Here is a 72,089-nt window from a genome sequence, read left to right on the forward strand (position 1 = left end):
CTGGCAAAAAAATCAAAGCAGCCCACATATAAACATGTGACATTGCCAACCCCAAATTCCCACCCTCTTGCAGTTCTCTGCACAACTGCCACAACATGCAGGAACTAAATACACATTTCTGCTTTCCAATAGAACATGATGGGGAAATTCATATCTGAAATAATAAAATGTGCAAGGAACAAAGTAAACTCTATATATGAGAGTGTCTGTTGCACACACAAATCATAGGGCTGACGCGTGCCCACAGTACTGTGTGAGCTGCCCCCTACCCAACACAAGGTGCAGCATGCAAATACTTGGATGGAGCAGCCCCCTATAAAAATAATTTCCAAAGAACTGGGACTAAAACATTCCCTACATTATAAGTGAGCAAAGATTTGGCAAATACACAAACATACAATTTATTCTGGGAAAGGAAAGCTCTCCTGGGACTTTTTTTCTGGCCTCAACATTTTTAAAAAATGCACGTTTATAAGGTTCAGACGGAGTCATTTTAAGCAATTATCAACTACTTTTTATTGAGTTGTGTGTTGTTAAAACATCTTTTACTATAGACGCTATGGCAGAAATGAAAGTAGCCATCATGCAATCAGCACGTTGCAACTTTTATAGGAATAGTTGTACGGTGTCATTATCTGCTCACTGCTTTCACTGCTCACTTTCTTAAAGGAGAACTAAACCCTAAAAATGAATGTGGCTAAAAATGCCATATTTTATATACTGAATTATTGCACCAGCCTAAAGTTTCAGCTTGTCAATAGCGGCAATGATCCAGGACTTCAAACTTGTCACAGGGGGTCACCATCTTGGAAAGTGTCTGTGACTAGGGATGTAGCGAACGTCGGAAAAAAAGTTCGCGAACATATTCGCGAACTTGCGCAAAAACGCGAGCGGTTCGCGAACGGTTCGCGAACCCCATAGACTTCAATGGGAAGGCGAACTTTAACATCTAGAAAAGACATTTCTGGCCAGAAAAATGATTTTAAAGTTGTTTAAAGGGTGCAACGACCTGGACAGTGGCATGCCAGAGGGGGATCAAGGGCAAAAATGTATCTGAAAAATCTGCCTGTGTGTGCTTGGAAGAGATAGTGTAGGGGGAGAGCTGTTAGTGATTTCAGGGACAGATGATAGTAAGTTTGCTGGCTAGTAATCTGCTTGATACTGCTCTGTATTGGAGGGACAGAAGTCTGCAGGGATTTGAGGGACATTTTAGCTTAGGTAGCTTTGCTGGCTAGTAATCTACTGTTCTCTTTAAACAACTGCCATACGTTGACCTTGTAGGCATTGTTTGCCCAGTTTTTTTGGACGCAGCCACTGAAGCACAGTTGCCAGAAAAAATATGCCATATAAATGCTGAAAATAGTCATTTTTCGCCATACGTTGACCTTGTAGACATTGTTTGCCCAGTTTTTTGGACGCAGCCACTGAAGCACAGTTGCCAGAAAAATTATGCCATATAAATGCTGAAAATATAAATTTTTTTGGTTGCAGCCACTGAAGCACAGAGGCCAGAAAAATTATGCCATATAAATGCAGAAAATATGCATTTTTTTGGTCGCAGCCACTGAAGCACAGTTGACAGAAAAATTATGCCATATAAATGCTGAAAATATAAACTTTTTGGTTGCAGCCACTGAAGCACAGAGGCCAGAAAAATTATGCCATATAAATGCAGAAAACATGCATTTTTTTGGTCGCAGCCACTGAAGCACAGTTGACAGAAAAATTATGCCATATAAATGCTGAAAATATAAATTTTTTGGTTGCAGCCACTGAAGCACAGAGGCCAGAAAAATTATGCCATATAAATGCAGAAAATATGCATTTTTTTGGTCGCAGCCACTGAAGCACAGTTGCCAGAAAAAATATGCCATATAAATGCTGAAAATAGTCATTTTTTGCCATATACGTTGAGTCAACGTATGGCAAAAATGACTATTTTCAGCATTTATATGGCATATTTTTTCTGGCCTCTGTGCTTCAGTGGCTGCGGCCAAAAAAACTGGGCAAACAATGCCTACAAGGTCAACGTATACACTACTACAGCGGTGGATACGGATTACGTAAAATATATGAATGCTGCTTGAAAAAAGTGACTCCGGTGTTTTTTCTGGAGACGGTAATATTATGGATATTTAGACAGAATGGGAACAAGGTCACACAGCTCGATGGCGGGTTGAAGAAAACAGTGTGCAAATAATGCCTACAAGGCCAACGTATACACTACTACAGCGGTGGATACGGATTACGTAAAATATATTATGGCTGCTTGAAAAAAGTGACTCCGGTGTTTTTTCTGGAGACGGTAATATTATGGATATTTAGACAGAATGGGAACAAGGTCACACAGCTCGATGGCGGGTTGAAGAAAACAGTGTGCAAATAATGCCTACAAGGCCAACGTATACACTACTACAGCGGTGGATACGGATTACGTAAAATATATTATGGCTGCTTGAAAAAAGTGACTCCGGTGTTTTTTCTGGAGACGGTAATATTATGGATATTTAGACAGAATGGGAACAAGGTCACACAGCTCGATGGCAGTTGGTTCAATAACACACTGGGCAAAAAATGCCTACAGGGCAAATAATGCCTAAAAGGTCAACTTATACACTACTACAGCGGTAGTAAAATAAAAAAAAGTAAAATAAAAAAAAATGAATATTAAAAAAAAAAAATTAAAGTTGGTGCTGCTGAACTACTAGGAGCAGCAGATTAGCACGCCAGTCCCACTCCCCAACACTGCTAGACTAATAGCACTGGGCTCTTATAGTAGTAGTAGTAGTAGTAGTAAAACAACAAAAAAATAAATAAAAGCAGTCCTTACAAGGACTACTGTTATTGCAGCAGTCAGCAGATGAGATCAGAAGCAGGACAGCTGCCCACTGCAGCTACATACAGAGCACTGCAGTAGAAGGTAGATTACTAGCCAGCAAAGCTACCTAAGCTTAAATGTCCCTCAAACCCCTGCAGACTTCTGTCCCTCCAATAACAGAGCAGTATCAAAACGATTACTAGCCAGCAAACTTTCAACTGTCCCTGAAATCACTAACAGGCAGCAGCTCTCTCCCTACACTATCTCTTCAGCACACACAGGCAGAGTGAAAAAACGCTGCAGGGCTTCGGTTTTTATAGGGAAGGGGAGTGGTCCAGGGGAGAGCTTCCTGATTGGCTGCCATGTACCTGCTGGTCTGGGGTGAGAGGGCAAAAAAAAGCGCCAACAATGGCGAACCCAAAATGGCGAACGTCGCGCGACGTTCGCGAACTTCCGGCGAGCGCGAACACCCGATGTTCGCGCGAACAAGTTCGCCGGCGAACAGTTCGCGACATCTCTATCTGTGACACTCACATGCTCAGTGGGCTCTGAGCAGCTGTTGAGAAGCTAAGCTTAGGGGTCGGCGCAAATTATCAAGTAGAAAATGAGGCTGGCCTGTAATATAAGCTGAAGCTACAGGGCTGATTATTAAATTCTGATGCTAATTGCACTGGTTTATATGCTGCCATGTACAGTAGTAATTATCTGTATTAATTACTAATCAGTCTTATATTGCGACATTTATAGTATAAATATTCAGTATATTGTCAGTCCCTAAGCTCAGTAAGTGACAGCAGCACAGAGCATGTGCAGTGAATCAGCAGAAAAGAAGATGGGGAGCTACTGGGGCATCTTTGGAGACACAGATCTTAACTGCTACAGGGCTGTGGTTGCCTTGGGCTTATAGAGAAGCACAAACCATAATGCATAACATTTCTAGCTACTTCTTTAGTTAAAATTTAGTTCTCCTTTAAAATGTGACTGTAGTGCAAGAATATCACAATGAGGCCCCTACGATTGCACTGGAACTCCCTGCAGCCTTATCTAGGTGTAGCTTCTTTGTATAATAACATTATTGTACATAAGCATCTATATTTTTTATATTTATATATAGAGACAATAGTGTGTGTGTGTGTACGTGCTTGAGAGATGGAGAGCTGAGGGACGGGAGCAAAGTTTACTGAAGAGATGGGGAATAGTGAATAATACAGAACAAAGGGAAGAAGTTGTGGCTCTGCACATGTGTGGGTGGGAGGACACACTAATGGGACAAAGGAAAAGAGGGGAGGCAATGAGGAAAGAGACTGCAGCATGGGAGGATATATTTGTGCTTGTAGGTTTCATTAAACTGAGAGGTATAACACTGAGGAAATGACTGCTCAACATTTTTCAATAAGGTACAAATATTCCAGATTGAGATGTCACTTGACCGTTCTTAACAATCTGCCCCTGTAGAAGAAGACTGTGCCATGATCAAGCAGTGGCAATTTACCTTTTAATGCCCACTTTATTATACTGCAAGATGCTGCCAAGGTAATCAGAACAAACCTGTCTTTAATGTGTAGGTGAGAGAATCAGATTGTAGTTGTGCTCCATAAATTGTCAGCGCATGCTGGGACTGGAACAACAGTTGAAAGATCATAGACTGGACAACCTTATTAATAATAATAATAATAATAATAATATTTAATTGGGTCCAGTAAGGCTGATTTGCCCTGGGCCAGTCTTTAGCAAGGATTGCCACGTCTCATGTATTAGCTCTAACAATCTACTTAGTTTCCTAATAACATGCAAACCAGAAGACTGTTTCTCTGCATTCCTTGTGAATGTGTATATTCTGCCTCCCAGCACCAGGAACTTCATTTTATTTCTTCTCATGACTAATGAACAAAATATAACAAGGGCAAAATGAACAAAATGTTCATGCATAGTTAGCCAGAGCCTGCACTAACATGTTACTTCTTGCTAAATGTTTCTACAACATCAACATACCATTAAGCAAGAGGTAAAATCATCCATTTATGGTAATGGACACATGGACAAATATGTCAACAAACATGGCTTTATATGACCTGTTTTAGCTATGGGGCCTCAGTGTGCAGGTAGCACTAGCCTGGAAATGATTTGCACAGAATTTTTCACCCCCTCGTTGTGTGGGTTCCTTCCACATTCCAAAAACTTACAGGCAGGTTAACTGTTTCTTGATTGACTGTAATGAATGTGATAAGACCTTAGATTGTAAGCTGCATCCTTCCCCAACCAGTGTCTCTGGTCAAACTCATTAATTTGAGCTTTAAAGGAGAATTCAACCCATAACATAAAAACCCCTACCCCCCTACCCTACGTAGACCCCCTCCCTCCTCCCCCCCCAGCCTACCTGGTACCCGGGGCAAATGCCCCTATCTTTTTAAGTACGTTTTTAAGTAAAAAGTTAGGGGCATTTGCCCCGGGTAGCAGGTAGGCTGGGGGGGAGGAGGGAGGGGGATCTACATAGGATAGGGGTGTTTTATGTTACGGGTTGAATTCTCCTTTAAACTATGTGAAATTCTCCTCTTCTAGTTTCAGCTTAAATAATGAAGAGGCAGCAGATTAAATCCTCAATTGCACTTTTGCAATTTAGTTCCTGTGTTAGCAAATGAGCCCTTATATGTGATAGGACTTTAAATGTTAAAGCAGCTGCTTCAACAACAATAATTGTATAAACAAACATAATAACAGTTCTAGGAATACCATTTTTTTTAAATGAAATGTTTCTAAATCCTCCCTGTATGGAACAGGTTTTTAATGAGAGTAGAGTTATGTCTTTTTTTTTGGTTTAATGAGTATTTTTTAAGCTTTGCATTCCAGCAGTGATTAATGCAGCAGATTAATGCAGCAGATGCTCATAGTGGGAATGGAATGTAAGGCCATAGGAGTCATGGGAGAAAGGTAGAAGGCCATGGGTATTGTCATCCAGCCTCACCAGCTCTGGAGAGGGAATATTAACATTTCTTACGAATAGTCAAGTGTGTTACTTACAGAGCCACCAATGTGGGGTAGCTGACATCCCGGCATGGCACTGGGATTTTTTAGATTTTAGTCAGCACAAAGCTGCTGGTTGTTTCTGTGTTAGCCACCCACCAGCCATATATTATAGCCCTTAAGCAATTCTATCAGAAACAGGGACGGAATTAAAGAGAGTGGACCCTGGCAAAAGTCTGGGACCGAAACTTGCAAACCTGGAATGTCCCAGGGCATACATAATATAGTGAATAAAGTACCCCCTCTTGTAAAATATAAGGATATTATAAGTTACCGAAGAGTTTCATGACCATATAAAAACACGAGGCCGAAGGCCGAGTGTTTTTATACAGGTCATGGAACTCCGAGGTAACTTCTAATATCCTCATATTTTACAACTTGGGGTACTTTATTTATTATAATACACAAATTTCAGTGAGTCATGTGACAGAAATGACATCAGAACTCACCATTTATAACTGATGACATCAGAACTCACCATTTATAAGGATATAATTTACAAGATATTCATGGCTTTTGTGTATTATATATGTATTTTGTGGTCACAGCCTCATTGCACCCACACTTAAAGGCCATGTAAAGGCAAAAAAATTAAATCAAATTTTTACTTTCTTTAATGAAAAAGAAACCTATCTCCAATATACTATAATTAAAAAATATGTACCGTTTTTATAAGAAACCTGACAGTATGCAGTGAAATTCTCCCTTCATTTACTGCTGTGGATAGGAATTGTCAGATGGTCCCTAACTGCTGAGCAGGGAAACAATCATACTTATGAACAGCAGGGGGAGCCCCCGCCTTACTTCCCAGCCATGCAGAACTCAAGCAGCTTTGTTTATGATGATCCCTAATCAGCCCAGACCACACTGAGCATGTGCACAGTCTTAGTCTTGCAAAGAGGTTTAACAAAGTTATAAGATGGTGACCCCCTGTAGCCAACTTTGAAAGCATAAATTATTTGTTTGATTAGGCTTGTGGTGCAGTAAGTTCATGTTTATATTTATATAAACAATATATAAATATAATATACAAAATACAGCATTTCTAGCCTTGTTCTATTTCAGTCTTTACATGCCCTTTAATGGTTTTAGAAATTAGTGGTGAGCACAACTTTCCCTTGTTTGATACAGTTTATTCAGGAGCAGTGGCCAGCTCCATGTTGTAGCTCCTAACCTTCCTAGCTATAGTCAGATGATCCTACTGGTGGCCACTAAAAGGGCCACCATATTTGGGAGTTTTAACCTTGAAAGCAGCAAGTAAGTTGCAGGTAAAATTTAGTCCCTGTGTAATATGTATAATGAATCAAATTAAAGTTTAGTGTAGGAACTGGCCAGACCAGGGATGACTTTGACGTAGTTGGCTAGCTTAAATATATTGCAATATATGTCCCTGTTTTGTTTAAAGGGAAAGGCATTTTTAGTAGCTTTAGTGCAGAGGACCTCTTGTATTTGTCTTTATGCCCCAAGGATAATTTGATCTCCCAGAAAAAATATTTGTGGTGCTCCATCATGCCCATAAATGGAAATCCCCCGGCTGCCCCCATGCATATTCGGATAGCAGTACTTGCAAGGGGAGCAGGGGAAATCATGGGTCATTACTGGGTTCTTAGGTCATGTTGCACTGGACTCATTAAAAAAATGACCTGTTGAACTCCTTGGTGATTTCCCATGAAAATGTTTTTTACAACATGAAGTACAATGTGCATTTATCCTGTATTGTTGTACAATGGTTAATTCTGCAAGGAGTTTGTGTTCACTCTGACTCTTCCAAGTACTCCCATTTCCTCCCAAACTCCAAAAATATACCGTGAGGTTAATTGGTTTCTGATGAAATTGACCCTAGTGCGTGGGTGATAAGAGACTGTAAGCTCCACTGGGGCAGAGACTGATGTGGATGATGTATAACGTCTATAAAGGGCTGCAGTATATGTTGGTGCTAAATGAATAAAGAAGAATAATGCATTGTGTGAGAGCATGCTGCTAGACAGACATCAGCATTTATTTTCAGCATGTCAGATTCCCAGCCGTTCTGAGATTACAGCAGGTCTTTATGCTGTGTGGTCCTTACCAATGTGATACGCTCAGTCCATGTGCCTAGTCTGTTTCATTCACGAATCAGCTTTGTCATCACCCCATATTAAGCTTTAATATGCTGAATGGCTGCTGAATTGTAACTGTGGTCAGCAGAACACTGTCACTTCTATTGAAAAGGATTTGCTGCAAAGTGCTTTCTGGCTGCAAGTATGTGAAAGGCGGCGGCATGGATTAAGGGAAATAAATGCACATACCATAACCTGTTAGCCTGACAGTCCTAATGAATGAAAAGAACAATTGTACAAGCCGACATATATTTACTGATCTTTAATGCAAGTCTCGACATGGTTCCAGCATATTTCATTTACATCCAAACTGTCACTGTCACAACCCTCAAGTAAAAGCCATTAGTGTGTTTGACCAGTTTGCACAAATGAACAAGAACAAAAGGGCTGGTCTTTTACTGGGAGCTGGCTAAGCTGAACGTTAGAAAATTGATTATTTACTAAAACATATTAGGGGTCATTTACAAGGAACACAAGTGCACCAAGGGGTGCAAAATCTGTCTGTGCCTGGGGTCAGATTAAAAATCCGGAGCTAGGTGCAGAATGCAGAGCTGATGAGTACAAGAGGCAAGAACCACTCAAATGTGATTTATCTGCAATGGTTCAAGGCAAAATAAACTTGCCTCCTTCCATCAACTAAGTGCAAATATCCATCTGTCACATGAACAGGATCTGTCATGAACTATTGTCTTTAGTTTACCTTGCAGAGAGTGATATTGTGGCTGGGTTTCTTATTTCTAACTGTAGTATTGTAAGGGTAAGTTCATATTTCCAGAATCCACATCCACGAGGGCCCTCTAGGTCAGATCCACAACCAGTGGCTCATGAACAACATGTTGATCACCGACCCCTTTGATGTTTCTCCCAGTGGCCTCAAAGCAGGTGCTTGTTATTGAATTCCTGGCTTGGATACAAATTTTGGTTGCATAAAAACCAGTTGTACTAATAGAGTCTCCTGTAGGCCGCCAAACCATATTGTGCCATGAAATTAAGCCCTTATTTGGCACCTTTTTATGTGTTTGTGTTGCTCTCAAACTTTTTTTTACATTTAATTGTAGCTCACATTGTTTGGGTATGGAATTTTACTGGAATATTCGCTCTTTGGGCAGAAAACCTGACAAAATGGTGTTTATAGATCAATTTCGGCTTGTAAGCGCCCCATGGGTTTACTGAAGAGCATATTCTATTTTAGTGTATAGAGTGACAGTATGGGGTTATTTATCAAATTCCGATTTTACCTCAACATTTTATGCTACAGAAACCCGATCAAATCCGCTTGTGGGTTTTTTACACTCATTTATTATTACATTTTCCCGAAAATTTGCTTTGGGCAAAAAAAAAAAAATCAGATTTTCACGATGTTCTCTGATTTTTTCCCGCGAAAACTCAGATTTCTTTTGCTTTTTTGTTTCAAAAATTTGGGGTATTGAACGTAACCCTAGCGCACATCAAGAACTCATTGGGACTTCTCCCATTGACTTATATGCCACCTCGACAGGTCTGAGATGCCGGATTTTCCGATTCAGACTTTTCCATCCTTGGGGTTTAAGAAATTCTGATAAATTCATGATTTTATAAAAGTCCGATTTTATATAAAAAAAATCACACATTTTTCAGGATTTTTGCATTTGGAGTTTAGTAAATAACACCCTATATGTAGAGTATGTTTAAGCCAATTTCAACATTTTTAAAAACTTGACATAAAAACACCATATGCGCCCTTGCCCTAACTCACTGAACCAGTGGCAAAACATTTCTTCCCGAATTTACCTAGCTTCCCATGCATTCAAGTATTCAAGTCACTTTCAAAAACAATGTAATTATCCTACCGCACACCTGTAGTTCACCAATCCTGCAAGCTGGTGGTGCGTTCCTTCCGTTGACCCGGCCGGGTCCCTCAGCAACCAATGTGTAAAAGAAACGGATCCGCACACACACCGATTAGTGCAGTTGGGGATTATCCCCTTTTATTCAGCCATGTTTGGTGGCTGAATAAAAGGGGATAATCCCCAACTGCACTAATCGGTGTGTGTGCGGATCCGTTTATTTTACACACTTTCAAAAACAACCCATGAGCTGTGCAAAAATGATCTGCACAAACCACTGTAGCAGGTGCAGCAATCGATGGGAATCAACCAGCAACAAGCTATGATTAGTCTACAACAAGTATTTGTGCTGCAGGCCTGTAGGCTGTGAAAGGAATTTGGGGCAGCAGTAGAACATCAGCAGGGGGTCACACATTACTGATTTCTATTGCAGACCCTTTGCTTCTGACCTTGTTCGACAAAGTGGGACAAAGTCAAAATTCAGGAAGAGAAAAAAAAAGAAGTGAAACTAGTTGAGCAGCCTTTGATCTAGTGGAGATGAATCCCCCCCTGAAGCCTTACTTAGTCGGACATGTTCAGACATCAGGATGTAGAAATCGGGGCATGAGGAAATCACTTGAGAAATAGTCAGGTTTTCTTTCAGATCCTCAGCAGTTTTGCAATATTTTACATTTAGACTTTCTGCAGCCTTACCATAAACTCTGTCCTACATACACTTGCCATACTCACGGATTCCTAATTTGGATCTGAGAATGTGGTGCTGACTCGTGTTAATACACAAGCAGAATAGTTCAGTACTCTATCAGTGGGAATAAATGCTGTTACGTTTTGAGTAGCTATACCCAAGGTACCAGCTTAGACCCACTGCACAGAATCCAGATTTGTATTCAGATTTTGTCCAGGAATCTTTATTGCAGAAATGTATCGATGAATTGTAATAGTGACCACTACTAGAATCAAGTCTAACTTGACTCTGACTGATGTTTAATGAAGTGTATATTCTTTTCTTCCTGGTCCTTTCCATCTTATAAAACTTGGCATATACTGACAGTTGTGACTTGTTGTTTTTTTTACCTGACCTTCAGCCTCTGACAACTCTGAATTCCCAGCATCCCTACAGCATTTGTGTGGCTTCTTGTATGTCATGTTTGAATAACTCCACAATCTCAACCTACTATTGCTGGAATATCAGAAAGAATAATGTCTGACACACTGGCCTGCCCCAGCCATGATGCCGGCCCAAGACTTCTAGCTTAACCCACCACAACTTACCTTCAAGCTCCTTCTGCCCTAAGAGCCTTATCTAACATAATTCATTCCTCTAGATGCCACTTGTGCTTGAGAGAGATAAAGGAATCAATTGTTCTAGGAGCAAACAGTTAGAAAAAACCCTGGTGACTATGAAATTTAAGGGTGAACACAAGGAGCTATTAGAATCAGCTGCTTGTCACAGTCACAGAACGCTAGAAAATACCCTGCCAGGGGAGCCATCAGGGGGGGAAAGGGGCGAAACTTATAGGGGGCCCGAGGGTAAGGGGGGCCAGGCTACGCAACACTTACTTGATTAGCCGGGCCCCCCATCTTTCTGAGAGCTGCTGACTTTGGGATGGCATGGACGTTTAAGGGGCCCTGGCCCCCAATTTTCTCATAATGTGGAGGGGGCTGGCCACAAATGTTTTTTTATGGGGGGCCCTGACCACCAATATCTTTTTATTTTTATTAACATGTGGGAACCCTAGCCACCAATATTTTTTTTGTTTTTTTACTGTGGGGTGGGGAGGGCAGACCTGTAGGTGGGGCTTGCGGTGGGTGCAGCCCAGGGGGCCCAGGAAATTTTGTCGTATGGGGCCCTGTGATTTCTGATGGCGGTCCTGTACCCTGCCATAGACAGTATTGAGGATTGCCTCTGCTAAAACACACATAGAGACAATTATCAATAAATTATTGATATTGTCTAATGGCCAACATACAGTTAACTATATTCATTTACTGCTACCTGTTCTAGTATCCCACAAGGTGTGGTTATCAGTGGAATCTAACTGGGACTCTGCCTGCACATGACTCGTAAGCTTGATGTTTGCCGGCAAATGATTCAGAGTAACTTGACTATAATACTGTGGTGTAAACTTCACAGTTGAGAAGTATCATATGCATTTGCTAATCTGATAATCATTCCCATGAGCTTTGATGCTAATGCCCCTTTTGAATCCTCAGCAAGATGAATGAATAGTGTAGTAAGTACATATTGCTCAGAAAACCCTAAAGTAATTGCATACATGTATAGAAAATGTCTGTCTGGCCTTTATAGTTTATTGTACAAAACACTAATCAATATTATTGTACATAAAAAGTATCTCATACTGTAACTCCCACATGGTAGAGTTTATTTCAAATAAATTAAATTTTATTACCTTGAGGTCTCCTAAATCATTTCACAAACACCTTAATTCATAATAACTTACATTAATTAATTACACTTAACTTGAACTCCACCAAACATTATTGAATTTCAATTGGTGGACAAATACGCCACAATTTAAATAACCATTAAAATAGACCTAAAGTTCCAATTCATTGGGTTTGATACATCTTGATTTTGAGCTCCTGAAACAAGTGGCTCCTGGCATATGTCCATAAATTGGTGGGGATCAAGTGTAATAAATGAATGTAAATTATTATAAATCAGGAGACCTCAAGGCAGGGCAGGACCAAGCCAATCGGATGCCGTAGACAACCCGGCAGGCCAGCCTGCTACCCACTGTATGCGCACCCATTTGCACAAGCATGCGCATGCCCGAACAAGACTGCACACATGTGCAGTAACATATCGGCGGTGAGGGAGAGGAGGCAAGGGGGAGGCAAGGGGTGAGGAGGGAGGGGAAGGAGGGGCAGTTGGGAGGGGAGTAAAGGAGAGGAGAGAGGGGAGAAGTAGAGAGGGGAGCAAACATGGACTATGGGTAGGCAGAAGACGCTTAATAGGTACCTGTCAAACACCCTCTTATCTTTGCACCCTAGGCTGATGCCTCTTCTGCCTACCCCTAGTTCCAGCCCTGCCTCAAGGTAATAAAATTGAATACATTTGAGATTAAATCTACCGTGTGCGAGTTATGAGATACTTTATTTTTACAATACATTATTGATTAGTGTTGATCTCACGCACCACTTGAAATTTCAAGTTGAGTGGACTCTTAAAGAGGCAGATGAGTGCGCAGCCATCTTTTATAGTTCTTGATATATTTATCTTACCCTGGCATGCAAGTGCTAGAGCACTAAGGGGCACAGAGCGTTCATCTAACAAAGCCTTGTACTCTGGCAAATGCTACACTCTCCCCTTATGTCCAGATCACAGTGACAGTAGATGCAGGAGAGCCCTGTCTGTACCTCCTGCACCTTTAAATGGCACACAAGTTAGGGAACAGGTAGGGGGTAGGTGACTACATGCCTCCCCATGCACTTCTTGGATAGAACACTGCAATCTGTTATGTAAATTACCCTTTATGTATCACTGCTGCTCCAAGTAAAGAAATGAAATCAGTACAATACAATACAATGCCCGTCATCTTTGTTTATTTACTTCCCTAACGAAACAATAGTATAAACATGGGATATTGAGAACACAGGTCAAGCTGAAGGTCCTTTTCTAAACTCTCCAACAACCAAGTAATAGTTAGTCATGACATTTCCTGTTTTTGTCCTTCAAGCAATATGCAAGTAACCTTTGATCCACTTTCATTTAGGTTTGTTACTTTGAGTTAAATGCTTTAAAGTGGACCTGTCACCTAGACACAAAAATCTGTATAATAAAAGTCCTTTTCAAACTAAACATGAAATCCAATTTCTATTTTTTATTAAAGCATTCATAGCTGTTGTAAGCTCATTTAAAAATCTCAGCTGTTAATCAAATATTGTCTGCCCCTCCTCTATGCCCGTGGCATAGAGGCGGGGCAGACAATTACTTTCACTTTCCATTCAGCACTTCTTAGATGTCACTGCTCTCCACATATTCCCCCGTTCTCTTTACCATTTAATTGTGTAGCCAGGGCATGGGGATGGACATTGGGTCCCCTATTCTGGTGCACAAACAAGATTCTGAGATGATACAAGGCTTGTCTTAATAACAGTGTCCACAAAATGGCTGCTGCCTGCTTGCTATAATTTTTAAATCCCAGACTGAAGGAAACAAGATTCAAATAATTTATATAGTGTAATTAAAGTTTATTTTGCTTGACTAATGTGATAAAATAGGATTTTGAATAATTATTTTGGGTGACGGGTCCCCTTTAACTTAGCTGTAAAGTATCAGATAGTTGTTAATATTGTGCTTAACAATTACAAATACTTTTCATCTTTATATATATATATATATATATATATATATATATATATACAGGTATATATATATATATATATATATATATATATATATATATAATACACAAAAGCCATGAATATCTTGTAAATGATATCCTTATAAACGGTGAGTTCTGATGTCGTCAGTTATAAACGGTGAGTTCTGATGTCATTTCTGTCACATGACTCACTGAAACTTGTGTATTATAATAAATAAAGTACCCCCAGTTGCAAAATATGAGGATATTAGACGTTACCTCGGAGTTCCATGACCTGTATAAAAACACACGGCCTTTGGCCTCGTGTTTTTATATGGTCATGAAACTCCTTGGTAACTTATAATATCCTTATATTTTCTAAGAGGGGGTACTTTATTCACTATATATACTAGGGATGCACCGAATTTGGCCAGGATTCGGCCTTTTTCAGCAGGATTCGAATTCGGCCGAATCCTTCTGCCCAGCCAAACCGAATCCGATCCTAATTTGAATATGCAAATTAGGGGCGGGGAGGGAAATTGTGTGACTTTTTGGCACAAAACAAGGAAGTAAACATTTTTTCCCCTTCCCATCCCTAATTTGCATATGCAAATTAGCATTCGGATTCGGTTCAGTATTCAGCCGAATCTTTCACGGAGGATTTGGAGGTTCGGCCGAATCCAAAATAGTGGATTCGGTGCATCCTTAATATATATATACATGTATGGTTGTTTTCAGGCCTGTATTTGTGCCAAGGCCCGGGCCTAGGGCAACATGCCACCAAGCCACATAGTTCTGAGCACTGGAGACACCACACCAGTTTTCAGTTCTGTGGGGGTAATGTTAAAAATGTGTGCATGTGTGCATAGGTGTACACACAGGGAGGGGGACGCTGGTGACGACAAGGAGGGGGAAGCAGACAGTGATAGGGAAGGGTACAAGGACAGGTAGGGAGACACGGACATGGGCAAAGGGGGGGCGACCGGAGCCAGCCTAGGGGCACATTGTTTGTAAATCCAGCCCTGGTTGTTTTGTGTGGTGAACGTTTCTGCTTCTTTCCAAAAGTAACTTGGTGTCATTGTGATATTATGCCTGCAAAATATAGGATTTACTTTCCTTGAGAAAAAGTTTCTACTTATAGGATGGAATTATTTACTGTTCTCAATCTGATGTGCTGGCACCTATCAATATTTTGGGTGAACATTTACAGTATATGATGTCTTAGATATTCTTACCTGAATGGCTCTTACATCAATCAGTTCCAAGCTTGTTATGTATAATTGTAAGGGGCCACGACTAAAGGTTAGACCTCCAAGAGGGTGTTTGCTCCAAAAATGTTACAGCCAATACTCCATGACAAAGACCACCAACCAATGGTTTATGAGCAACACGTTGCACTCCAACCCCTTGGATGTTAAATAGTTAAATAGTTAGGACCACCATATAGGTTTGCCTTGACCTGGTATGGTGGCTTAACAATTTCATTATCATATTTATCCCTACGAATTTTCCTTTCTAAACTAGTATGGCAAAAGCCCAGGGCAATATTGCTGAATGAAAGCTTATTAGGAAAATGTTTGTAGTGATTAGCACAAGTTAGGTTTTAGGCAGACTTTCTCGTTAATACAAAATCTGCCGGCTTTCAAGTTGAACAAAGAACAAAGCACTTAAAAGTTTAACAACTTGACCCTTTCCTTGGATTTATCATGGGTTTATAATATAAGCATGCGTAAGCTTGGCTTGAATAGTCCTTCTTTGTATTTGCTTACTATAGCAATATATTTATAGCACAAAGTCAGAAGGTTGGGCCCAAATCTTGAGTAAACTGGCAGATTGCATTAAGACTTTAACCATAAATTATGTGGGAAGGAAACACACAAGGAAAATGTGTCACATAGACAAATACAACGTTAAAGGGGTGAGTATCAGACATCATTGAGCCAATGAATCTTCAACAACTTGAATCTTTATCCAGCCATAGCCAACACATCTTATGGGACCTTCTAATTCTTTGAAGCAACACAATTACGTTTGGGGGCCTATTTATAATGCTGTGTGTGGTGTTTATACAAAGGGCCTGTAGGTGTCACTGTGCACAAGAGTTATACTGTGTACATAGTACTTTCTAGACTGTTTTAAAGTATTAGAGTTGAAGAGTAATGGCTGCATGAACCTGTTAATAAAGCACTGTTATACTCTACGCATCCACTCTAATACTTTAAAACAGAAAACTACCTGTATGGACCCAGAACTATGTAATGTGAATAATGTATAATATTGCTTTCAGATGCATTGTTGTTTATTACATTTGCCAAAATGCTTTCCTACTATTGGGGGAATATGTGGTGTTTATACAAAGGGCCTGTAGGTGTCACTGTGCACAACAGTTATAATGTGTACATAGCACTTTCTAGACTGTATTAGAGTTGAAGTGTAACGGCTGCATGAACCTGCTAATAAAGCACTGTTATACTCTACTCATCCTCGGCTACCAAAACATAACACTGTGTAAAACGAAATTTACAAAAAATGGTGTAAAATAAATGCCAATCAAGGTGTGTTATATTTAACGCTATGCGAACTCCAGATTTTCCACTGTTATTTTCCACTGCTTCAGGACTTTTTAAATAAGATCTGGTGGAAGTTGCTCAAAGAAAAATTTGTTAAAAAAATTATGCCATTTTTATTCCGTTTTTTACATTGTGATGCCTGCCAAATAAATATATTCTATCCTGTAGAATAAGTTAAATAGGCAACTAGGCTGAGGTTAAATAGGCAACTAGGCTGGCCTCAGAGTACAGAGTTATCATCTGGTGGCTTACAGTAAGGGACTGCTCTATACAGTGTTGGACTGGGCCGGCGGGACACTGGGAAAAAACCCGGTGGACCCCGGCCCTCATGGGCCCCTGATAGCCCAGAATTGCTCTCTCTGGCTGCCCCATAAAAAAATAAACCCGTCTGTGTGGCTCAGCATCCCGTGTTGGCGCATGCACGTGCAGTGCACGGCGGGCCAGGAAATCAGACCCCGGGGGATTGCCAGGAGGGCCCTTCATTTGCAGCCCCAGTGGGCCCCCAAGGCTCCAGTCCGACCCTGGCCCTAAACAATTATCACACTGCTCCCATATCTCAATATTTACAGTCATAGCTTTTATTACACATTGGTTGTTGCCATTTTCCCAGCACAGAGCTAGTGGAGGTAATTTCCTTTGACTCCCGACACAAATGCAAAAGCATTAAGTAATGCCAATGGCGCACCCCAAAGTGCCAACCCTGTCCATTTCACATGAATACAGTGCTGCCAAATGCAGTCAGAGCTGTTTTCATGGTGGGAACGCAGGTCTCTTCCTTTTGAAAGGTAGGGCAAAAAAACATGGCCGATCATGCTAATTTTTGCATATCTATGGAAATTTCTGCTTGCAGCATTCCCTAGCACAATTCTCTGTTGATGCTTATATGGCTGCATGTATGTAGTTCTCCAGGGGCCAGAATTTATTTTGGAGCTGCCTTTAAAAACCAAACTCCATTTAGGTTTTTAAAAGATTGGAGAAACCTAACATTTACTTGAGACTCCAGTGTTGATGTGGATACCTTGTCTGAAGACATGAAATTAAAGGCAATTATTTGTACTCTTCCCTGTTTTATCTGGAACATGGCCGATAAACCCCCCAAATGCTGATTCACTGGAAGTCTGGAAAACCCAAAACCTGGAGCAAGTTGAAGCACCGCTGTTGAGGGTATATCTGAGTCAATGCAACATCATTTTTGGGTAGAGGGAAGCTGGAAGAGAAGCTGATTGGACTGTAAAGCAAAATTTTCTACCAGACCTGACCCATAACCCTCATTGCATTGCCAGTAGCACTTGGATACCTGATCCATTGTAAGACTTTGTAAGGCACATTTAACAATGATGTGAAATTTATAAACTAAGAAAACATAACGTTCTTAACAAATCAGATCAGCCATAGCACTGGCAAATGGGATAGCTAATGCCATGCCCATGCTTTCAAGTAAATTAGGAGTTTCAAGCTTTTCTCCAACATACAAACGTGTCTTATGAACTGTGAGCTTGTGCATACAATTTAAAGGCACAGTAGTGGGTGGTAAGAATGCCTAGCTTGTGTGTGTACTTACAAATATATAAATATATATATTTATATCATCATTTATTTATATAGCACCGACAAGATACCCAGTTCTTTATCTTAGTTATTAGTGATGGGCAAATGTATTCGCCAGGCGCGAATTCACAGTGAATTCCCGCAATTAGCCACATAAAATAAACTTGCAAAACTGCCACAAAATTCGCCACCATCAAAAAATGGATGTCGGCGCCGTTTTGCAAATTTTTCACCATTTCATGAATTTCACAGGAAATTCGTGAATTTTTCGGCAAAGCGAAACGCCACAAATTCGCCCATCACTATTAGTTATGACAAACAAGGAATAAATGGAGGATAACAAACAAGGGTTACAGAGTACAATAGGATTAGAGGGCCCTACAAATTAGAGTTTACAAAGTAAAGGTTAGGGTACAATTGAGACATTAGGATTTTAGAAACAACTTTGTGATTTTTGATTCAGCAATGATTGATTAATTAAGGTACATTGAATAAGCTTCTTTAAACAGATGGGTCTTTAAGGAGTGTTTGAAAGTTTGGAAAGAAGGAGAAAGTCTGACAGCTCGAGGCAGAGAGTTCCAGAGAAAAGCAGAAGCCCGAGAGAAGTCTTGTAGACGAGAATGGGCTGAAGTGATGAGAGAAGAAGAGAGGCGAAGATCAGAAGCAGAGTGAAGGTTGCGTAAAGGAGTTTATTTGGAGATCAGAGATGAAATATAGGGAGGGGTTTCATTATTAAGGGCCTTGAATGTGAGTGTAAGTAATTTGAATTTGATTCTAGAGGAGATTGGGAGCCAGTGAAGGGACATACATATGGGAGCAGCTGATGTTGAGCGGTGAGATAGATGAATGAGTCTAGCGGCCGCATTTAGAACAGATTGGAGTTGTGAAAGATGACTTGTTGGAATACCTGCGAGGAGTAGGTTGCAATAATCAAGGCGGGAGATGATGAGAGACTGAATACGTTTTTTAGTTGATTCTGAACTGAGATATGGTCGTATTCCGGCAATGTTGTGCAGTTGAATACGGCAAGATTTTGCAAGTGTTTGAATATATATACTGCATAAATAGATAATGAATAATGCACCCCCTGTTTTAAAATATAAGAATATTATTGTAAAGACACAGAGAAACTCCATGAACCTTTTTATAATGAAATGATTGATTAGGGAACTCCAAGAACCTTTTTATAATGAAATGATTGATTAGGGAGTCGTGTGACAAATTACATTACTTTGGATTTTTTCTTTTCCTTGTTCAAGGAGCACACAGCTCTACCAAAAAGTACTCCTCTGTATGGCAACACATTAAATGAATCAATAAAATATAGATATACAGGGAATGGAAGGTATAGCTTGACTGCCCTCTTGTGGCATAATGTAAGAATTCAAATAGGGAATGTAATATTGGTTGCTAACACAAAAATTGGGAGCAATTCGTTCGTAATGTGAATAAATGTTCGCAAAGCGATTAAGAGTTTTATAGTTTGCGATTATAGTGCGCAATGTGTGTAATAAAACGTATTAATAATGGAAAAGTTGCTATGTTTGCTCCAAAAGTTTACATCACCTCAAGCAGGTTCACAATGCAAAATAATAGTCGCAAAGCATTAACGAAGAATATTACATTGCGACATGTGAATTTTTATTCTTACTTCTGTGCAAATGTGTTCTCTTTGGGAATTTTATTACATTTCCCCTATAAAGTGTCATATCTGCATTGATACATTGACTGCACATTGGCTTAGATGTCTTTTTTTTCTAAAACTATTATCCGTTCTCAGGGAACCCATTATCCAAAAAGCTCTGAACTATGGTACGACCTTCCCCCATAGTCAAGCCAAATCAATAAAACGAAGGAACATTATATCCACATAAGCTGTAAGGCCACAGACGCAATGCTTAACTTGCACTTTGCCTTGCAGCAAGTTGCTCCTAAAGGCCAAAAAAATAATCCAATTTTTACTTTCTATAATGAAAAAGAAACCTATCTCCAATATACTTTAATTAAAAAATGTGTACTGTTTTTATGCAGTGAAATTCTCCCTTCATTTACTGCTGTGGATAGGAATTGTCAGATGGTCCCTAACTGCTGAGCAGGGAAACAATCATACTTATGAACAGCAGGGGGAGCCCCCCGTCTTACTTCCCAGCCATGCAGAACTGAAGCAGTTTATGACAATCCCTAATTAGCCCAGACCACACTGAGCATGTGCAGGGTCAGGGTCAGGCAAAGATGTTTAACAAAGTAACAAGATGACAACCCCCTGTGGCCAACTTTGGTTGGGCTTCTGGTGCAGTAAGTTCATGTTTATATTTAGTATACAAAATACAGCATTTCTAGCCTTATTCTATTTTAGACTTTACATGCCCTTTAAAGTTACCGTATAATTGTGTTTAGCGCCATTCAGTCCTTTCTGCCTCTGGAATTGATCAATGCTGCAAATTTTTTAGACACAGGGGAAACCTGGAGCTCCAGGGTTCCCTTTGTGCTCAGTGTCTGTGCGGCACATTTGCACTGTAAGGATCTTGACCAGAGGTTGCTCGCCCAGTGAACGCTGGAAATTATACTAGGAAATATTCTGCACAATTCTGTCTGATTGTGACAAAGCATGCACACAGTTGCATCTTTTTTGCCAAATCACCTGAAATTGCAGTTGGTGCAGCGCATTTGTGACAAGTGAAATGCTCACTTGCATCCGCAATGGCTCCATAATTTTGGGGGAAATTCTGCATTGTGGGAAAAAAACATGGTTAAATTCATTAAAGGGCGAATTTCCGCCTGAAAAGGCTTCGCCACACTCTGCCACACCAGGTGCAAATTCGCTACATCTACACTGGTTCACTAAAATGTGAATTTGAGTCTCAGCAACTGAACGGTAGCGCAGTTTCACTAGCGTTAATTCATCAGCGCGAGCATTTCATAGCAAACTTTCGCTAACATTTGTTCCTACCTAGCGAAACTTCATTAGTACTCTTACGCTTAAGCCAATTTGAATAGGGTGGGTACATATAGGTCGTATATATGTCTTTATTAGAGATGTTGGTGCTAATGTGGCCACTTTTTATTATACATGTCCAAGTCGCCCTAGGCACAAGCCCAACCTAAAATAAATGTGGCATGCCCATCAAATGGGTATTACAAATTAACACAAACATTTTTAATGTTTGCTGTAAAATATTAAAAAAACGCCAGTGTTTTTTTGCAGAACTTTTATGACTTTTCGGCATACAGGATATGATGTCACTGACATAAGACTGAGGAGGATGTAGCTTCATCTTATCAATTCACCAGGTCTAAGATCAAGCAAAAATTTGCCTGACGATAGGGCGCAAAACTGCACTGGCGACGATTTCTTTCGCTAACGAATTGTCCTCTACGCCTGTTAGTAAATTGGCGATGTCCCTGCAGATGGGATTTCTGGTGAATTTTCACTAGCGACGACCACTTTGCCTTCTAGTAAATCTGACCCTATGCGTTTAGGCAAGAGAATGCGCCTTATAGTCTTAGTGTATTACCTTAAATTTTTTATTTCATTAATGAAGGTACAAATTGCAGAATTTCAGCTGTTAACAGTGATTAGTTATGATTCATTAGGTGCAACCCAGTTGCAGGTGCAGCTCCCTTGCATCGCTGTACCCTGTACTTTGCACGTACCACTTTATTCAGCAAAGCAGAAGAAAACAGCATTTAGTTGCAGGGCACATGTACCTGGGCCCCCTGTGGCTGGTGAAATTCCTCTAAAGGCCAACCTTAGGGGCTGGTGCCACCTTCTGGCTGCACTTAATATTGCATTAACTATTTACATGAAATAAATCTCTATTTCACCTCCTTATACACCAGCATGGTAGAGTGTACCTTTGTGAATTGCATTTGGATGGATGCACCATTGCATGCACTTTTTGGCACTTTCCACTTTAACTAACATCAGAATTTCCCACTGAGTGACCGGTTACTATTCTACATTTTATTTGGGATGATACGTTGCTGCATATTACAGGAAGTTCAGCTCGGGGAATATTATTGGAGACACAAGGGAAGAATTACTAAGGCTGTTAAATTCAGGTATATAAACCAAATGTAAGTTTAGATTTCATTATTCATACTAAACCACAGACAGTTCTTACACTGTGCTCCTTCTGTCTGTATTTACTGGGACCGTTCATAATAAACTGAAAGCTTCAGCATATATATGAATCTTCTGTGCTTTGGCTATATATCCTTTATTCCAGCATTAGTCCAATGAATAGGGCTTATGCTGAACACTTGTTTTACCTAAGGTTGTCATTAAGCAATATGTTTGCTTTTTATTATTTCTTACAGAAATACAGATTCCATTCTAACTCTCTGGATGCTTATTATTACTGATAGCAGACAACTTGCTTTACATCTGACTAGTAGGGGGGTCCTCGTTGCCCCCTAAAACGCCTCAGTTCTAGGCACAGCCACATAAATTGGTATCATTGTGTGATGCACTTTATATTGTGTAACTACATTTATCTATAGCTATCGATAGAGAAAATACTGTATTTGTATATTATGTGTTTTTCTTATGAACTCGCAGGGTAATGGCTGCACACATCTCTGCAGAAACTCTGTGAGCTCTTTTAAAGGAAAACTGACTTCCCTTGTGGTGGCAAAGAACTCCTCTCCTTTCATGTATAATGTAGCTTTTAGGGGCTTATTTATCAAAATGCAAATTTATCAGAATTTTTAAAATTTAATCAGATTGGGGAACAACTTGATAAAATCAAAGCGAAAACCTGAATCGTACAATTTTTTCAGATTTTTTAGGGCTTTTTCCCTGAAAAGTCCGAGTTTTTCCCAAAAAGCCTGAAATAGTCGGTTTTTTGGGCACATTGCAGCACAGATCACAGAAAATTCCAAACAGGATAGGGACCATTCCCATTTACTGTACTTATATACAACTTCAGCAGGTCTGAGACGGCGGATTTTCGGATTCAGACTTTTTGCAGCCTCGGGGTATAATAAATCTTGAAAAATACAAGGTTGTTTTTCCACTAAAAATTCAGATTTTCTAGTAAAAAAAACTTGAATTTTTCAAGTTTAATAAATAACCCCTTTAATGTGATGTCCAACGGAGGGTCCAATTTATCCTAGCAACCAGGAGGAACAGGCTTGTATAAAGATGGCCATAGACGTTAGCATTTTTAAAAGGTCTTTTCGTTATCGTAAGACAAAGTTTATCTTGAAACGATTTGACCATTTCAAGGAATGTTGTCTAGTTGAAGCCAGGAAAAGTGTGGGTAGCTGCCTGCTTGGCCCTGCAAACAATTGGACACTAGATAGATTTCACTGTGACCGATGAAATTTTTTTTAACCTGGCCAATGTCGGTGGAAAAATTGATAGATGCGTGATCGTTCGATTCCCACTAACCTCACAATAATTTAACAGATTTGTCATATCACACACGAATTGGTAGTTCGGGAGAGAAAAATCGATATTCGATATTCGACTGCCGAATGTAAATCCTTTGACTTCGAAGTCGAAGGATTAGCGCTATTCCTACGATTGAAGGATTAAATCCTTCTAATCGAACGATTCAAAGGATTTTAATTCATCGATCGAAAGATATTCCTTCGATCAGAAAATTGTTAGGAAGCCTATGGGAACCTTCCCCATAGGCTAACATTGGCCTCAGTAGGTTTTAGATGGCGAACTAGGTGGTCGAAGAATTTTTTAAAGAGACAGTACTTAGACTATCGAATGGTCGAACGATTTTTAGTTCGAAACGTTCGATTCGAAGGTCGAAGTAGCCTATTCGATGGTCGAAGTAGCCATATTCGACCATTCAAAATTCAAAGTGTTTTTTCTTCTATTCCTTCACTCGAGCTAAGTAAATGGGCCCCTACTGTCTTGTAAGTCGGCATTTTGCCCAAAGCTGGTGAAGGTTTCCAGAATAAGCATTTGTGCACTGTTTGGAGATGTGAAAGGTTTCTTTAAACGGGAACTTGCACAGGAGAGTTTTTTTCTTCCCAACACAGGGTGCTATTTGAGGAACCTGAACGTACTACACCATATTTTGTTTTGTCTTCTGGTTTCTTTACTGCCCTAAGCGCTGATCCGCTTTTGCATTTGTGCGATTTCATGTAGAGCGGAGAGACTGGAAAAGGATTGGCAAGGAAAAAAACAAATCTCTATATTTATTTATTGTTTTAAGGCATACATAAGTTTTCCTCACTCATACTTTTCATCTACGGACAATCTAGTTGTAGAACTTTAACCCTTTCAGCATTCATTCTATTGCTTCAGGTCGCCAGTAGGGTGCAGCATAGTTACATAATTAATTTGGGTTGAAAAAAGACAAAGTCCATCAAGTTCAACCCCTCCAAATGAAAACCCAGCATCCATACACACACCCCTCCCTACTTTTAATTAAATTCTATATACCCATACCTATACTAACTATAGAGCTTAGTATCACAATAGCCTTTGATATTATGTCTGTCCAAGAAATCATCCAAGCCATTCATAGATCAAAGAGAGACCTGGAACTATAGAATCGATGGTGTCAGCACTATGGTACTTTTATTCCAACTCTGTAGAATGAATGGCAGGAAGTATGAAATAGGTAAACTTATAAGTAAAACAAAGAACAATAATTAAAATTGAATATAACATGTACATGTTTGCTTAAAAATGTTGTTGCATGAAAATAAAAACTCATTACAGAACATAATACATAAACATATGTACATAATTCCATAAATATTCATAGATTCTTATGCCAATATGTACAAAAATCAGACAAATACAAGAGTCCTCTGCAAAAATTAGACAGCCCCCTTTAATTAAAACTGGCATTTCAGTTGGTACTTTTGCCATCATCCCGTTCCAGGGGTATAATCTGTAGCTCTTTAGCGATTCGCTCCGCTATTTCTCGGCTGCTAGCGGATATGATCCTGCAGGACATCAGGTCAAACGGTCCTCCTGCAAAATCAACAAGTAAATACGAGTTACTGTGGGTACTCCTGAAGATTTCCAACTCTTAACGCAGAATATAATCCATATATCCATAGCGTTTATTGCCATACACGCAAATTCATTGGGAACTCTGCAAATTCTATCCCAAATCAGTACATGAAGCCGAATGTATAAAACGTGTGTTATTCCTTTACAGAAAGTGACAAAAAAGGAATATTAGGCTGTTCCAAAAAAAAAAAAAAAAAGCAGTGTGTACATTCTTCTTTACAAACTCAAAAATGTTTCAAGTTTCCTTTGAATCACTGAACCAATATTTAGTTGTATAACAACAATCAGCTTATGATTAAGGGGGTGTTCCCGAAACACGTTAGGCGTCAAACACACAGCAGTCACTTGTGTATTTTAAAGGCATAATAAATAGTGATTTTTTTCTTAGACAGTGTGTCTACAATCCTTTTTTTTTGGTCTTGTGTTGCATAGAGTCAACAAACATCTGGCACCTGTTGGATTTTACAATTCTTCTGCACTTTTTGATTTTGCCTCATAAACAGCATTTTAGATATTACCCCAGAAATGTTCTATTGGATTAATGTCTAAGGATTGGGTTGGCCACTCCATAACATCAATCTTGTTGGTCTGGAACCAAGAGGTTGATTGTTTACCATTGTGTTTGGGGTCATTGTCTTGTTGTTGACCCATTTCAAGGGCATTTCCTCTTCGGCGTAGGCAACATGATCTCCAAGTATTTTGGTTTATTGAAACTGATCCATGATCCCTGGTATGTGATAAATAGGCCCAACACCATAGTATGAGAAACATCCCCATATCATGATGTTTGTGCCACCATGTTTCACACTGTACTGTGATTTGAATTCAGTGTTTGGGGGTCGTCTGGCAAACTGTCTGTGGCCCCTAGACCCAAAAAGAACAATCTTGCTTTCATCAGTCCACAAAATGTTGCACCATTTCTCTTTAGGCCAGTCACTGCAAATTGTAAGCTCTTCAGTTCATCCTTTTTTCAACAATGGGACTTTGCGGGGGCTTCTTGCCGATAGCTTGGCTTCACATAGGCGTCTTCTAATTGTAACAGTATCACAGGTAACTTTACTCCTGATCTTCCTGGAGCTGATCATTAGCCGAGTCTTTGACATTTTGGCAATTCTTCTATCCATTCCAATAGTAGTTTTCCATTTTCTTCCACGTCTTTCAGGTTTTGGTTGCCATTTTAAAGCATTTGAGATCATTTTAGCCGAGCATCTTATTTTCTGCACTTCTTTATATGTTTTCCCCTCTCCAATCAAATTTTTAATTAACGTACACTGTTCTTCTGAACAATATCTGGAACACCCTACACAACATTTGCTCCTTCCTTAAATAAGGGCCGGAATTGACACCTGTTTTTTCACAGAATGAATGAGCTAATTAATTGAACTCCACACTGCTATTTGGAACAAGCTATTATTATTTGGAACATTGCTATTATTTGGAACAAGCCTCAAGTAATGATTCAGTGACACAGAATCAGCAGCATGTCATGACTGTTGGCTCTGTTGGTTTTCTATTACTCTACTACACCTTCTAGTAAATTATTTGCCATGTAGAAATATAATTTCTACTGAAATCATTGATCAGGTTAGTTATGTCCAACTGCTACTATTCTAAACACAACTGTACATAATGTGATGCCTAATAACTTGCAAATGTAACATCTGATGTTGTTGTTGAAAAGGAAAAATGAAATAAAAAAATAGTATGCTGAGATTTGCTTGGGGTTGTTCAACTGTTATTTAGTTTTCAGTTTTTTTTTTTTTTTTTTAAATGCCAAACCTGTTGCATCCAGGATCGTTCCGCCTGCTTCTGTAACGATAACGGACGCAGCTGCCATATCCCAGCAATGAAGACCCATCTCATAATAAGCATCTGCACCTCCAGTAGCCACTAGACACATGTTTACTGCTGCTGTACCAACTGCTCTAATCCTGAAAGTAATAAAAAGAATATCATGATCATGCAAGTGCTCTAAGTGTACTGACAGGCATAGATGTTATTCACACATTAGCAAACATCTAGGACATGAAAACTCTCTTTTAGTTCACTCCTTCCTAACTCTATTTCCACTAGGGACTCTGTTCCCAGAAGGCTAAACATATTCCGTGCTTGCCTTCGGATGTATACTCCCAACAATTCTCTTAGCTATGTTGTCTATCTACACTTAAAGGGGATGTAAAGTGTAAAAAAATAAAATGCCATTTTTACTTTCTTAAATGAAAAAGAAATCTATCTCCATTATACTTTGATTAAAAAATGTCTACCGTTTTTATAATAAAATCTGACTGTATGCAATGAAATTCCCCCTTCATTTTACTTGCTCTGACTTCTGCAGTCCCTAACTGCTCTGCAGAGAAACAATCATACTTTCAAACAGCAGGGGAGCCCCCCCATATTACTTCCCAGAACCCGAGCAGCTTTGTTTGTTTCCCTGTAGAGCAGCGATCGACCGTGTAGCGATTTGTATCGAAAGACCCAGTGCAGTCTGCATATTCTGATTATTAATCTTGCTGTATTGGCAGATATTGCTTGACTTGTGCTGTTTTGATAATTTATGACGATCCCTAAGCTTTACCCCCCCAACAGAAGCCCAGACCACACTGAGCATGTGCTTAGTCTTGGTCTTGTAAAGAATGTTAACAAAGTTACAAGATGGTGACCCCCTGCAGCCAACTTTGAAAGCATAAATCATTTGTTTAATTAGGCTTCTGGTGCAGTAAGTTCATGTTTATATTTAGTAAACAAAATACAGCATTTCTAGCCTTATTCTATTTTAGACTTTAGTTCCCCTTTAATTCACTCAAGCAACCCCTTGCCCTGCTGTATTCTCCCTGCTGTATTCTCCCATCTTTGCCTTTACCTTGTGTGTCCTCTCCTCAAAAGATATTTTAAAAAAAATTCCCTTAACTCAAAATGATAAAAATTCCAATTTATTCAAAAAGGTATATTAGAAACATTTCAGCTTACTGACCCATGGTCCTTCACCTTATGCGTTTCGTACCCTCCAGCACTTACTCCTAGGTGCCGGAGAGTACAAAATGCGTAACGTGGAGGATCATGGAATAAATTGGAATTTTCATAATTTTGAGTCACGGGAATTTTTTTTAAATATTTGTTGACGTGTGCCTTGGGAACCGGCACATTTTCCATTGACTTTGGTCCCTTGACTGACCTTCTGATTACCCCAAGTACTATGATTGGTGCTCTCATCAAAAGAGTTCCTCCAGTTCAGTCACACAACTACAAACCCAACTGTATAATGTACAAAACATATGCCGTTTAAAAAAAATCTGAGGTGTACGAAAAGTTGTGTAAGGAAAAGGTCCCATTTTCATAATTCCATTTGGAACCATTTAATAGTTAAACCAGAAGCTGCATGAAGCAAATATATTAATTCTCACCCGTGGATGGGAATACACAGCAGTCTCTCCATGTTAGACAGCACCGTTTTAATAACCTCTGGATTCCGATTTGACCCTAGCTCCGTTATTATCATGGATTTGGTAATATCTGCCATAAAAAAGGTAAATTTAGAACCTAAGAACAACATAGCTATGTCTGTTATCCAGGTAAATCATAATCAAGACTTCATGTGACATTAAAGGGGGTTATTTATTAAAGTCCGAATGCAAAAAACAACTCTGAAAATTTGAGTTTTTTTAAAAAAACATTTTTACTGGGAAAAAAACACAAATTTTTCGGAATTTATTAAAGCCCAATGCTGTAAAAAGTCAGAATCCGAAAATCCGGCATGTCAGACCTGTTGTGGTTGTATATAAGTCAACGGGAGAGGTCCCTATACTGTTTGGAAGTTTCTCTGGTCTGCACTAGAATTAGCTTGAAAATCCGACTATTTTCGTCAAAATTCAGAAAAATTCAGCCTTTTCGGGGAAAAAGACCATAAAAAAAAAAAAAATCGAGCAATTTAGAGCAAAAATTAGAATTGTATGATTTTTTCCTGTTTTATTGAGTTTTCCCCGATCCGATTAAATTGTTCTTATAATAAATAAGGTCAAATCATGGATTCTAGTTTGGTTGGACGTTTTTTAAATAAAGTACTCAAAAAATTAGAATTTTGATAATATGGCCCTAATTATCCAACTTCTTCTTCTTCTTTTTTTTTTTTTTTTAAAAAAAAAACCTTAAATTCGCTTCTTATAGATATAAACTAAACTGTGAAATCAATAAGCATATCAAGCTGCAGGCAATGTTTGCTGGTGAGCCAAAGCAATCTGAATTCACCTTTAACTTGCTTATCAATTGCACATGGTTAGATGTTTGTTACTGTAAACAGCTTAATAAGAAAGATCTTTGTACCATAGCTAAGATACAGTAGCTTTCTCTTCCAGCAACATCTAAATTAATCACCCTCCCAATGCTAGAACATTTCAAGGATTTTTAAAAAAAATGCTCAAGTTTGTGTTTTCCTACTTTTTTTTTTCTTATTTCTAAAAAAATCAGAGTTGGGCAGAAACTGAATGTAGTGAAGTAGCATTGATGGTAACTGATAAATGTAACTTACCTTTCTGTCCGGAGACTTGTAATTTCTGACCATTACAGAATGAACCTTTTCCCTTTCTCCCAGTGTACATTTTGTCTTCTACACAGCTGTAGACAACTCCAAATTCAACCTGAGAGAGAAAGAGACATACAGTGTGTAACCAACACACTCCGCTCAATACACTGTGCCCAATACACATAAATCCCCAATGTTAGCCCATGTTGCAATAAATATAATGATCCAAACCGATCATACATGTAACTTACGCTGTTGTAAATATAACATTATAAATCATGTTTTTCCCCCTAACTGATCCTTTAAACATATTTCTATATAAATCATCTACCTAATGTAAATCATAGGAGAGCTGTACCAGGTTGAGATTTTTGTAATACTGCAAAACAAAAAGAATAGGCATATATGTGTTTAATCACTTACAATTCCTTATTAAAAATATGGCTACATGCGTATTTCTGGTGTAAATGTTCAAGCATTATTTAATGTGTTTTTTAATTTGTTAGTGCCATGTCTCTACTAAAATTAATAACGATGCTTAACCCATCCTGACTTGGTGAAGGGAAGTGGAGACCCCTCTAAATGTTGGAAGTGTTAATATATGTGTTAAGAACCTACATCATTTCTAGTGTGTGCCGCTATAGTTATACTACTTCTTATACTTGCAGACGTAGTAATTTCCATTGCTTGCATATAAAATGTGATGCACACACATCCATGGTCTTACACTGAAATAACAATGGATGCTGTGTAACACAACACACTCACAAAATTGTGATGTAACCCTTCTCTGGTGAGAGTTGTAACCCGCTAACTTGTACAGTTAAGAGCATATTTATTAACAATGGAGAGAAACATCACCAGTGATGTTGCCCATAGCAACCAATCAGATCTTTGCTGTTGCTTTCTAACTTGTAGGTGACTGTTCAAAACTAATTGTTGTATTGTATTACTAGGAGAAATATCACCAGTGACATACCAAGATAAACCAAATTGGTAGCTTATTGGCACGTGTGTTAGGCCATCCGACGGGCTACCAAGATCAATATCTGCCAGATCTTGATTGGGAAGGTAAAAAAATCCTGCATCTATGCGGGTATGCAGTCCCGTGATCCGACTGCCCATATCGGATCAGCCTATCGCTCACTTCAATGTGGGCATATCGGGGAGAGATCCGCTCGTATGGCGTCATCGCCAAACTAGCGGATCTCTACGTCTATGGCCACCATTAGTGTACACTGGAACGTTTTTAAGGGCAAGTGAGGGATGTGAGTGCTCTGTGCCACTGTGGAAATATAGAGAACTCAACAACACCAATTAGGACCGCTCCAACTCACCACCACTTCGCTGCTTCCCTTTGAGGTCGGGTGCTCAGTCCACAGTGTCCCCACTGCCACAAATGTATACACCAACAGATGAACGGCACTCCGATAAAAAACAGGCTTTTTATTACTGGCCAATGTGGAAATACATAGGCCTTTGTATTTCCACATTGCCCAGTAATAAAAAGCCTGTTTTTTATCGGAGTGCCGTTCATCTGTGGAAATATAGAGAAACCAATCAGACATCAATGCTCCTATGCCCAGGTACAGGGAACCCTCTAGTATTCCTTCACTTGGAACAAAAGAATATATAACCTAGCGCTCTACACAAGTCAAGTTCAGTTACAGATTCATTGCAGAAAGTTTGTTACAGTGAGAGAATGATTTATCTCTACATGTGAAACTCAACACCCTGAATTGATTTAAGGGAACACACATTTCCCCATGTTGTTTGTGTTGCTAGGGATAGCGCAGCCCCCTTGTAGAAACTGTGTAGAGGGTTCCCCAGTTCAGCCGAGATGACTTGCTTGTTCCTGGGACAGCTCTTTATACATAATCCAATAAGCAAATAATACAGAGAAATCTACCTGCTTGTGCACAGCAAATCCAATAGACACAGCCACAAATGGAAACCTAAATAAACAAACACAAAATAGAGATCAGATACCTGCACTGACTTTAGGACAAGTGACCTTTTTTCACAATAATTGTTTTTGTCAGACATAAATGGAAAAGCAAACTTGTATACTGTAACTATTGATCTCAAGCAAGGTAAAGCACAGCTCTCAATGTCTCAATGTGGTCAGACAATGTACAGGTATAGGATCCGTTATCCAGGAACCCGTTATTCAGAAAGCTCTGAATCACGGAAAGGCTATCTCCTGTAGACTCCATTTTATCCAAATAGTTACAATTATTTCCTTTTTCTCTGTAATAATAAAACAGTACCTTGTGCTTGATCCCAACTAAGATATAATTAATCCTTATTGGAGGCAAAACCAGCCTATTGGGTTTATTTAATGTTTTAATGATTTTCTAGTAGACTTAAGGTATGAAGATCCAAATTACGGAAATATCCATTATACCTGGAAAACCCCAGGTCCCGAGCATTCTGGAGAACAGGTCCCATACCTGTACTTGTAAGTTTTTGTCAGTGTAATGAACATGTTTTGTTATTTAGAACTAGACCCAAACACAAATAAATACTGAAATATACATAGTAAGTTAGGTTGAAAAAAGACATATGTCCATCGAGAGAAATGCAAAGGAAATAACATTCTTGATAAATAAAAGTTTCCCAACATTAACTTGTGTTGTCAGTGTCTGGTTGGTGTCATTGCCGGGTGGGGAAGTAGCACCTAGGATTTAAAGGGATACTGTCATGGAAAAACAATGAATCAGTTAATAGTGCTGCTCCAGCAGAATTCTGCACAGAAATCCATTTCTCAAAGAGCAAACAGATTTTTTTATATTCAATTTTGAAATCTGACATGGGGCTAGACATATTGTCAGTTTCCCAGCTGCCCCAGTCATGTGACTTGCGCCTGTACATTAGGATGGAACTACTTTCAGGAAGGCTGTTATTTCTCCTACTTAATGTAATTGTATCAGTCTCAGTGAGACGTGGCTTTCACTATTATATCTTCCAGGGAGCTCTTATCTTGTGTTAAGGATCTGCTATCTGGTTACCTTCCCATTGTTCTGTTATTAGGCTGCTGGGGGGGAAGGAAGAGGATGATATCACTCCAACTTACTGTACAGCAGTAAAGAGTGACTGAAGTTTATCAGAGCACAAGTCACATGACTGGCTCCATGTCAGATTTCAGAGCGAAAATATTAACGTCCAAAAAGAGAAAAAAAAAACAACTGCAAATTGTCTTTGAACAGCACTTTCTACGATAAATGGCATTAAAACATATCCTCTAACTGCATTAAACATAAGCAAGCAAATCATCTTTTTTCCCCAAATCATATACTTGCATTAAAAAAAAAAAATCACACACACTACATACCACATACCTGTGTACGAAGTTAGTTGTGCCATCTATGGGATCTATGATCCAGGTTGGATTATCTGTTAGCGTGCTTCCAGCTCCTGCAGCTACAGACTCCTCGCCAATAAAACTAGGATATCAGAGCAAATCACAAGCATAGTGTTAGGCTGGGCTGTTTGATATAATAATCAATATAATATAATTAAGCTAAAGGTATGGGATCAGTTATCTGGAAACCTGATATCCAGAAAGCTCCAAATTACAGAAAGGCAGTCTCCCATAGATGCCATTATAATCAAATAATCAAGATTTTTTTAAATTGATTTCCTTTTTCTCTGTAATAATAAAACAGTACCTCGTACTGAATCCCAACTATGCTATAATTAATCCTCATTGGAAGCAAAACCAACATACTGGATTTATTTCATGCTTACATGATTTTTTTTTAGTAGACTTAAGGTATCAAGATCCAAATTACGGAAAGATACGATATCCGGACAACCCAAGGTCCCGAGCATTCTGGATAACTGGTCCCATAACTGTATATTTAATATATGTTTATTTTTGATCCTCTGAACTGCAATTGGTGGCCTCCTCATGTATTGATGTATTAGATACCAGACTTACATACTTACATAGGATGAGGATTTATTTTATCTTCCCTGGTATATATATATATATATATATATATATATATATATATATATATATATATATATATATATATATATATATATATATGTTTATGGGTTGTAACTTACCTGTGCGATGGATATTTTTCCTTAATGGATGAGATAATCATTTCTTCTACTTTTTGATCTGTGGCTGTCACCAGATCTGCTGGGGAGCTTTTAACCATTATTGAAACATCTTCCTTTAGTGCTGCACACACCACCTGCCAATAAATTAAAACTTCTAAATTGATACAAACCTCACAAGGGAATTTGGCAAAAATGAAAAAAAAAATGCATGAAAACATTTGTATTCTCCTGTTTAGAATTGTTATACCCCTAACTTTCTTTGATTCCTGGCCACAGAATTGATACCTGCATGTTAGGTTGTGGTTCTAATGAATTTCCCCCTATTGCGATGTGTAATAAATATTTTTACAAACATGTCTTATTTATTTGTTTTTGTAATTAAAGGGAGCCTGTCATGGGAAAATATGTTTTTTTCAAAACGCATCAGTTAATAGTGCTACTCCAGCAGAATTCTGCACTGAAATCCATTTCTCAAAAGAGCAAACAGATTTTTTTATATTCAATTTTGAAATCTGACATGGGGCTAGACATTTTGCCAATTTCCCAGCTGCCCCTGGTCATGTGACTTGTGCCTGCACTTTAGGAGAGAAATGCTTTCTGGCAGGCTGCTGTTTTTCCTTCTCAATGTAACTGAATGTGTCTCAGTGGGACATGGGTTTTTACTATTGAGTGTTGTTCTTATATCTACCAGGAGCTGTTATCTTGTGTTAGGGAGCTGCTATCTGGTTACCTTACCATTGTTCTTTTGTTTGGCTGCTGGGGGGGAAAGGGAGGGGGTGATATCACTCCAACTTGCAGTACAGCAGTAAAGAGTGATTGAAGTTTATCAGAGCACAAGTCACATGACCAGGGGCAGCTGGGAAATTGACAAAATGTCTAGTCCCATGTCAGATTTCAAAATTAAATATAAAAAAATCTGTTTGCTCTTTTGAGAAATGGATTTCAGCACAAAATTCTGCTGGAGCAGCACTATTAACCGATTCCTTTTGAAAAAAATGTTTTTTTCCCATGACAGTATCCCTTTAAAGGACATGTAAACCCTCCACACAAAAATGTAATCACAGAAGAGCCTCTTTGAAATCTCTAAATATTTGCCACTCTGGTTTTCATAAGTTAATAGTAAGGCTGCAGCATCCACTTAATCACTTATAAATCCTTCTTCTCCTCTAACCCACTCTGCCCCCTCCCTCAGGGATTTGCTTTGGCTGTTGATTTATGAGCATGCTCATTTCTTCTCGCTTAGATTACTAAAAACACCCTCCAGTCTAACAGCCAATGAAGAGATGACACTGCTGGTTCCCATAGAAACCCTGCTCTAGCTGTCTGCTCCTATTTTTAAATCCTAACACCTCTCCTGAGCTCAGAGTAACCATTACAGTGCTCAATCCAAGCAGGATTTGTCATCATAGTAAATTCTGCCTGTGTTAGCCTGCATTATTCAGTTGCATGCATTTTATATCACATATGTGCTGTTGGCAGATATAAATGCACGGATGATGTGTCCGAGAGAAAATGGCCCCCGGGTGAAAGCTGCTATTTGTTTTAGGGAAATGTGTTGTTGCTGACAAATGGAGGGGGTGTATGCAGTAAAAATAATGCCATTATACATGGCCATATACATGGTTGGAAAATGTAGGCTTTACATGTCCTTCAAGACATTAATGGTTTATTAAAGTGCTTCTTCAACCTAATGCATACTGTCAGGTTTCTATCCATTACAGATATAATTTTGCTAAATGGCAATGACACCTACTGAGCCTGCCTTTCTTGCTATTGAAACAGCAAAATCCATGCACTCTTGCCACCGGTCCTCCATTGTCACCTAAAAAAGAAGAATATAAGAAGTATAAGGCTGATTAGTAATTAAAAGTTAATTACTACATGACAGCATAGACAACAATACGACTAGTATGATAATTTAATAATCAGCCTTGTAGTATGAGTTTATAGGACAGGCCAACCTTATTTTCTACTTGATAATTAGTGACGACCCCTAAGTTTAGCTTCTCAACAGCTGCTCAGAGCCCACTGAGCATGTGAGTGTCACAGACACTTTCCAAGATGGTGACCCCCTGTGACAAGTTTGAAGTCCTGGATCATTGCTGCTATTGACAAGCTGAAACTTTAGGCTGGTTCTGTATATAAAATATGGCATTTCTAGCCGTATTCATTTTTCTGGGACTTGAATTTACTCGGTTTTCCATAGAATTTAGTGTGCAGATTCTTTAGAACCTCTTTTCTCATCCCTCCCAATGTGAATCCTTATAGATTCCTCAGCTTGATATATAATGAGATTTCCCACATACGGGTATGTAAACCCAAGAATGAGAGACTGGGATATGAATAGGAGAGGGCCTGAAAAGGTAGCAAGAGTTTTTTGGCTGTTGGGATCAGCGACCCCAGTGTGAAAGCTGGAATTAGGCACAAGGAGGAACAACACAAAAACTATGTTTAAAAAAACCTAAATCTCAATTGCAAAGTTGCTAGCAACTGAATACTCTTCAACGGGAGTGCTCATACTTTACTAATGAGGGGTCTACTTTTAGTTATATTGTCCCATTATGATCTCCATCCATAATATCACGGTTAGCATTATGTTCCATGGAAAATATTACTTAAATATTATATTGATTTATAAGAGAATGTATATTACTATATTTAAAAAACAACTCTTATGTAACCTTAAAGGAGTGGTTCACCTTTAAGTTAGCTTTAAAGGGATACTGTCATGGGAAAACATGTTTTTTTCAAAACGCATCAGTTAATAGTGCTGCTCCAGCAGAATTCTGCACTGAAATCCATTTCTCAAAAGAGCAAACAGATTTTTTTATATTCAATTTTGAAATCTGACATGGGGCTAGACATATTGTCAGTTTCCCAGCTGCCCCCAGTCATGTGACTTGTGCTCTGATAAACGTCAATCACTCTTTACTGCTATACTGCAAATTGGGGTGATATCACCCCATCAGCTGCCTAACAACAGAACAATAGGAAGGTAACCAGATAGTTCCCTAAAACAAAATAACAGCTCCCTGGAAGATCTAAGAACAGCACTCAATAGTAAAAGCCAAGTCCCACTAAGACTGATTCAGTTACATTAAAGGACAAGGAAAGGCAAAAAAATGAAATCCCATTTTTACTTTCTTTAATGAAAAAGAAACCTATCTTCAATATACTTTAATTAAAAAATGTGTACCGTTTTTATAAGAAACCTGACTGTATGCAGTGAAATTCTCCCTTCATTTACTGCTGTGAATAGGAATTGTCAGATGGTCCCTAATTGCTGAGCAGGGAAACAATCATACTCATGAACAGCAGGGGGAGCTCCCGCCTTACTTACCAGCCATGCAGAACTCAAGCAGCTTTGTTTATGACGATCCCTAAGCAGCCCAGACCACACTGAGCATGTGCAGGGTCAGGCAAAGATGTTTAACAAAGTTACAAGATGACAGCCCCCTGTGGTCAACTTTGAAAACATAAATCATTTGTTTGATTAGGCTTTGTGGTGCAGTAAGTTCATGCTTATGTTTTGTATACAAAATACAGCATTTCTAGCCTTATTCTATTTTAGACTTTCCTTGTCCTTTAAGAAGGAGAAATAAGCCTGCCAGAAAGTAGTTATATCCTCAAGTGCAGGCACAAGTCACATGACTGGGGCAGCTGGGAAACTGACAATATGTCTAGCCCCATGTCAGATTTCAAAATTGAATATAAAAAAATCTGTTTGCTCTTTTGAGAAATGGATTTCAGTGCAGAATTCTGCTGGAGCAGCACTATTAACTGATGCGTTTTGGAAAAAGCATGTCTTCCCATGACAGTATCCCTTTAAGTATGTTATAGAATGGCCAATTCTAAGCAACATTTCATTATTTATTTTTTATAGTTTTTTTTTTTTTTTTTTACTTATTTGCCTTCTTCTCCTGGCTCTTTCCAGTTTTCAAATGGGGGTCACTGACCCCATCTAAAAACAAATGCTCCGTAAGGCTACAGATTTACTGTTATTGCTAATTTTTATTACTCATCTTTCTATCCAGACCTCTCCTATACGTATTTCAGTCTCTTATTCAAATCACTGCATGGTTGTTAGGGTAATTTGGACCGTAGCAAACAGATTGCTAAGTTTGCAAACTGAAGAGCTGCTTAATAAAATGCTAAATAACTCAAAAAGCACAAATAATAAAAAATTCAAACCAATTGCAAAGGGTCTCAGAATATAACTCTCTACATCATACTAAAAGTTAACTCAAAGGTGAACAACCCCTTTAAAAGAATACATATCTGAATAAAAAACATGAAACAGGAGGATGATATAGACAAGCTGTGTGTTGACAGTGTCTTGAGATCTACTGATCACCAACTAAAGGTCTACTGGTAGATCCCGATCTGCCTTTTGGACACCCCTGCATTACAACATACTAAAAGTTGCCTAAAGCTGGCCATAGACGCAAAGATTTGATCTTCGTACGATTTTTCGGGCCGTGTGTGGAGAGTCCCGACATTTTTCGTGAAATGGCGCTCGGTCGTTCAGTTGATCGGACAGGTAAGAAAATTTCTGTTGGCTACCGATAATATTTCTGCGTGTATTGCCAATCGTACGATTTTCAGTGGGAGACTGTCACTAGCTTTTGTTGGACATAACTTTCGTACGATTGCGGTTAAGGGGCAGAACAACGGCTGATCTGTTCTTTTACTACTTTATTTGATCTGAATGGTTAGTGACAGGTCGGGAGATGGCAATGAAGGATCGTTGGTCCGATATGAAGGTAAATCTGCACGTCTATGGCCAGTTTAACTACGTTCTGCAGCACTTCCGGGTTCTGGAGCAGAGGAGCGGCTGTTAGAGCCGCTCGCTCCGTTCCGCTTCGATCCCCTGCCCCTAGGCAACGAGCAGAGCAGGGGATCGAGTGGCCCCTGGGGCGCGATCGCCCAGGGGCCCAAAAACAGCAGCAGGCACGTGTTACTTACGTGTCCTGCTGCTGCAGCCTGCACCGGATCGTCGATCTCCGCCCCCACAGCACACAGACAGGAACCACGAGGCAGATGTCTTCCAGGGGCTCTTCCTGATCGCCTGCAACAGTCTCCAACGATTTTTTCAGGTTAGTGCAACAATTACACACACAAACACACCAACACACACTTATTACAGTAATACACACTTAGATTCACACTTACACATACATTTTTGGGGATTGGGGGGGGGTCACTTACACTCACTGCACTTACACACACGTGCACACGCACATAACATGTAATTTTCCATTTGTACACACGCACACGCACATACATGGCATTGTGGCTTTTTTTTTTTTTTTCTTATCGCATTGTCTCTTTTTTTGGCTGAAAAAAATGTTTTATTGCCATTACGAATAGCGTATTCGCTAACCGTACTGTGCAATATCTTTTGTATGTTATTTCGGTGATTATATTGCAATTTTGGGTATTTTGGTGCATTTTTAGCCATTTTATTGAATTTTTAGCCATTTTATTGCATTTTCAGCTCTGCATATGTTGTGTTCACTTGTTTCTAGCCGTATAACCTGTTTGGCCCAGCTAAAATATTCAAACTGTGATTCTGACGGCCGATAACACTATTCTGGAAAAAAAACATTGATTTTTGTGGTTTTATTGGATTTTTTTTCATTTCACTCTTTACTGCCTTATTTTGTTTTGCCTTGTAAATTTTATCTACTATATATCCATTTGGGGGTCTCTGTGCGCCACATAGTTTGGTATATCTATGCATATTGAGCATCAAAGTGTTCAGTAGACCCCTGGCGTTCATATTTAGGATGTTTTATGCTGATACGTTACGAAATGTGGGGCATATAATGGGGTAAAATTCAAGCTTTCTGACGATTTTCAGAAATTTGATAAAAAACCGTTATGTTCAGCATTGCTTTGCAGTTTGGCAGTTTGTAGTAGAAACACTTATTTACCCATATTGGATTCGTCAGAATGTGTACTTTCTGAAAATATATGGTTTTCTGGGGTCTCTGTACTGTTAGGGGGGTCTAATGTTGCATAATACACACACCAGGCGCTTATATTGCAGCAGCCAGCGCGTCAGCTGTGAAAATGTATATACACTATTGTCATTTGGTGGTCTCTGTGTGCCACATAGTTTGGTATATCTATGCATATTGGGCATCAAAGTGTTCAGTAGACCCCTGGCGTTCATATTTAGGATGTTTTATGCTGATACGTTACGAAACGTGGAGCATATAATGGGGTAAAATTCAAGCTTTGTAACGATTTTCAGAAATTTGATAAAAACCGTTATGTTCAGCATTGCTTTGCAGTTTGGCAGTTTGTAGTAGAAACACTTATTTACCCATATTGGATTCGTCAGAATGTGTACTTTCTGAAAATATATGGTTTTCTGGGGTCTCTGTACTGTTAGGTGGTCTAATGTCGCATAATACACACACCGGGTGGTTATGTTGCAGCAGCCAGCGCATCAGCCGTGAAAATGTCTATACATATTGTCATTTGGGGGTCTCTGTGCGCCACATAGTTTGGTATATCTATGCACATTGGGCATCAAACTATTTAGTAGACCCGTATGTTTATATTTAGGATGCTTTATGCTGGTAATGATACATGGACAATACGATGCTGGAAAGTTGAAGCTTTGAGGCAATTTTCAGATATTTCACCAAAACCGCCAAATTTGGCAAAGCCTTGCGACTCAGTAGTTTGGAGCAGAAAGGCATGGGTACCCATTTTAGATTCTGTAGAATGTGTACTTTCCAAAAATGTATGGGTTTGGGGGGGTAAACATATATTTCTGTGTTGTTACCCCACAAAAATGCAGACAATGTGCTGATTTTTCATTAGCTGAAGTTACCCACAGGACAATTTGTATGTGCTAACTTCATTTTGGGGCCTCTAAATGCCATATACTTTGGTAAACCTATGCACAGTGGGCACCAAACTGTTTGGAGGACCCCTGGCAATCACAATTTGGGTGCTTTTTTGTGATACGTAATGATACATGGGCGATATGATGCTGGAAAGTTGAAGCATTGAGGCAATTTTCAGATATTTCACCAAAACCGACAACTTTGGGAAAGCCTTGCGACTCATTAGTTTGGAGCAGAAAGGCATGGGTACCCATTTTAGATTCGGTAGAATGTGTACTTTCCAAAAATATATGGGTTTTGGGGGTAAACATATATTTCTGTGTTTTTACCCCACAAAAATGCAGTCAATGTGTTGATTTTTCATTAGCTGAAGTTACCCACGGAACTGTTTGTATGCGCTAACTTCATTTTGGGGCCTCTAAATGCCAGATACTTTGGTAAACCTAGGAACAATGGCCACCAAACTGTTTGGAGGAACCCTGGCAATCATATTTAGGGTGCTTTATCTTGGTGCGTAACGATACATGGGCGATATGGTGCTGAGAAGTTGAAGCTTTGAGGCAATTTTCAGATATTTCACCAAAACCGACAATTGTGGGAAAGCCTTGCGACTCAGTAGTTTGGAGCAGAAAGGCATGGGTACCCATTTTAGATTCGGTAGAATGTGTACTTTCCAAAACTATATGGGTTTTGGGGACAAACATATATTTCTGTGTTTTTACCCCACAAAAATGCAGTCAATGTGTTGATTTTTCATTAGCTGAAGTTACCCACGGAACTGTTTGTATGCGCTAACTTCATTTTGGGGCCTCTAAATGCCAGATACTTTGGTAAACTTATGAACAATGGCCACCAAACTGTTTGGAGGAACCCTGGCAATCATATTTAGGGTGCTTTTTCTTGGTGCGTAACGATACATGGGTGATATGGTGCTGAGAAGTTGAAGCTTTGAGGCAATTTTCAGATATTTCACCAAAACCGACAATTGTGGGAAAGCCTTGCGACTCAGTAGTTTGGAGCAGAAAGGCATGGGTACCCATTTTAGATTCGGTAGAATGTGTACTTTCCAAAAAAATATGGGTTTTGGGGGTAAACATATATTTCTGTGTTTTTACCCCACAAAAATGCAGTCAATGTGTTGATTTTTCATTAGCTGAAGTTACCCACGGGACTGTTTGTATGCGCTAACTTCATTTTGGGGCCTCTAAATGCCAGATACTTTGGTAAACCTAGGAACAATGGCCACCAAACTGTTTGGAGGAACCCTGGCAATCATATTTAGGGTGCTTTATCTTGGTGCGTAACGATACATGGGCGATATGGTGCTGAGAAGTTGAAGCTTTGAGGCAATTTTCAGATATTTCACCAAAACCGACAATTGTGGGAAAGCCTTGCGACTCAGTAGTTTGGAGCAGAAAGGCATGGGTACCCATTTTAGATTCGGTAGAATGTGTACTTTCCAAACATATATGGGTTTTGGGGGTAAACATATATTTCTGTGTTTTTACCCCACAAAAATGCAGTCAATGTGTTGATTTTTCATTAGCTGAAGTTACCCACGGGACTGTTTGTATGCGCTAACTTCATTTTGGGGCCTCTAAATGCCAGATACTTTGGTAAACTTATGAACAATGGCCACCAAACTGTTTGGAGGAACCCTGGCAATCATATTTAGGGTGCTTTTTCTTGGTGCGTAACGATACATGGGTGATATGGTGCTGAGAAGTTGAAGCTTTGAGGCAATTTTCAGATATTTCACCAAAACCGACAATTGTGGGAAAGCCTTGCGACTCAGTAGTTTGGAGCAGAAAGGCATGGGTACCCATTTTAGATTCGGTAGAATGTGTACTTTCCAAAAATATATGGGTTTTGGGGGTAAACATATATTTCTGTGTTTTTACCCCACAAAAATGCAGTCAATGTGTTGATTTTTCATTAGCTGAAGTTACCCACGGGACTGTTTGTATGCGCTAACTTCATTTTGGGGCCTCTAAATGCCAGATACTTTGGTAAACCTAGGAACAATGGCCACCAAACTGTTTGGAGGAACCCTGGCAATCATATTTAGGGTGCTTTATCTTGGTGCGTAACGATACATGGGCGATATGGTGCTGAGAAGTTGAAGCTTTGAGGCAATTTTCAGATATTTCACCAAAACCGACAATTGTGGGAAAGCCTTGCGACTCAGTAGTTTGGAGCAGAAAGGCATGGGTACCCATTTTAGATTCGGTAGAATGTGTACTTTCCAAACATATATGGGTTTTGGGGGTAAACATATATTTCTGTGTTTTTACCCCACAAAAATGCAGTCAATGTGTTGATTTTTCATTAGCTGAAGTTACCCACGGGACTGTTTGTATGCGCTAACTTCATTTTGGGGCCTCTAAATGCCAGATACTTTGGTAAACCTAGGAACAATGGCCACCAAAATGTTCAGAGGAACCATGGCAATCATATTTAGGGTGCTTTTTCTTAGTGCATAATGATACATGGGTGATATGGTGCTGGGAAGTTGAAGGTTTGAGGCAATTTTCACATATTTCCCCAAAACCGACAATTTTGGGAAAGCCTTGCGACTCAGTAGTTTGGAGCAGAAAGGCATGGGTACCCATTTTAGATTCGGTAGAATGTGTACTTTCCAAAAATATATGGGTTTGGGGGGTAAAGATATATTTCTGTGTTTTTACCCCACAAAAAATGCAGTCAATGTGTTGATTTCTCAGTAGCTGAAGTAAAGTCCTGAACAATTTGGATGTGCTAACTTCATATTGGTGTCTCTAAATGCCAGATACTTTGGTAAACCTATGCATAATGGGTATCAAACTGTTCAGTGGATCCCTGGCAATCATATTTCAGGTGCTTTTTCTTGGTACCTAATATAGTTTGGGATATGCGGAGCAGCAAAATAAAACCTTTGAAATGATTTTTCAGAATTTTGAATTTTTTTTTGAAAAACCGCTATGTTCAGACAAGCTTTTATGTTTGGTAGTTGGGAGTAGAGAGACATAGTTACCCATTTTGTAATCGGCAGAATGTGTACTTTTCAAAAATGTATGGTTTTCTGGGGTAAACCTACGGTTTCAGGAGTTTTTGCCTTGGAATCTAAAGCATGCCGTTTTCTGCCTTAGTGCTTTCAAAATTCGGCAATATACTGCCGGGAGTTTTTGAGGTACAGAAGTCCTAAATCTCCCTAAAACTATACATATCTGGTATTGGCACGTTCGAGAGACATAAGGCTTTCCAAATCAGTTGGATTTTCATCCGTAAAATGAAATATTTTTCTGGTATAAATTGATATACGATGAAAAATGGTAATTTTTCTTTTTTTTTTGGTATTTAGCACTATAAATTTTTTTGCACAGGTGGATTTAGAAAGCTCAGTTTCTACCGAAAAAAACAATGTATAGTTTTCCTAGGTAAACTATAGGTTTCCCCTCAGAAAATGCCCCTAAAGTGAGAGAGCACAAAATGTTTCAAAAACGTCTGGCATTTCGCGTAACCAAAATGTGAAATTCTGCTGGCACTTAAAGGGTTAAAGGTGAACAAACCCTTTAAAATTTACACTGGGGGAGGGGTGGTCTTTGTCCCCGACAGCAATGATGGGAAAACAGTATATTGCCCCAAGAACAGGTAAATATGTTCCCACGGTCTGTAATAATTCATATTAAATACGCACATACATTCAGACTGATCTGTCATAAATGGAGCATCATCAGTCCTGCTATAATCCACATGGGTGCACAATACAAACAAACAATGAAAAAAGATCAAATAATAAAAACAGAAGAAAAAAGATCAAAAATTAAAAACAGAAGAACAATTATCAAAAATGAAAAGCAGAAGAAAAAATATCGACGACTGGTGGAAAGCTCTGATCTATATTTGAACAACAGGAAGTGGGACATCATTCTCGGTGCACACCGTCACTAGAGGTACCTGCAGAGATACACTGGGTATCGTGTATAGAGGAGAGCGCTGGGCTCAGGACTGTAAGTAGCTGTGGGCACTGGCGCAGAAATATCTTTAGATACAAACCCACTAATATCGCTATGTGTGTAATAAAGAGAATATTCCCAAACTCCCAGGCACCCTGTGTGGGAAGCCGACTGACCTGTGCGCTGTGTGTGCAATGGATGAAGGAGACCTCTGTACTACAGGTTGCGCCCACACTTGCAATAGGAAAGCAGCAGAACCCTCAGCAATGAAAGGCGCTTCCGGGCGTAGTGCAGCACTTCCTCTTCCGTTCGGAACGCTGATCTTCAAGAACACACTGGCTTTTCCGTTCACTGCGCTCCCAGAACTCTTTGCGTGTAGGTTAGGGATCAGGGCTACAGAAGTGAAGCTTCTGTTTCTAGTCTACCCAATATAAATATTTTTGATCAAAGGCTGTGGAATAAGACAACAATCAACAGAACCCAGCGTATTTATAACGAATAAACCACCAAACTGCTGAAATAGAAGCCCCAAAAGCCCAATTTGCAATTGTTTTCATATTATTTGTGTTCATTGATTTTGTTTTTTGTTTAGCAGCTCTCCAGTTTGGAGTTTCAGCATTTATCTGGTTTAGGGTTGCCACCTTTTCGCCCAGTGGAAACTAGGGTTGCCACCTTTTCTGGAAAAAGAATACCGGCTTTCCGATATATTTATCTTTTTTCCCTATTAATAACATTGGGATTAGCCATCTTTTTTACCTGCCAGGCCTGTAAACCCTAGTGGAAACCGGGCAGGGGACGGGGCTGCACCGCAGGGGCAGGGTTATGACTCAGTGATTGGCCAATCACCGTGTCAATCATGGGGAATCCTGCCCAGTTTTCCTAATTTGGAAAACCGGGCAAGAAGTTTTGACCCCGGCAGCCGATCAAAATACCAGGCTGTCCAGGTCAAAACTGGACAGGTGGCAACCCTAATCTGGTTGCCAGGGTCTTATTTACCTTAGCAACCAGGCAGTGGTGCGAATGAGAGACTGGAATATGAATAGGCTAAATTGAAAGAGAAGAAATAAAAAGTAATAGTAATTTAAAAAAAAAAATTGCCTTGAGAAAGCGGTTGTGCGACATGTGCATCGGCGAAAATTCATATCTATTTATTTGGTTTTAAACCAAGTAAAGTGGAATAGATTGAATTTGTTTTTAGCAACGTTTAATTAATATATGAGCATGCCTACCAACAATTTGGAAATGCAGGAGATCAAAGAGAAATTCGGGACATATCAGTTCAAATGTGGGACTGCAGGTTGAGCTGTCAAAAGTGGGCCAGTTGGGAGGTATGTATGAGTCCGGAATTGTGAGTTTGGGGTGGCGAGTAAGTGATCATTTGCTCAATTCATACTAATCTCCTCTCTTTCTGCTGCTACTAAGGGACTAAGGATTTGTGGTTTTTGAGGCTTAGCGAGTTCTTTTGCAGTAGTTTATGGCAGGTAAAATTTGAGACCTCAGTCCCAGCTACCCTGCCTTCTCCAGTTTTGTGGTGTCCCAGGAATAGTAACAATTGAGGCAGTTGACAACGGGACAACTCCACCTCCTCTTATTTCATTTTCCTTCTATTACATCACGAATAACGAGCAGATTATTTCATGAATTTATCCTGATTTTTTTTACTGGTCACAATTATAATTTTGATTTAAATACACGTCTAAAGTTTTAATCAGTTGGAAACAAAATTGATTCACTATTTATTGCGCTGCACTTTAGATTGATTGCAGCTAATTAATTCATCTAATTTACAAGTAATTACTGGCTGCACTTTATATAGAGATGAATCGATTGTTTTTTAATACTCACTGGTGGAAATTGGTTCCTAATTAGAATTATAATAAATTTGAGTTAATGAATTTCTAATTATTGCACTGCACTTTAGTAAGAGATTGAAGCCATAAATCCAATAGATTTGGTGTCATTGGTGTCTTGCTGTATAGTGATTAACCTGTTAGGTAATTGCACGGTTAATATATCTAAATAGAAACAATAATTTAAAAGTGACCAGTTAGAAGCTAAAACTTGATATATGCGTTGGTACTTTTTTCTTTATTCTATTGAAATTTTTTTAAAAAAACTGTAAAGTTTCAGCACAATCGTTATTTGGTTGTCGGAGTCAGTGACACCCATTTTGAAAGCTGGAATGCCGTAGGAGAGTAAGGCAAATTATTTAGACTATAAAATTAAAAAATAGGGATGCATCGAATCCAGGATTTGGTCTGGGATTCGCCCTTTTTCAGCAGAATTTGGATTCAACCGAATCCTTGTGCCTGGCTGAAGCGAATCTGAATCCTAATTTGCATATGTAAAATAGGGGTGGGTAGGAAATCACATGACTTTTCATTACAAAAGAAAATTTTTTCCACTTTTTCCTTTCCTGCCCCTAATTTGCATATGCAAATTAGGATTTGGTTTGTCTGAATCCCAAATAGTGGATTCTGTGCATCCCTAATAAAAAATGAACATCGTAACATAGTAGCAATTGCAAAGTTTCTAGGAATAGGGCATTCTGTAATATACTAAAAGTTAAATTAAAGATGAACCATTCCTAAAGTGCCCTGAAACAGCTCCCATAGATTAATATTGCCATTGCGTACTGTTGCTTATTAAGGTATCTATTCCCTGGCAAGCGCTGGTTAATCTTGTCAGGCTATTGCAATAATCTATACTATAGGGACTGTTTCAGACACTTTAATGCTGTTACTGGTCTTCTTATAAAGGTAGTATTTAATGTACCGTAATAGCTCAATATGACATTATTGTACCTATAATTAAATTAAAGGCATGGGATGGATGATTCAGAATGTTTGGCACTGGTATTCCAGATAAGGGATTTTTCTGTAATTTGGATCTCCACACCTTAAACCCAATAGGATTGGTTTGCAATCAATATGAATTCATGCCCCTTAATTACCATCGACTACAAGGTACTGTATTATTATTACAGAGTAAAGGAAAATACTTTTTAAACAATTTAATTATTTGTGTAAAATGGACTCAGTGGGAGAAGGGCTTTCCGTACATTGGAGATTTCTGGATAAGGGATCCTATATCTGTACTGTTTAATTGTTTATTGAATTTTAGCACAATTCCCCTAAACAATAAAAATGAGGCAACAAAATTTTGCTGTTGGAAATGGGACTGGAGTTGTTTAGTTGCATTTGCCCTTCTGTACCACAAGCAAACTGCAGGCAGTTTAGGGATTATTTTACTCAAGAAAAGTGGATGCTATAATAAAACCAACAAAAACCATCATTATAGTATGCCTTTACCTTTACTGTTTGCAGTCTTTAAAGCCATAGGTAGTGATTTAGGTAAGGCCCCCTCAGGAAGCTTATACAGACATTTCTTTCACTGAATGAGATATACCACTATGTAATCTATTATTCAGACACCCATTATCCAGAAATCTCCAGAATACAAGAAGGCCATATCTCATATAGCAGAGTCCTGCAGCGGGTTTGGGTACCTGCGGGCTACACGCAAAAACCTGTGGTACCCCGCGGGTTGCAGGTAGAAGTTCCAGGTGTGGGTATAGACGCGGGTCGACAGTTCTGCAGGTTGCAGGTTGGGCCGCGGGTCTGCTCAATAGCGATTTTTACTCCTTTTTTCAGATCACACCTACTTCCAACGATGTCACTTCCAGTTTACAATGACATCACTTCCTGATTCTTGATGGTCAGCGGATCCGGGTTGCAGGTAAGGTACTTGCGGGTAGTGGATCCAATCGGGTAAGAATGTGGGTTGTGGGACCAGGTTGCGGGTATGGGTTGGGTACGGGTTCCAAAAAATGGACCCGCGCAGGACTCATGACCTGACCATAGAGGTAATTTTAAACTAATTTGTTTTAATGATTTCTTTTTCCTCTGTCATAATAAAATAGTAAAGGTTCGGTATCCGTTATAAGTAATCTCGTTATCCAGAAAGCTCTGAATTACTGCTAGGTTGTACTTGATCCAAACTAAGATATAATGAATCCTGATTGGTAGAAAAAACAGCCTATTGGGTTTATTAATGTTTACGTTGTTTTCTAGTTGACTTAAGGTATGAAGATCCAAATTACCGAAAGATCCATTATCCGGAAAACCCAGACATTCTGGATAACAGGTCCCATACCTGTACCTTGTACTTGTTGGTAGCTAAGCTAAATAAATATTGCATATTTCTGGCAATCAGTTGTATTGGCTTTATTTAATATTTTTTTAAACTAGATTTAAAGGAGAAGGAAAGCTACGGAGGCATTTTATTGGCAATAGATTAGCTGCAATAGTGCAAGCTAGAATGCTATATTTATTCTGTAGAATGTTTTACCATACCTGAGTAAAAAGCTCTAGAAGCTCTCTGTTTGTTTAGGATAGGAGCTGCAGTATTAATGTGGTGTGACATCACTTCCTGCCTGAGTCTCTCCCTACTCTGGGCTCAGATTACAGTAGAGAAGGGAGGGGGGTGGGGGAGAGGAACAAACTGAGCATGCTCTTGCCCAGGGCAATGAGGTTTAAGCTGTAGGCAGGAAGTCTGATACAGAAGCCCATGAGTACACAATAGAAGGAAAGAAATGCAGTGTTTCTTTTGACAGGACTCAGAGCAGCACTACTTTGGGGGTTTACTGGTATATTTAGATGGACCTTTCTGATAAGGCTTACTTAGTTTTAACCTTTCCTTCTCCTTTAAGGTATGCTGCTGGACCAATTTATGGAAAAAGCCCTTATCTGGAATACCCCAGGTTCCAAGCATTTTAGATTACAGTTCTCATTCTGTATTAAAGGACAAGGAAAGTCTAAAATAGAATAAGGCTAGAAATGCTGTATTTTTATACTAAACATAAGCATGAACTTACTGCACCACAAAGCCTAATCAAACAAATGATTTATGCTTTCAAAGTTGGCCACAGGGGGCTGTCATCTTGTAACTTTGTTAAACATCTTGGCCTGACCCTGACCCTGCACATGCTCAGTGTGGTCTGGGCTGCTTAGGGATCTTCATAAACAAAGCTGCTTGAATTCTGCATGGCTGGTAAGTAAGGCGGGGGCTCCCCCTGCTGTTCATAAGTATGATTGTTTCCCTGCTGAACAGTTAGGGAACGTCTGACAATTCCTATCCACAGCAGTAAATGAAGGGAGAATTTCACTGCATACAGTCAGATTTCTTATAAAAACTGTACACATTTTTTAATTAAAGTATATTGGAGAAAGGTTTATTTATCATTAAAGAATGTAAAAATGGGATTTTATTTTTTTGCCTTTCCTTGTCCTTTAAACAACTGTGGCCCTGTCTTGTTAAAAATAATAACATGACATTCATTCTAAAGACAATTTAACAAAATGTTGCTTTGTTTTTTTTTTTTGGTACAAGCTTTTGAATTTCTGCTGTCCCTCATGATGAAAACGGCCATAGGTGTGTCCTGAGAAAACTTCTTGTTTGACATAACTTACATAAAGGGACAAATATGCTTGTGGGCCACAGTGGATATAAGCTGGAAGCAGATTGCAAAGAGCAAACAGAACAGCTTGTAGAACTTGAAAGAGAAGTAAAACAATCCTCCATTTTTAGTAAACTTATTTACTGAGCGTACAAAAGCTCCCAGGTGCAGACAGAATATTTTTGTTAAACCTACACAAGTCTCACAGGTGGAGACTGGAAATACTTTCCCTTTGCATTCTCAAAAGTCACAGGTGCATATACGTTATTACTTCAGAGCAAGAATCAGTTACAGGATGAACTGAAAACAGTAACAGAAAGGGGGTAAGGGGCTGATTTACTATCATTTGTATTTTGTTTTTTAATGAATCAACCTTTTTAGCGCTAATTGAACTTATTACTCTACACCAAGACAAATCTGATATTTATGAAGTGTAAAACTCATATAAACGTCTCAATCTAAATTCTGGCAAGGTCACGTAGAAGTCAGTGGGACCTGTCCTTCTTCAGTTGTAATATCTTTCTTTGAGCTTTTAAACTAGACAGATTTGAATTTCGATAAAAAGGTCAGATTGGTAACATTTTTGAGATCTATAGCACCCTACGTTCTCAACTTGGTAATAGGTGTCTGAAGAAGCAGGAACCTGTACCTGAAAAATAGAAAAATGGCTAGAAAACTGATTTATATAAAGGGGGTTATTTATCAAATCCAAATTTTTCTGATATTTTATTTAAAAAAGTCAGACCAAACTATAATCTACAATGTGACCTTATTTATTATTTAAAAAGCACAATTTATTTGGATCGGGGACAAACTCGATAAAACTGAGAGATTTTTTCAGAGTTTTTTCCCGAATCATTAGACTTTTTCCCGGAAAGCCCAAATTTTTTGGATTTTTTGCCCGAAAAATCCAAAATAGTCAGATTTTTGAGCTAATTCCATTGTATTTAAATAAATTTTTACTTAGCCTTGGAGTACTCCCACAACCCCCCTTGTATTTTCCAAATGTTAAAAGCTCGAAAAAAAATTTGTGGGAAAAAAACCCCTCAATTTTTCGGGATTTACATGGATTTTTAATACAAATAGGACATTGGCTTCACCAACAAGCAAAATTGGCAAATGTTTTAGTTTCATAATCTTTTATTAATAAAGCTCCAACAAAATCCACAGTAGGACCTGAAATCATAATGTAGTCATTAGATATAAATATTATAAATACTACACATATCGCTTTTGATGCTCAAATTTCCTCCAGGAACCCTCTCTTTTCTATATAACATGACTCTGAGTTGGGGAAAGGCAGAAAACTCAGAGGCCTGAAATGTAAAATGTATCTGATGAGCAGCAAAAGGAAAATTCTAACTCTATGAATCATTAAAAACACAATATATAACAGCTGTATATTCAACATAACCCTGGTAATTAGCAATTCTTTTAAAAATGTTCTCTACCAGTTGTTTTTGAGATGTAGGATTGCTTTTTTTTACAGTAAATACTCCCAAGGGAAAATCCAGATTATCTCTCCTGCCCCACATATAGGAGCAAATTCACTAAGATTCGTAGTTGCGCCAGGCGTAACTTCGCCGCACTTCGCCAGGCGTAGTTTCGCCAGCGCTTCGCAAATTCTCTAAAATCCGAAGTTGCGCTCAGGGGTAGCGTAAGGTTGCGAAGTTGTGCTAGCGTTGATTCGCTAAGTAAAGCGAAGTTACGCTAGCGAAGGCTAATTTGCATACGGCGCGAAATTCAAATTTCAATGGAGGAATACGTATCAGCACTACAAATGGCTAGAAAACCTTCAAATCATCAAATAAAAATTTTATTTTGCCCTACACATGTGCCCACTGTCTAGGTAAGTTGCCATGAGTCAGGAAATGTAGAGGGGAAGGAGGGGAGCCCCAAAAAATTTTTCGATCTTTTTCAGCCTATCACCCATAATGTAGAAAACACGCCAGCGTTTTTTGGGACTTAGAAAAATTTTTGACTTTTTTTGAAACAATCCCTATCTACTCTATTGCGCTTCGCCAGGTCTGAGGTGGCGAAGGAAGTCTAGCGTAAAAGGTACACTGCGCGCGTTAGTAAATTTGCGTAGTTACGTCGCTAGCGAAACTTCGCCAGGCGTAAGGGTGCGAAGTAACACTAGCGAAACTACACCAGCGTTCGTTAGTGAATTTGCGCAGTAACGAAAATGACAAACGCTAGCGAAGTAACGCTAGCGAAGTAACGCTAGCGAAGTAACGCTAGCGAAGTAACGCTAGCGAAGTAACGCTAGCGAAGTAACGCTAGCGTTCGGCGCTTAGTGAATTTGCCCCTTAGTCCTCTGAGAGTACAAGCAGCACAGTGGTGGAGTTTGGGGCTCACCCTCTCTGTTTGCTCTGCTTGAAAATATTCTCTCTTTCAGTCAAGGTAGAATTAATTGTAAAAAGAGTACATTCTCAAATTCAATGTTTAAAAAACAAACGAAATAAATAAATATAAATTGATAAACCACGTTTGTATACCAACATGGGCCCTAGTCTTACTGCTTTTTGTCATCTTGAATAGACAAAGTGAACAGATTTATATTCCTATGTCTGAACTTACTTGTGGTCTCCATAGTGGTCATATAAGTAGAGAAGCGGAGCCTCCGTTAAAATAACAAATGATATGTATTGTACTGACTGGAGAATCTGTTTGGCAAACAGCTGTAGCCATTTTACTTAATATCACATGTAACAACTTTGTTATGTTATACAAAAGCATTTTCACGGAAAACCTTTTGTGGAATTCCACAAATGACACAGTTCTATAGTTTTATGCAGTAGCTTCCAGTTTGTTGTATTCTCCCCCACCGCCTGGATGCACAGTCAGTTGAACAGACTCATCTTGATTTTGTTGCCTTGAAAAATTGGCTTGCAGGCGTAATTTAGCTTCTGGATGGGGACAGAATAGGTAGTCGTAGACATAACTGGCCAGGACACCCCCCATCATTGGACCAATCCAATAGATCTGTATGAACATTGAGATAGTCTGTTAGTTGTAGCAAAAGGGAAGAAAGAATTTTAAATAAATATCAACAGCGAGGGTCTGGTATTATTGCCTTTGGTGTCAATATTACCTGGCCCTGTTTCAATATCAGACCCTAAACAGATGCTCCTGCAATAAATAAAAAAAATACACAGCTCCAATTTCCCTTTTGAAATGACAACAACAACGCTGTGCCGATGCCCCCTCTGCCCTCTGCTAAATTATACCTCGGTGAAAATGTTGATAAATAGTATCTGATACTAAGGGGCAGATTTATTAACGTTTGAATGGTAAATTCAAATTAGAATTTTCACATTTTTTTTTGTGTGTCAAAACTCACAAATTTGAATTTAAAAGTACCAACTCGATTGTAAATTTGAATGTGAGATTTATCAAACCTCGACCATTGAAACAGTTCTAATTCAAATATTCGCCACATAAAATCTGCGGAATTCATTTACAGGTCAATGGCAGAGGTCTGTTGACCCATTTGAAGATGTTAATAGCCTTACTGACCTTGGATTCCTTGTAGATGATAAACTTGGCTGTAGCAAGTGATGCAAATCAACAGCATCAAGGGCAAATAAGGTATTGAGCTGTATTAAATGGGCCATAGTTTGCGGGAGGAAGGGGTTATTCTTTCATTTTATAGAGCACTTGTAAGGCCCCATCTGTGATGTGCTCAGACGGGATATTATTGAATTATAGGGGTTGAGGTTGTTCATCCTGGAGAAGAGGCGCTTGAGGGGGGATATGATAACTATGTATTAATATATAAGGATCATATAATAATCTCTCTAATGCTTTATTTATTATTAAATATTCAGAAGAGGTTTTTTACAGTGAGAGCTGTGAAGATGTGGAATTCTCTCCCTGAATCAGTTGTACAGGCTGATACATTAGATAGCTTTAAGAAGAAATTGGATTGCTTTTTAGCAAGTGAGGGAATACAGGGTTATGGGAAATAGCTCATAGTACAAGTTGATCCAGGGACTGGTCCCATTGCCATCTTGGAGCCAGGAAAGACTTTTTCCCCCTCTGAGGCAAATTGGAGAGGCTTCAGATGGGTTTTTTGCCTTCCTCTGGATCAAATAGCAGTTAGGCAGGTTATATATAGACTTAAATGGTTAAACTTGATGGACGTGTGTCTTTTTCAACCTAACTTACTATGTTACTATGTTGATATATAATATTTCCCTCGAAAAGCTTCAAAAACTTAATCTACAGTATATCTATGGGGGTCAGTCTTTTAGTTTAATGGCTACTAAATATACTATATTTTTTTAGTCAGTGTCAGACTGGGACACCAGGGGCCCACCCAAAAACCTTAGACCAGGGGCCACTCTCAGTACTATTATTCTTCCTCTCCTCACTCAACCTCTGTTCTCCTAGTACTTTTCTTTACATACCATAATCTATTATTCCATCTATTTAGACTCTTTGTTCTAATAGAAATATGGAATGGCAATGAAATAGGCCAAATTTTAGCAGCATGAGGGCCCACCGACACCTTGGCCCACCGGGAGTTTTTCTGGTATCCCGATGGGCCAGTCCGACACTGTTTTTAGTTATTTTTGATAAAGAAATTTCCATGAAATTGTATCAACTCTTTACTATACATTAGATTGATAAATCTATTTGATAATCAACCTGGACATTTATCTAGTTGCCATTTAAAAAAAACAACACTGCTATAGACTGGTGTCTTTTTGAACCCTGTTTTTTATGGAATTATAAGTCTTTTAGAAAGGCTCTGCATACATTGATAACAGAGGATGAGTTTTCACTAGCATAACAAGATAGTTAAAGAAGGAGATGAAGTATAAACCCTTGGCTGTAATAGCAATATGAAGCAATATGAATGCATTGGCAGTGACAAAATATTGTTTCATTTTAAACTTGATTGCAGTAACTGGAGTAATTCACCTAATTGTGCAAAAAAAGCTACACAATCCAAAGCTCTTGATGGACTTTCAGAAGTGAGCAGTAAAGATACACTGCGAGAGGCCACATGTTTGCTACAAAGTGCCAGAGAACAGGAAATACAGGGTAAGGATAAGACAAGTATGTGCAGAGTTGCATCACAGGGTGTGTTTACCCTGTAGGAAAATATTCTCTTAGAAAACACCCATTTAGTCATTCATATAAAATGTTCTGGTCTTAAAGGCAAAATTATTTTTTTTTTTTGCTCTATAAATATAGGATAATGATAATATAATAATTACTGCTAACAATGTGTGTGTGTGTGTGTGACAAGCTGAAGGCAAGTACATTGTTTAAGTTTTCTTGAGGGTTATAACCAGTTATATTCAAACTTAGCATGTTTAATCTCATATAATTCAATAGAAGGATAAGAGGAAATATTTTAGGAATTGGAGGTAAATTCTCTTTGAATTGAGTCTGACTCAGTATGTGTCTGTTGGATGGATTGTTTGCCCTAACTTTGAAGGAGCTTTATCGGAAGCTACTGAAATGTGGAATTGTTGAAGCATGGGGAGCAAGGCAGCTCTAGATTAGTTCCCTGGTGTTCCAGATAATATGTGTTAAACTTGAGGCAGCAACAACTGATCCTTCTTAGTATCAGTGACTGATTGGTCTGTGACCTGAATGGATACCATATGTATAATGCCTGCCTTTCTATTGTCCTGCTTGTTACCAGTACAGGTACCTGGGGGTTTCCAAATTATGGATCTTTCCATAATTTGTATCTTCTTTTCCATAATTTGTATCTTTCTACTAGAAAATCATGTAAACATTAAATAAACCCAATAGTCTAGTTTTGCTTCCAGTGAGGATTAATGATATCTTAGTCTGGACCAAGTACAAGGTAGTGTTTTATTATTACAGAGAAAAAGGAATCATTTTTAAAAATGTGGATTATTTGGATAAAATGAGTCTATGGGAGATGGCCTTTGCATTATTCGGAGCTTTCTGGATAACGACTTTCCAAATAATGGATCCCATACCTGTACAACATTGCATTAAATGTTGTCACCATAGTTACTCACCCAATGATTCTCCCAATGATTGAAAACAACACTTGTTCCTAAAGACCTTGCTGGATTCATGCTGGCACCTGTATACTTAATCTAAAAAAAAAGGAGACATTACAGCAACATTTGTTGTGAATTAAATTGTGCAGTGTATAATGTATGTTAGATGAAATATATTCACTGTTTACTACTCGTAGTTTGGCTTAGCAATGCAGAATATGCAAAAGTACATGTTATTATATTAGAAATATAGCATATAAAACAGAGGGAAAAACAACTTCTCACTGTCTAGCACAGCTCTCTGATGAAAGGCCCCTGCACTTAGACACAAAGATCAGGTCACGTTGGCATTTACATATTGATCTGATCACTAAAATACATTGGGAATAATGGGTTTTACCTTACTGACAATACTGGTTCAACACCAAATTACCAAAATGAACTGATCCTAGAGTAATTTAGTAATTGCTATCTATGCATTGAGCATGTGTTTAATAACTGATCAATACAGGCCATGGATCTCCTTCCTCTGGTCTCTGACACTGTGGTTCTTAAATGAACTGTAATTTATATATAAACACAGTGGGGGTCATTTATCAATACTGGGCAAATTTGCCCATGGGCAGTAACCCATGGCAACCAATCAAATTGCTGCATTCATTGATCTACTTGCAGCTGGCTTCAAAAAGCTATTCACTGATTGGTTGCTATAGGTAACTGCCCATGGGCAAATTTGCCCAGTGTTGATAAATGAGCCCCAGTGTATCTGTAGCTTTCTGTTATCTGGTTCTGAATTTTGATTTGCTGTAGTTTTATTTATGTGCCTTGTAAGAATGTGATAGGGAACTTGAGTTCAAAGTGTTGAAATGGATAAAAACAAATGCACAAAGATACGTGTGGTGGGTGCCTATGAGTATTCTTAAATACAGGTATAATATCTATTATCCGAAATGCTAGGGAACTGGGGTTTTCAGGATATGGAATCTTTCTGTAATTTAGATCGCCATACCTTAAGTCTGCTAAAAATCAAATATTAAATAAAAATCAAATATTAAATAAACCCAGCAAGATGGTTTTACCTGTAATGTGAATTTAGATAAACGTACAAGGTATATAGGCATTTTATCACTATAGAGGAAAAAGTAAATTATTTTCTATGGGAGATGGCTTGCCTGTAATTCAGACTTCCTGGATAACGGGTTATATCTAAGGTATCTCAATCCTGTACTTCCAACTGCTACACAAGATATTTAAACAGCCACAACTAATTTCAATGTATTGCTCACTCTTCAACAATTCCTCCCATATCAGTCCCATACTTACCAAAGTTTCAGCCTTATGATTTGGCAATTACTTCCCCGTCACATTTTAAACAAACATAATGGAAATTCTAAGGAAACTTACTGCAAAGAGGTGTCCGATTGTTACAGACAGGCCAATGATGAGAGGAATGGGGACTTTGATATCAGTTCTTTTTTTGTCACATGAAGCAAATATTGTGAAGACCAATTGAAAAGTAATAAGCGCTTCCACAAGCAGCGCCTGGCCGTGCGATATTGTTTCATGTTCCTGGCAAGATATAATTCACGTTTCAATTGCAGCTCTCATTAACAATGAGGACACTTATCATTTTTGTTATTTTTGAGACATTTCAGTGTTATTTTGGCTTTTGGGGTCATTGTACTGTAGCTTTATGCCACCCCTGGAAAATTGCTTAACCTGCTCCATGATGGCACTAGTGTCTAGATAGATTTAGTAATGCCTACCCTAACTCAGACAGGGGATAATTACAAAGCCTGCTACTGTATATCAACCACGGCACTTGCTGGTCTACTAATAGAATGTTACCTAGTCTTGCCACTAAAATGGATAAATAGAATGTGCCACAAAATACCATTCAGACTTGTGTTGTTTTTTCATAACTGGGGCCAACTGGTAATCAGAGTAGGAGAGATAAGTCATAAATAGCCCAAATCACATGTGAGTTTCTTATGGTCATACCATCAACAGCAGTGAAGAAATAACCAGTAAGAAGTAAGGGCTACCTTTATTAGCACTCAGGGAAGGGTAGTCATTCACATACCACAGCACAGAAATGTTATTTCAGTCTGACGTGGAGTTTCTGGCTATGGGACTATAATTCCATTTAGTTACATGAACCCTATGCAAGGAAGACATTTATGGTTCCTATTTCCTTAATACAAAAGTAGATTTTTCAGGGCCCTAAAAAACAAAGCTTAATATAGTTGTACCAAGGTTTCATAGGTTCCATTCCAAAAGAATATCCAAAGAGTTTGGAAGCTCTTCTTACATGGGGGTTTGAGTTGCCTAGAAATCCAGATGTCTGGATAGACTCAATTGGCCCTTGTAATGAACTTTGAGGGTTAACTTGTATAAAGGGAAGCTTTGGGCAGCAGAGACATAGTAGAAGACGCAGCATTCAAAAATTTCCGCAGATTCTTGTTGCCTGAAATATGTTTAGAAACGGCAGTATTGAAGACCACGTTTTAAAAGTGGTAAATATATTTTGAATTAAAGAGGCACATTTGATTCACCAAATCTAAACTAGTCCCTTATAAAATAAGACAGGTTTATAAATACTGTTGGAATGAGGACCACATCCATTGGTTGATATGGTCTTCATCCGGCAGCCTGCATTATTGTCTGCATGTGCCAATCAATCCAAAATAAGGGATGGATCCAACTGATTGGCAACCTTGCCAAATAAGCAGATCTTTACAGCCAGCGTTGGTCTGGGCATTATAACGGAATGTACTCTGAAATACTGGGGACACAGTGCTCAAATGATTAATACAATTTTGTATTAAAGGGACAGTAATCTACATCAATATCCAATCTGATAAGGTCTGCTATAGGTTATTATGACATTCATATAGACATACAATATTTTATATAGTGAATAATATACCCCCCTATTGTAAAATATAAGGATATTACAAGTCACCAAGAAGTTCCATGACCATATACTATAAAAGCAGGAGGCCGAAGGACATCGAACTCCAAGGTGACTTCTAATATCCTTATATTTTACAACAGGGAGTACATTACTTATTATAATACACACATTTCATTGAATCATGTGACAGAATTGACATTGCTAAGTGCCGATTATAACTGATGACATCACTAAGCACCATTTATTTATATTCATGGCTCCCATGTATTAAATTGCTATCAATTATTACAAGACAACATAATGAGGAAAATGAAAAAGGAGTTTGCTACCTTTCTAAGAAAAAACAGCTTCTGTATTTAAGGTATTATCATTGAATAAATCAAGTAATGATTAATGCATGAAGGTATCCAATTATCATCTTGAGGCCTTAAATTAATGTCCCTATTTATTGGGTTAAACAAGTAACTGGTCTGCTGTGGGTTTGTTTGCCTTCCTTTGAACAACATAGAGAAAAATGTACATATTAGTTTTTCCTTGCTGCAGAGCCTGCAGGACAAAGACATTCTCTTTTGCAATTTTGACTTCCTAATCAGGAAAATATATATTCATTTCAATGCCAACTAAATATTTGTTTACTCTATCTGCTTATCTAGAAAATATATTTTACTATAGCCTAACAAAACCGGACTTTGGGCTAGAAAGCTAAGCTTCCTCCATCTGATTAGAAGCAGCTTTTGATATACTGTATTACCATGGGGTTACCAGCAATGAAAGAGACAGAATGGAAGTATTACTGCTGAGCCTTTAAGCACCACTTTATTAATTTTAAAAATACAGGTAGATGGTTAGATAGATAGATAGATAGACATAGATAGAGAGATAGATAGATAGATGATAGCTAGAGATAGATGATAGATAGATAGTTAGATGATAGATAGATAGATATAGATCGATAGATAGATAGATTGAGAGATAGATAGATAGATTGAGAGAGAGAGAGAGAGAGAGAGAGAGAGAGAGAGAGAGAGAGAGAGAGAGATAGATAGATAGATAGATGATAGCTAGAGATAGATAGATGATAGATAGATAGATAGATAGATAGATAGATAGATAGATAGATAGATAGATCGATAAATAGATAGATAGATAGATAGATAGATGATAGCTAGAGCTAGATGATAGATAGATAGATAGATAGATAGATAGATAGATAGATAGATAGATAGATAGATAGATAGGCATAGATAGAGAGAGAGATAGATAGATAGACATAGATAGATAGATAGAGAGAGAGAGAGAGAGAGAGAGAGAGAGAGAGAGATAGATCATAGCTAGAGATAGATAGATAGATGATAGATAGATTGAGAGATAGATAGATGGATAGATTGACAGACATAGAGAGAGAGAGAGAGAGAGAGAGAGAGAGAGAGAGAGAGAGAGAGATAGATGATACCTTAATTAATCATTGCTGTATCAAAAATGACAAAGTGTTTATATAATCCTAATGTCTCAATTGTACCCTAACCTTTTAGTTTGTAACCCCTATTGTACTCTGTAATCCTTGTCTGTTATCCACCATTTATTCCCTGTTTGCTATAACTGCAGTAAAACACTGTGTATCTTGACAGCGCTATATAAATAAATGATGATGATGATGATGATGATGATAGATAGATAGATAGATAGATAGATAGATCAATAGATAGATAGATTAGATAGACAGACAGACAGATATACCTTAGTTATTCCCACTGGCCACTTGTCATTGGGGGTAACTAGTGCTACCACCCCAGCTCCAGCAATTGCTCCCAGACACTGAATAATGATGTAGAATATGCCTTTCGCCACTGTGATTTTCCTTGTGCAAATCATGGCCAATGCTACAGCAGGATTTAAGTAGGCTTCACATATGTGACCAAAGCAATGAATTAGGATGGCAATGCTAAAACCAAAGCAGAGTGCAATGTGTGTGTCACTGGGTCCTGGTATTGTTATCCCCGCTGTGGAACCTAAACTAACAACCAGAAAAATAAACACAGCTAAGAATTCCCCGGCCATGGAAGTCCAAAATTGTCTTGTCCATATTCCTTTGAAAGCTGTCATTTTTAAAAGTGCTGTAGGGAACCTAGACAGCAAATAGTATCTCCAGATGAGACTGGGCGATCCCAGCAAATGAATGGCACATCAGGTAAGGGGCTCAGGTATTTGTGTGAAAAAAGAGCAGAGGAACAAGTTGAGCAACTGATGACGTGTTTCTGGTACAGCCCTTTCCTTATGTACCTGAAACTTCTGAGAAATTCCTCTTGTGTCCAGCGCCTGAGGCCATCCAGTGCAAAAGCCTTGTGAAAACAGAGGTACTGTTGAAATGACATGAATTAGAGGGAGTCTGCCTGTTCCTTCTATTTGCTCAGCCAAGTGACCCGCCTGTTTCACTAGTGCATTAGCCTATTTATTATAGAGTAGTCTGAAGCAATTATAGGACCCACCGCAGAATAAGTAAATATAGCACTAAATGACTTTTAACTCTAATGTTAATGACAGGGGAGATGCAGTCTCCTGCACTGCCATTAATCATTTACGTGACACTAGATAAACAAAGGTATAGATAGACCTGTGGCCTCTCTTGCGCAGGAGTGTCCACACTGCAGATGAACTTCTTACCAAACCCATGTCATAGGTTATATTGATGACTAGAAATAAAAAGAACACAAATCATTGATATCGCCAGTGATGTCATACCATGCCTATTTGTTTGCTAGGCCACAAACACTCTTGCCTTCTTCTAATGTCATTATAAACACAATCAGTGGCAGGTGGTAAGGAACTTGTGGCCTACCTGCAGTAAGATACTTACACTGGAAGATTTGTCTATCTCTTTGGATTTGCATCTATAAATGTGGAAGTTCAGGACTGCAAATAGCATCTCATTCCAAGCAAAATAGATCTTCTTCAAAGGACGTTACGTTCCTTAGTACGTTATTTTCAAAGCAATATTCTTTTGTGCATGACCTTGGCTGATGAGTAAAATAAGGGTACACCAGAGAGTAAAATATGTTTATGCTCTGTAAATGATGACTCAGGTGTCACATGACTTGGAGAGTAACACCTTGTTCTATCCAAATTTTACTCAGTCATAACCCAGAATACTCGTGACCTGGGGTTTTCTGGATAAGGAGTCTTTCTGTAATTTGGTTCTCCATACCGTAAGTTTGCTTAAAAAAAAAACATTTAAATATTCATTAAACCCAATAGATTGTTTTGCTCCCAATAAGGATTAATTATATCTTAGTTGGGATCAAGTACAAGGTACTGTTTTATTATTACAGAGAAAAAGGAAATAATTTTTCAAGATGTGTATCATTTGATTAAAATGCAGATGAGAGATGGCCTTCCTATAATTCAGAGCCTTCAGGATAATGGATCCCATAATTATTAGGGGGCACAGAGCTATAAATTTACATAAACTCGTGAAGGATAAAACTCATATATTATAAGGTTGTGACTGTGTATTTTTGGTCTCTATTGCTAATGCACCCATTAACATTTTTAACATATTAATGGCTATGATGTAGTTTACACCCTACCCACATGTTTTCCATTTTGTTTCAGGTGCTGCTTGGGCAAAAGTCTGTGCTATTTCTCAGGCAAAATTATGCTCCAGAATTGTTAATCAAAACATGTGTGCTACCTTTGGTGAGGAAAGTGACTAGCATTAAGCTAGGGCAAAGACTAAGCCAGGTAGTTGATAATTGTGAGAATTTGCAGTTGGATTCAATTTTTTATTATTTGTGGTTTTTGAGTTATTTAGCTTTTCATTCAGAAGTTTTCTAGTTTGCTATTCCAGCTATCTGGTTGCTCGGGTTTAAATGACCCCATATATAGGCACTCGGGGATCACCTCCTAAAATTTGATGCAATAGGCACAGGCCTTCAGGTACCTATATATAAAAATACAGCCCTGCCTTAAACCTGGCATATTGGGTAAGAAATATGAAGGCTCATTTATAATTGCCCTGGGCCATGTGCAGAGCTGTTGAGCAAAGTGCTCTCAGGTATAATGCAGTACTTGGAAGTAAGCCTGTGCATCAGAATGAACTACTAGTTGTCTAGGGAAAGCCTGCATGTTGCAGTCAAGAATGCAATGCTGCCAAATACAGGCAGTGCTTTATTCAGAGATGAGTGCTACTAAGGGGCGCAGTGTTAAAGAATGGGTGCTTTCTTCCAATTTTAATTTCTTGCACATTTTGCAAATAAACATTGTGCATTGGGCTTTTATCACTGGCATGTAATTACAAATCACATTATTCCCACCCCTTGTTGGATAATATTGTTACACTGTATCTTTACAGCCTTTATCTTCATTTACCAGGCACGTCTAAGGATATATTTATTTTAGATTGTGAGTGAAATATCTGTAACATTGTTGGTACCATTCCTGAGCTTCTAAGCAACATTGTTGCTCAGACTTTATCCTTATCATCAGTTAGATGCAGCCTCGGCAATTTCTCAGGGGCAAATTCAGTAAGGGACGAATTTTCGCCTGCGAAGGCTTCGTCACACTCTGTGCCACTTCGTCAGGCGCAAATTCACTACCACTAGTGAACTTCACTACAAAGGTGAAGTTGCGTCTCGGCAGCCAAAATGATGGCGAAGTTTGCGCAAGCATTTCATAGCAAACTTTCACTAACATTTGTTTCTGCCTATGGAGACCTTGTTAGTATACATACACTTACGTCAATTTGAATAGGGCAGGTACATATAGGTCGTATAGACTTCTTCATTAGAGATGTTGGTGCAAATGCTTGAAGTGGCCACTTATTACAAATGTCCAAGGAAGCAAAATAAAGGGAAAAGAGATCCTCTAATGCACTAGACATGGGCCCACCCTAAAGCAAATGGCCCTCAAATGGTTAAAAAATGTATATATATATATATATATATATATATGTATATATATATAAAATATATATATATATCTAATATATGTCTAGTCCATTTCGGGTGCAAGTTCAAAATTGGACATGCAGAATTTTTCAAGGACTTACAGTATTTAGTGAAAATATCAGTTTTTATTCATACTTGTGCATTCATACTCAGATTTTTCACTAATACTAAAAACTGGAGTACGAGTCCTTGAATAATTCTATATATATATAAAAACTAGTGGTGAGCACAACTTTCCCTTGTTTGTTATAGTTAAACAGGAGCAGTGACCAGCTCCATGTTGTAGCTCCCACCCCCTCCAACTATAGTCAGGTGATCCCACTGGCGTCTAATAAAAGGGCAGCCAAATTTGGGAGTTTTACTTTGAAAGCAGCTAGTAAGTTGCAGGTAAAACGTATTCGTCCCCTTTATAAAATGTATAATTAAACCATAGAATTCTTAATGAATCAGATAAAATTGAGCATAGGACTGGCCAGATATGGGATGACTTTGACGTAGTTGGCCAGCTTAAATATATTGCAATATATGGACAAACAATCCCTGTTTTGTTTAAAGGGTAAGGCATTTTTCAGTAGCAGTATGCACAAAATGTCTCTGTCTTAAATATATTGATAATGGGTTGAGTGCAGAGGAACCTTGTATTTGTCTATATATATATATATATATATAGATACACACACACACATATAGGAGGTGAATAGTATAATTTGAACACACAAATAGTTTCAGTAGTAGTAGTTATTTGGTGTAGGAATGTTCTAGTAAAGAAGATGCCTTAAATACTGTAAATCAATACTTGTTCTTCTCAAAAATGGGGCAGACGTGTATTGGAATGTTTGAAAATCCCATCAGCAAGGAGCACTTGGCCATGTTGCAGTTATCTTATAACAGGTCATAGGCCTCCATCCAGCCTGTTGGTCACCAAACCTTGTGATTTTTGAGAGGGAAGGCAGCTGCGACATTTGTAATTGTGCCTGTAAACAAGTTATAAATTCAATTCAAAAAAAGATTTTACTTGAAAATGATAAGGGGTCACTTAGGAATGCAAGCTCACTGTGCAAAGTGTAATTATAGATGCGTTTTCCTCTGCAATCAAGGGAAATAACAGCCACACTCTGAGCTGTGGGTTCCACAGTTGCAACGAATGAATTGAATGGACGTAGTTGCGCTTGAGGTCTGAAAGTGATTTAGATAAAAGTGAAGAGCGATTTAGATAAGAAGGCTTATCAATGCAAATTAAATAAATACATTTAATAATTGAAAACTGCCCGAAACTAGTAAGAAAAGCATAAAGGGAAATACAGTGATATTCATAACCTTTAAAATGTGATATAAATCTAAATATCGCAGCGTTTCTGAACAAGTAGAAACTCAACGTTGTCTTTTGCCCATGCCAGAGCCAATCACCACTTAGTATCATGCAGGAGCTGTAGGCAGACATTCTTATCATAACAGACATTTGTCTGAACTTGATTTTCCACTTCCCAGCATGATCAAAGTAATCTGATCTGGATTAGTAGTGTGATTCTTAGGTTATTGGAAAAATAGTTTTGGCTTGCCTGCCAAGGCCCAAGCTAACACTCTGAGTAATAAATAAAATAAACAAAAACATGGTCTTTAGCATCTCAGGGTAATACCACAAGGGGTTGAAACTTGGCCCCTACAATGCAGTTAGCACCTAAGCTCCAGTGGTGTAACAACACAGTGCTGGGCCCCACCACAAAAAAAAATATTCGGATGGGCCGGGTGCACAGTAGCTTCTTCCTGAGCCGTCCCTCCAACCACCTGCTGGCTTGCATCTCCCTCTCCCATCCTGCTTGCACCAGATAAAGAAAGGAACTGGCTGGGGAGGGGGCATTTATAAGACTATAGTGGAAGCAGACCCTGCAGTCTGGGCCCCCTGTTCCCCAGGACACCTTGTGATCATAGATCTGCTTCCTCTATAGTTACTCCGCTGCTTACCTTGCTTGCACCTGGAACCATTGCATTGGCCACTGATAAGGAGCTCCTGGGTTGGGCACCATGTTGTATAGGGTGCTCATTATGCGCATGTGTCTGACTTAGGTGGCCATGGGTGTCCGCAGAAGGGGGCAAGAGGGGCAGTTGCCCCATTCTGACTTCTCCAGCTAGTTCCAAGAAGTTGTTTGTAAATTTAATTCCCAACAACACAAAACATTGTTAAACTTCCCACCCCAAGGCAAGCCGTAATTAGGATATCATCTGCATTATCATGAATAGGTTCATCTTCAGTGGTGACGACACCCTATGTTATATTCAATTACTTCCCCCCCCCCTAAAAATTTTCTGCGCACACCCATGTAGGTGCAGTGTCGGACTGGGATACCAGGGGCCCACCAGAAAACCTTAGGTTGAGGGCCCACTTCCCAAACTATTAGACCTCCTCTCCTCACTCAACCTCTTTATTCTCCTAGTCTCTTTTCTCTTCATACTATTTTCTATTCTTCCATTATTAAGCCTCTTTATTCCCTTAAAGAAATAGGGAATGACCATGAAATAGGTCAAAAGATTAGAAGCAGGAGGGCCCACTGACACCTTGGCCCACCGGGAGTTTTCCTGGTATCCCAGTGGGCCAGTCCGACACTTTCAAACTTTCATCACACGAATGCTTATAAAGAATGAGTGGCACCATCATTATCCTCTATTAAAATGGAAAAGCTTTATTTTGCTCTGCTAAAGGAATAAACAAGGCTAGAGTCTTACACGTTTCGGGTGTTACCACCCTTAGTCAAAGGCACAAACTATAACCCTATTCACCCAATTCATAGGCATTCTAACCCTATTCACCAAGGTTCAGCTCTGATAAACATCACACGTTGCATACAAGGTGCCTTGAGAAGGCCCAGCCACTAAATTGCGCCTAGTGAATCACACATAAATGACACTAATCAATCCATTTGCAGAATTGAAAGACAATCCGCTGTATAAATCAGTTGAAGTCATTTGATTTCCTAAGCAAATTTAGAGGTGTTGCTTCAAATGATCTAATGGAATATTTGCTGTTGCCTTTTCCACCATGCCTGTGTGTTATATGATCCCCGATATCGATGAGCACCTCCACTATGCTGGTTAAAAAACAATTATTCTATATTCATAGATGGTATTTTTAGATTAAATTGTCTCACTTTTGTCACAACAAGGTGACACATATATAGGAAACTTCAAGTTTTAAGATATGAACTTAATTGAATTGAAGTGGTGCTTATGGATGTTAGAAGCCTGTACACCTTTACTTCTAAGGGCTGGTAAGAATAAGCTGGAGATTGATCTTGTGGAGGTGACTCCTTTATTCATACAGGTATTGGACCTGTTATCCAGAATGTCTGGGACCTGGGGCTTTCTGGATAACAGATCTTCCATAATTCGGATCTTCATACCTTAAGTCTACTGAAAAATCATGTACACATTAAATAAACCCAATAGGCTGGTTTTGCAACCAATAAGGATTAATTATATATTAGTTTGGATCAGGTACTAGCTACTGTTTTGTTATTACAGAAAAAAAGAAATTATTTTTTAAAAATTTGGATTGTCTGTATAAAATGGAGCCAATGCGAACTTTCTGGATAACGGGTTTCCTGGATAGCGGATCCCATAACGACTAGATTATCCTTTGGTATAACCTTCAGGATAACTATTCGTGTATTTGCAGATACATATGGTTTGTGATCTAACTTCTCATCATCAGATATGAACATATTCATATCAATCCACGCATTTGATGGATCAGTTGGTGGCACTATGTAGGAGATTTGGTTATCAAATGGAGACTACTTGGATCAATGTAGTTCAACTATTTAATTTGCTACAGAGTATGATATCATTTCAGTGACTTTGATAGACACCTTGTACTTTCTTCAATAAAGTGATACCCAGCCGAGAGTCCCTTATAAATCTAAAAATTCAATAATGTCCCTATCATATGCCTTTTTAATTTAAAATCTCAAGTGATCACTGCTGATTAATATGCTGAACATTTATGTTATTATTTCGTATAGGATCAGTAATAGTACCAGGACTATGCGCCTGACTGGGCCATGACATGCATCAATATTTCTCAGCCCAATCTTAATCTCCCAGGTCTGTAGGTTACCCACATCCCCACAGTTTAGCAATTGATAATAGCGATAATTTCACTCACTGTGACTGTGACCTTTCTTAAGGGAATAGCTGTTATTTCCTTTGAGAAAGGTCACAGTCATTGACGGAAATGCCAAGTTTGTAAACTGAGAACTGAGATATTACACTATTTGCTACCATAGTTTTTTTTTGCCTAGGTACAAAGTGGTAGTTCCGCAAGCACATCCACAGCAATGACTCAGCACTCACAGGACTTGCTTAAAAAATGAAAAAAATCCTTTTTATTGTGCTAAATCAATGTTTCATTCCCATATATATATATATATAGCAAATTAACTGCACTGAGCTGTTCATTGTTGTGTGCTGATAATGTTACATTCATTGACGTGACCAAACACACATAGAATATCTATTCGTGTCAAATCATCCCTTTTTAAAAAAACATATAGTGTTCTAGTGTCAGTGATCGACATACTATACGTGAGTGTTTGAAGGTGAACAACCTCTTTAAAGAATTCTAACCTAGTCAGCTTTACATACATAACTGAGGCCTTCCATCCTCACATTTGAATGCAAAATCAATGTGTGCCAAAAATATGAAATTGCAAATGTTTATGCCTAGTTGCATACCGTATCTATTCATGCACGTTAAAGCATAGGAACAAAGTAATTAGTTAATAAGGCACGTGCAAAAGTTTGTCCAGTGACCCTTATTAGTTAATTAATTGTCCCCTGTTTATAACTGCAGGGCTGACACCCCAACTTTGGGGCATCACTTAACAACCATAGGCTCCAATACTGAATGAGGATCTGAAAATGAAGTTAATCAATGGCTACAAAGCAGGGGAGTGCTATGTAAAAATTCCAAAATGCTCCTAGCTCGCTGATTCCACTGTGCACACACACCACACTAAACACATCCTCATCCATAGCAAGGCCCCACGCTACAGCTGGATGTATTCTGACACCTCAGAAAGGGAGCAGCACCTTGGAACCCTCAGAATAGACTTTATTAGCAGAGGCTACAACCCAAAGGTTGTAGACCAACAACACAAAACTAACCAAACTAGACTGGGTACCACTTATCATAACCTTTAAAGGACAAGGAAACACTTCTCCTCCTTCCCACGCTATATCATAGAGTCCCCTTGGTTGTACCTGATCTCTAACTTTATGATTCAGATTCTCCCGCAATCCTTATTCAAATTTTGCGATGTTCTTCCTCCATTGCGGCAGTCATTTTAGTTAAGCATACGTCCTAAAAATGGCGCCGCCTAACTAAATGAGCACACGCCAAGCTTCTGCCTCCCCCTAGATGCGAGGACGGCTAATACTTTATTGCAGAAACAGCACACGAGCTTCAGTAAACAGATCATGCTCAGGGTCTTGGTCTTGTATAGGGAGCAATGCATTGTTGTTGTTTTTTCATCCAGCATTTGTTTTGGAAAGTGAGGAATTACAACTTCTACATGGCTTAGTTGAGCGACTCAGGACTATGTGAGAGAGTCCAGGTATTCCTTTCCTTAACTGGGAATCAATATTGATTTTAGACTTTCCTTGTCCTTTAACCCACAGCTAAAAACCCTCAAGGGAAACAGAGAGCTGCAGGGCACACTGCAAAAAGATCTACCTCTTCTGGCATTTAGACAACCTCCACATCTAAGGATATATATAATAAAAAGTTCCCTTTCAGGATCTAGCAGCAATGGAACACATCTAGGTGAAAGAAAGATATGTAAGCAGGGTCGGACTGGGGGCCCCTCCGGCCTCCACGCCCGCCCCTACTAAGAGGCGCTGGGCACGCACGCACGAGGGCGCAATTTTTTTTGTGTGGAATTCAATTATGTGGGGAGAGGGGGGTCTGACCCGGTGGGGGCCCATGAGGGCAGTGTCGGACTGGGACACCAGGGGTCCACCCAAAAACCTTAGACCATCTCCTCAATCCACCTCTATTCTCTTAGTCTGTTCTCTTTATACTATAATCAATTATTCAATCTATTTAGCCGCTTAGTTCTCATAGAAATTGTTAATGGAGGGTCTGGGCCCACCGGGTTTTTTTCCGGTGTCCCACCGGGCCAGTCCAACACTGTATGTAAGATGTGCCTGCACATCCCCTCCTTAGATAAAGTGCCAATTCCTGGCACAGTAAAGGAATACAATATCCACGGCCACTACTATTGCTCATCCATCATGTAGTTTATGCAGAGATGCACAAAGTGTCCAACAGGAGGCATTTACATTAGAGAAACTAAACAAAGCCTCACAAAAAGCACAACCCACCACGATTTACCATAAATAATAAAAAACAACAAAAAAAACTGGACACTCCAGGAGGAAAACATGTGAATATCTCCAATCTCAGCCTGATTGGCTTCAAAATCTCTGTTGTCAAAGGCTATTTCAAAACAGAAAATGACAGTGTAGGAATAGAAACGTATGAAAACGTTTAATGGTCTGGAGACAAACTTATATAAACTGAATTTAGGCCATGGAAAGTGATGAGCAAATAGTTTTGGCAGGTCCGGATTCAGGGCAAAACTCTGCATTCTGCTATCGGCGGATACTTTTGTGAAACTGACACAAAATTTATATTGTTATGCTTCATATCAAACGTATGACCCTAGAACTTTTTAAACTGGCTAAAATGGTATAAAAAAACTTTATGCCATAATATGTAAACACTGGATTTTTCAAATGTAGATATAAACTATATATTGCAAAAGTATAAAACGCAAGCTAATTTATATAGTTTACTGCTCAGTCAAGTTCTAGATTTTATATTTAAAAGTATATTGTATTGAATGCTGCCTGCATTATACTATTGCAATGCTTGGACATTATGCTAGTTGCTATCGCCACCTAGTGTTGAAAACATACATAACAAGGAGGGTAGGTACAAGAATCTTAGGGGCAAATTTACTAAAGGGCGAAGTGAATAATGCGGGCAAAAATTCGCCAGTGTGATGTCATTTCTGTAATTTGCCGATTTACTAATTGTCATTGGCGTAACTTCGCTTCGCTAGCGAAGGAGATAGTCTCTAGTGGATACTTTGCTCCCTAACGCCTGGCGTAACTACGCTAATTGCGGATTTTACTGAACGTTACCTCTTGCGCCAGACTTACCTTCGCTATCTCTGACCAGGCGAAGTGCAATCGATTAGATAGGAGTTCCTAAAAAAATAGTTGATAAGTCCCAAAAAACTATAGTGTCTTTTCCTTTTTCAGGGTGATAGGCTGCAAAAGAGCGTACATTTTTTTGGGGGTAACCTGCTTCCCCCCTACATTTCCTAACATATGGCACATAAACTATACACTGGGCTCATGTGTAGGGCAAAATAACAACTTTATTTTATCAAGGTTTCCCGGGCTTGTGTAGTGTAATGTATTTGCTGCAACATACAAGTCTTTTCAACTATTACTTCCCGCCGTATGCAAATCAGGCAAGGCTAGCGCAAATTTGCTTCGTTTGACGCAGTAACGCTAGCGCAACTTCGCCAGTGTTCAAGCGCTGGACGCAACTTCGGATTTTAATGAATTAGCGATGTCCTGGCGAATCTACGCCTGTCGAAGTGTTGCGCTGTGAGCAAAGCCGTCCTGGCGAATTTTCAGAGGTTATAGAATTTGCCCCATAGAACTGTTGCTATTACAGATTAGCATTCATCTGCCCCTGCCGTTTAGCTGTGAGAGAGATGAGGAAGGTTTTACTAACAGGCTGCATGTATTGTTCTTGGGTTACTATACACAAGAATATTGACACTTTAATTCAGGCTGCTCTGCTCTGTGCCCCATACTGATGGCACATTTACGTAAAAGCAAAAACCTTAAATAAAATGACTATTCCCAATTGCCGTCATGCAATATACTGTGACAAAAGGATATCACTACTAATACTTCAGATAGTTGGTCAGCTTAGTACTAACTTTAACTATGGTGAAAACGGCAAATGTTTAAAGAAAAATTGCAATTGGTCTTTGTTTCTTGTATTTAAAAATAAAAAATAAATAAAGAACAGTATTTGCTAGGTTTTATGTGCCTTAGCCATATGGTAACTGTTTTAAAATGAAAATGAGAAATGAACAGTAGAT

At 38.9% G+C, this 72,089-nt stretch overlaps 2 protein-coding genes across 2 annotated transcripts; both read right to left on the reverse strand.

Annotated features, from left to right (window-relative positions):
- Window positions 1-24,733: 24,733 nt before the first annotated feature.
- On the reverse strand, window positions 24,734-44,847 carry impa1.S (inositol(myo)-1(or 4)-monophosphatase 1 S homeolog; the record flags this gene model as incomplete). Its single annotated transcript, NM_001092654.1, is given in 10 exon segments — window positions 24,734-24,972; window positions 25,012-25,159; window positions 26,981-27,132; window positions 28,603-28,711; window positions 29,724-29,832; window positions 31,627-31,672; window positions 33,059-33,163; window positions 33,795-33,928; window positions 35,548-35,616; window positions 44,769-44,847. Coding segments are annotated over 8 exon segments (843 nt in total). The 3' UTR covers window positions 24,734-24,972; window positions 25,012-25,034.
- Window positions 44,848-52,292: 7,445 nt separating this feature from the next.
- Window positions 52,293-61,176, reverse strand: XB5993457.S (provisional ortholog of aquaporin 4 S homeolog). Its single transcript, XM_018223826.2, has 4 exons — window positions 60,701-61,176; window positions 57,451-57,615; window positions 56,062-56,142; window positions 52,293-53,035 (listed from the first exon to the last, which is right to left on the reverse strand). Exons 1-4 carry the CDS (start codon window positions 61,064-61,066, stop codon window positions 52,841-52,843), a joined length of 807 nt encoding a protein of 268 aa, XP_018079315.1. The 5' UTR covers window positions 61,067-61,176; the 3' UTR covers window positions 52,293-52,840.
- Between the last annotated feature and the right edge of the window lie 10,913 nt (window positions 61,177-72,089).

The sequence above is a fragment of the Xenopus laevis genome, chromosome 6S, assembly GCF_017654675.1.
Source record: "Xenopus laevis strain J_2021 chromosome 6S, Xenopus_laevis_v10.1, whole genome shotgun sequence".
NCBI lineage: Eukaryota > Metazoa > Chordata > Amphibia > Anura > Pipidae > Xenopus > Xenopus laevis.

What these genes read in the sequence shown, in the direction of transcription:
- XB5993457.S (XM_018223826.2), bottom strand. Translation starts at nt 61,066, where the DNA reads ATGACAGCTTTCAAAGGAATATGGACAAGACAATTTTGGACTTCCATG. An exon ending in GGCCAGTGGGAATAACTAAG is followed by an intron (nt 57,616 to 60,700) that starts GTATATCTGTCT and finishes ATATCTTGCCAG; the next exon opens with GAACATGAAACAATATCGCA. An exon ending in ATCATTGGGAGAATCATTGG is followed by an intron (nt 53,036 to 56,061) that starts GTGAGTAACTAT and finishes ATGTTCATACAG; the next exon opens with ATCTATTGGATTGGTCCAAT.